Source organism: Pongo pygmaeus, chromosome 6 (genome assembly GCF_028885625.2).
Source record: "Pongo pygmaeus isolate AG05252 chromosome 6, NHGRI_mPonPyg2-v2.0_pri, whole genome shotgun sequence".
NCBI lineage: Eukaryota > Metazoa > Chordata > Mammalia > Primates > Hominidae > Pongo > Pongo pygmaeus.
In genome coordinates this window covers 28,828,016-28,900,104 of record NC_072379.2, presented here as the reverse complement: position 1 = coordinate 28,900,104, position 72,089 = coordinate 28,828,016, and positions in this window count along the sequence as shown.

The following is a 72,089-nucleotide window of genomic DNA, read 5'->3' as shown; positions in this document are numbered from 1 at the left end:
CTGTCTAGTTTTTATATGCAGATATTTCCTTTTCCAGCATAGGCCTCAAAGCGCTCTAAATATCCACTTTCACATTCTACAAAAACAGCCTTTCAAACAGGGTGTATCAAAAGGAAGGTTCAACTCTGTGACTTGAATGCACTCATCACAAAGAAGTTTCTGAGAATGCTTCCATCTGGTTTTTATGTGATGACATTTCTTTTTGCAGCATATTCCTCAAAGCGCTCCAACTATCCACTTGCAGATTCTACAAAAAGAGTGTTTTAAAACTGCTCTATCAAAAGGGAGTTTGAACTCTGTGAGTCGAATGCACAAAGCACCGGGAACTTTCTGAGAATGCTTTTGTCTAGTTTCTATGTGAAGATATTTGCTTTCCCAGCATAGGCCTCAATGCACTCCATACATCCACTTGCAGATTCTACTAAAAGAGTGTTTCAAATCTTTTCTATCAAAAGGAAAATTCAACTCTGTGAGTTGAATGCACTCATCACAAAGAAGTTTCTGAAAATGCTCTTGTCTAGTTTTTATATGAAGATATTTCCTTTGCCAGCGTAGGCCTGAAATCGCTCCAAATAGCCACTTGCAAATTCTACAAAAAGAGTGCTTCAAAACTGCGCTATGAAAAGGAAGGTTCCACTCAGTGATTCAGATGCATAAAGCACAGGGAAGTTTCTGAGAATGCATCCGTCTAGTTTTTAGGTGAAGATATTTCCTTTTCCAGGTTTGGCCTCTTAGCACTCCAAATATCCACTAGCAGATTCTACTAAAAGTGTGTTTCAAAACTTCTGTATCAAAAGGAAGCTTCAACTCTGTGAGTTGAATGCGCACATCACAAAGATCTTTCTGAGAATGCTTCTATCTAGTTTTGATGCGAAGATATTTCCTTTTCCAGCATAGGCCTCAAAGCGTTCCAATTATCGACTTGCAGATTCTACTAAAACAGTGTTTCAAAACTGTTCTATCAAAAGGAAAGTTCAACTCTGTGTGTTGAATGCTCACATCACAAAGAAGTTTCTGAGACTGCTTCTGTCTAGTTTTTATGTGAAGAAATTTCCTTTTCCAGCAGAGGCCTCAAAGCGCTCCAAATATCCACTTGCAGATTCTACAAAAAGAGTGTTTCAAAACGGCTCTATCAAAAGGAAGGTGCAACTCTGTGAGCTGAATGCACTCATCACAAGGAAGTTTCTGAGAATCCTTCTGCCTGGAATTTATGTGATGATATTTCCTTTTCCAGCATACGCGTCCAAGCATTCCAAATATCCACTTGCAGATTCCACGAAACGAGTGTTTCAAAACTGTTCCATCAAAAGGAAGGTCCAACTCTGTGAGTAGAATGCACTCATCACAAAGAAGTTTCTGAGAATACTTCTGTATACTTTTCATCTGAATGTATTTCCTTTCCCACTAGATGCCGCAATCGCACCAAATATCCACTTGCAGTTTCCACAAAAAGAGTGTTGCAGAACTGCTCTGGGGAAAGGAATGTTCAACTCAGTGAGTTCATTCCCCACACGGCAAAGAAGTTTCTGAGAATGCTTCTGTCTAGTTTTTATATGAAGATATTTCCTTTTCCAGCATAGGCCTCTAAGCGCTCTAAATATCCACTTTCACATTCTACAAAAACAGCCTTTCAAACAGGGTGTATCAAAAGGAAGGTTCAACTCTGTGACTTGAATGCGCTCATCACAAAGAAGTTTCTGAGAATGCTTCCATCTAGTGTTTATGTGATGACATTTCTTTTTGCAGCATAGGCCTCAAAGCGCTCCAACTATCCAATTGCAGATTCTACAAAAAGAGTGTTTTAAAACTGCTCTATCAAAAGGAAGTTTGAAATCTGTGAGTCGAATGCAAAAAGCACCGGAAACTTTCTGAGAATGCGTTTGTCTAGTTTCTATGTGAAGATGTTTGCTTTCCCAGCATAGGCCTCAATGCACTCCATACGTCCACTTGCAGATTCTACTAAAAGAGTGTTTCAAATCTTTTCTATCAAAAGGAAAATTCAACTCTGTGAGTTGAATGCACTCATCACAAAGAAGTTTCTGAAAATGCTCTTGTCTAGTTTTTATATGAAGATATTTCCTTTGCCAGCGTAGGCCTGAAATCGCTCCAAATAGCCACTTGCAAATTCTACAAAAAGAGTGCTTCAAAACTGCGCTATGAAAAGGAAGGTTCCACTCAGTGAGTTAGATGCATAAAGCACAGGGAAGTTTCTGAGAATGCATCCGTCTAGTTTTTAGGTGAAGATATTTCCTTTTCCAGGGTTGGCCTCTTAGCACTCCAAATATCCACTAGCAGATTCTACTAAAAGTGTGTTTCAAAACTTCGGTATCAAAAGGAAGCTTCAACTCTGTGAGTTGAATGCGCACATCACAAAGATCTTTCTGAGAATGCTTCTATCTAGTTTTGATGCGAAGATATTTCCTTTTCCAGCATAGGCCTCAAAGCGTTCCAATTATCGACTTGCAGATTCTACTAAAACAGTGTTTCAAAACTGTTCTATCAAAAGGAAAGTTCAACTCTGTGTGTTGAATGCTCACATCACAAAGAAGTTTCTGAGACTGCTTCTGTCTAGTTTTTATGTGAAGAAATTTCCTTTTCCAGCAGAGGCCTCAAAGCGCTCCAAATATCCACTTGCAGATTCTACAAAAAGAGTGTTTCAAAACTGCTCTATCAAAAGGAAGGTTCAACGCTGTGAGCTGAATGCACTCATCACAAGGAAGTTTCTGAGAATGCTTCTGTCTGGAATTTATGTGATGATATTTCCTTTTCCAGCATACGCGTCCAAGCATTCCAAATATCCACTTGCAGATTCCACGAAACGAGTGTTTCAAAACTGTTCCATCAAAAGGAAGGTTCAACTCTGTGAGTAGAATGCACTCATCACAAAGAAGTTTCTGAGAATACTTCTGTATACTTTTCATCTGAATGTATTTCCTTTCCCACTAGACGCCGCAATCGCACCAAATATCCACTTGCAGTTTCCACAAAAAGAGTGTTGCAGAACGGCTCTGTGGAAAGGAATGTTCAACTCAGTGAGTTCAATCCCCACATGGCGAAGAAGTTTCTGAGAATGCTTCTGTCTAGTTTTTATATGAAGATATTTCCTTTTCCAGCACAGGCCTCAATGCGCTCTAAATATCCACTTTCACATTCTACAAACACAGCCTTTCAAACAGGGTGTATCAAAAGGAAGGTTCAACTCTGTGACTTGAATGCACTCATCACAAAGAAGTTTCTGAGAATGCTTCCATCTAGTTTTTATGTGATGACATTTCTTTTTGCAGCATAGGCCTCAAAGCGCTCCAACTATCCACTTGCAGATTCTACAAAAAGAGTGTTTTAAAACTGCTCTATCAAAAGGAAGTTTGAACTCTGTGAGTCGAATGCACAAAGCACCGGGAAATTTCTGAGAATGCGTTTGTCTAGTTTCTATGTGAAGATATTTGCTTTCCCAGCATAGGCCTCAATGCACTCCATACATCCACTTGCAGATTCTACTAAAAGAGTGATTCAAATCTTTTCTATCAAAAGGAAAATTCAACTCTGTGAGTTGAATGCACTCATCACAAAGAAGTTTCTGAAAATGCTTTTGTCTAGTTTTTATATGAAGATATTTCCTTTGCCAGCGTAGGCCTGAAATCGCTCCAAATAGCCACTTGCAAATTCTACAAAAAGAGTGCTTCAAAACTGCGCTATGAAAAGGAAGGTTCCACTCAGTGAGTTAGATGCATAAAGCACAGGGAAGTTTCTGAGAATGCATCCGTCTAGTTTTTAGGTGAAGATATTTCCTTTTCCAGGGTTGGCCTCTTAGCACTCCAAATATCCACTAGCAGATTCTACTAAAAGTGTGTTTCAAAACTTCGGTATCAAAAGGAAGCTTCAACTCTGTGAGTTGAATGCGCACATCACAAAGATCTTTCTGAGAATGCTTCTATCTAGTTTTAATGCGAAGATATTTCCTTTTCCAGCATAGGCCTCAAAGCGTTCCAATTATCGACTTGCAGATTCTACTAAAACAGTGTTTCAAAACTGTTCTATCAAAAGGAAAGTTCAACTCTGTGTGTTGAATGCTCACATCACAAAGAAGTTTCTGAGACTCCTTCTGTCTAGTTTTTATGTGAAGAAATTTCCTTTTCCAGCAGAGGCCTCAAAGCGCTCCAAATATCCACTTGCAGATTCTACAAAAAGAGTGTTTCAAAACTGCTCTATCAAAAGGAAGGTTCAACGCTGTGAGCTGAATGCACTCATCACAAGGAAGTTTCTGAGAATGCTTCTGCCTGGAATTTATGTGATGATATTTCCTTTTCCAGCGTACGCGTCCAAGCATTCCAAATATCCACTTGCAGATTCCAAGAAACGAGTGTTTCAAAACTGTTCCATCAGAAGGAAGGTTCAACTCTGTGAGTAGAATGCACTCATCACAAAGAAGTTTCTGAGAATACTTCTGTATACTTTTCATCTGAATGTATTTCCTTTCCCACTAGACGCCGCAATCGCACCAAATATCCACTTGCAGTTTCCACAAAAAGAGTGTTGCAGAACTGCTCTGGAGAAAGGAATGTTCAACTCAGTGAGTTCATTCCCCACATGGCAAAGAAGTTTCTGAGAATGCTTCTGTCTAGTTTTTATATGCAGATATTTCCTTTTCCAGCATAGGCCTCAAAGCGCTCTAAATATCCACTTTCACATTCTACAAAAACAGCCTTTCAAACAGGGTGTATCAAAAGGAAGGTTCAACTCTGTGACTTGAATGCACTCATCACAAAGAAGTTTCTGAGAATGCTTCCATCTAGTATTTATGTGATGACATTTCTTTTTGCAGCATACGCCTCAAAGCGCTCCAACTATCCACTTGCAGATTCTACAAAAAGAGTGTTTTAAAACTGCTCTATCAAAAGGAAGTTTGAACTCTGTGAGTCGAATGCACAAAGCACCGGGAACTTTCTGAGAATGCTTTTGTCTAGTTTCTATGTGAAGATATTTGCTTTCCCAGCATAGGCCTCTATGCACTCCATACATCCACTTGCAGATTCTACTAAAAGAGTGTTTCAAATCTTTTCTATCAAAAGGAAAATTCAACTCTGTGAGTTGAATGCACTCATCACAAAGAAGTTTCTGAAAATGCTCTTGTCTAGTTTTTATATGAAGATATTTCCTTTGGCAGCGTAGGCCTGAAATCGCTCCAAATAGCCTCTTGCAAATTCTACAAAAAGAGTGCTTCAAAACTGCGCTATGAAAAGGAAGGTTCCACTCAGTGAGTTAGATGCATAAAGCACAGGGAAGTTTCTGAGAATGCATCCGTCTAGTTTTTAGGTGAAGATATTTCCTTTTCCAGGGTTGGCCTCTTAGCACTCCAAATATCCACTAGCAGATTCTACTAAAAGTGTGTTTCAAAACTTCTGTATCAAAAGGAAGCTTCAACTCTGTGAGTTGAATGCGCACATCACAAAGATCTTCCTGAGAATGCTTCTGTCTAGTTTTGATGCGAAGATATTTCCTTTTCCAGCATAGGCCTCAAAGCGTTCCAATTATCGACTTGCAGATTCTACTAAAACAGTGTTTCAAAACTGTTCCATCAAAAGGAAAGTTCAACTCTGTGTGATGAATGCTCACATCACAAAGAAGTTTCTGAGACTGCTTCTGTCTAGTTTTAATGTGAAGAAATTTCCTTTTCCAGCAGAGGCCTCAAAGCGCTCCAAATATCCACTTGCAGATTCTACAAAAAGAGTGTTTCAAAACTGCTCTATCAAAAGGAAGGTTCAACTCTATGAGCTGAATGCACTCATCACAAGGAAGTTTCTGAGAATGCTTCTGTCTGGAATTTATGTGATGATATTTCCTTTTCCAGCATACGCGTCCAAGCATTCCAAATATCCACTTGCAGATTCCACGAAACGAGTGTTTCAAAACTGTTCCATCAAAAGGAAGGTTCAACTCTGTGAGTAGAATGCACTCATCACAAAGAAGTTTCTGAGAATACTTCTGTATACTTTTCATCTGAATGTATTTCCTTTCCCACTAGACGCCGCAATCGCACGAAATATCCACTTGCAGTTTCCACAAAAAGAGTGTTGCAGAACGGCTCTGTGGAAAGGAATGTTCAACTCAGTGAGTTCAATCCCCACATGGCGAAGAAGTTTCTGAGAATGCTTCTGTCTAGTTTTTATATGAAGATATTTCCTTTTCCAGCACAGGCCTCAATGCGCTCTAAATATCCACTTTCACATTCTACAAACACAGCCTTTCAAACAGGGTGTATCAAAAGGAAGGTTCAACTCTGTGACTTGAATGCACTCATCACAAAGAAGTTTCTGAGAATGCTTCCATCTAGTTTTTATGTGATGACATTTCTTTTTGCAGCATAGGCCTCAAAGCGCTCCAACTATCCACTTGCAGATTCTACAAAAAGAGTGTTTTAAAACTGCTCTATCAAAAGGAAGTTTGAACTCTGTGAGTCGAATGCACAAAGCACCGGGAAATTTCTGAGAATGCGTTTGTCTAGTTTCTATGTGAAGATATTTGCTTTCCCAGCATAGGCCTCAATGCACTCCATACATCCACTTGCAGATTCTACTAAAAGAGTGATTCAAATCTTTTCTATCAAAAGGAAAATTCAACTCTGTGAGTTGAATGCACTCATCACAAAGAAGTTTCTGAAAATGCTTTTGTCTAGTTTTTATATGAAGATATTTCCTTTGCCAGCGTAGGCCTGAAATCGCTCCAAATAGCCACTTGCAAATTCTACAAAAAGAGTGCTTCAAAACTGCGCTATGAAAAGGAAGGTTCCACTCAGTGAGTTAGATGCATAAAGCACGGGGAAGTTTCTGAGAATGCATCCGTCTAGTTTTTAGGTGAAGATATTTCCTTTTCCAGGGTTGGCCTCTTAGCACTCCAAATATCCACTAGCAGATTCTACTAAAAGTGTGTTTCAAAACTTCGGTATCAAAAGGAATCTTCAACTCTGTGAGTTGAATGCCCACATCACAAAGATCTTTCTGAGAATGCTTCTATCTAGTTTTGATGCGAAGATATTTCCTTTTCCAGCATAGGCCTCAAAGCGTTCCAATTATCGACTTGCAGATTCTACTAAAACAGTGTTTCAAAACTGTTCTATCAAAAGGAAAGTTCAACTCTGTGTGTTGAATGCTCACATCACAAAGAAGTTTCTGAGACTGCTTCTGTCTAGTTTTTATGTGAAGAAATTTCCTTTTCCAGCAGAGGCCTCAAAGCGCTCCAAATATCCACTTGCAGATTCTACAAAAAGAGTGTTTCAAAACTGCTCTATCAAAAGGAAGGTTCAACGCTGTGAGCTGAATGCACTCATCACAAGGAAGTTTCTGAGAATGCTTCTGCCTGGAATTTATGTGATGATATTTCCTTTTCCAGCGTACGCGTCCAAGCATTCCAAATATCCACTTGCAGATTCCACGAAACGAGTGTTTCAAAACTGTTCCATCAAAAGGAAGGTTCAACCCTGTGAGTAGAATGCACTCATCACAAAGAAGTTTCTGAGAATACTTCTGTATACTTTTCATCTGAATGTATTTCCTTTCCCACTAGACGCCGCAATCGCGCCAAATATCCACTTGCAGTTTCCACAAAAAGAGTGTTGCAGAACTGCTCTGTGGAAAGGAATGTTCAACTCAGTGAGTTCAATCCCCACATGGCGAAGAAGTTTCTGAGAATGCTTCTGTCTAGTTTTTATATGAAGATATTTCCTTTTCCAGCACAGGCCTGAATGCGCTCTAAATATCCACTTTCACATTCTACAAACACAGCCTTTCAAACAGGGTGTATCAAAAGGAAGGTTCAACTCTGTGACTTGAATGCACTCATCACAAAGAAGTTTCTGAGAATGCTTCCATCTAGTTTTTATGTGATGACATTTCTTTTTGCAGCATAGGCCTCAAAGCGCTCCAACTATCCACTTGCAGATTCTACAAAAAGAGTGTTTTAAAACTGCTCTATCAAAAGGAAGTTTGAACTCTGTGAGTCGAATGCACAAAGCACCGGGAAATTTCTGAGAATGCGTTTGTCTAGTTTCTATGTGAAGATATTTGCTTTCACAGCATAGGCCTCAATGCACTCCATACATCCACTTGCAGATTCTACTAAAAGAGTGATTCAAATCTTTTCTATCAAAAGGAAAATTCAACTCTGTGAGTTGAATGCACTCATCACAAAGAAGTTTCTGAAAATGCTTTTGTCTAGTTTTTATATGAAAATATTTCCTTTGCCAGCGTAGGCCTGAAATCGCTCCAAATAGCCACTTGCAAATTCTACAAAAAGAGTGCTTCAAAACTGCGCTATGAAAAGGAAGGTTCCACTCAGTGAGTTAGATGCATAAAGCACAGGGAAGTTTCTGAGAATGCATCCGTCTAGTTTTTAGGTGAAGATATTTCCTTTTCCAGGGTTGGCCTCTTAGCACTCCAAATATCCACTAGCAGATTCTACTAAAAGTGTGTTTCAAAACTTCGGTATCAAAAGGAATCTTCAACTCTGTGAGTTGAATGCCCACATCACAAAGATCTTTCTGAGAATGCTTCTATCTAGTTTTGATGCGAAGATATTTCCTTTTCCAGCATAGGCCTCAAAGCGTTCCAATTATCGACTTGCAGATTCTACTAAAACAGTGTTTCAAAACTGTTCTATCAAAAGGAAAGTTCAACTCTGTGTGTTGAATGCTCACATCACAAAGAAGTGTGTGAGACTGCTTCTGTCTAGTTTTTATGTGAAGAAATTTCCTTTTCCAGCAGAGGCCTCAAAGCGCTCCAAATATCCACTTGCAGATTCTACAAAAAGAGTGTTTCAAAACTGCTCTATCAAAAGGAAGGTTCAACGCTGTGAGCTGAATGCACTCATCACAAGGAAGTTTCTGAGAATGCTTCTGCCTGGAATTTATGTGATGATATTTCCTTTTCCAGCGTACGCGTCCAAGCATTCCAAATATCCACTTGCAGATTCCACGAAACGAGTGTTTCAAAACTGTTCCATCAAAAGGAAGGTTCAACCCTGTGAGTAGAATGCACTCATCACAAAGAAGTTTCTGAGAATACTTCTGTATACTTTTCATCTGAATGTATTTCCTTTCCCCCTAGACGCCGCAATCGCGCCAAATATCCACTTGCAGTTTCCACAAAAAGAGTGTTGCAGAACTGCTCTGGGGAAAGGAATGTTCAACTCAGTGAGTTCATTCCCCACATGGCAAAGAAGTTTCTGAGAATGCTTCTGTCTAGTTTTTATATGCAGATATTTCCTTTTCCAGCATAGGCCTCAAAGCGCTCTAAATATCCACTTTCACATTCTACAAAAACAGCCTTTCAAACAGGGTGTATCAAAAGGAAGGTTCAACTCTGTGACTTGAATGCACTCATCACAAAGAAGTTTCTGAGAATGCTTCCATCTAGTTTTTATGTAATGACATTTCTTTTTGCAGCATAGGCCTCAAAGCGCTCCAACTATCCACTTGCAGATTCTACAAAAAGAGTGTTTTAAAACTGCTCTATCAAAAGGAAGTTTGAACTCTGTGAGTCGAATGCACAAAGCACCGGGAACTTTCTGAGAATGCTTTTGTCCAGTTTCTATGTGAAGATATTTGCTTTCCCAGCATAGGCCTCTAGGCACTCCATATATCCACTTGCAGATTCTACTAAAAGAGTGTTTCAAATCTTTTCTAACAAAAGGAAAATTCAACTCTGTTAGTTGAATGCACTCATCACAAAGAAGTTTCTGAAAATGCTCTTGTCTAGTTTTTATATGAAGATATTTCCTTTGCCAGCGTAGGCCTGAAATCGCTCCAAATAGCCACTTGCAAATTCTACAAAAAGAGTGCTTCAAAACTGCGCTATGAAGAGGAAGGTTCCACTCAGTGAGTTAGATGCATAAAGCACGGGGAAGTTTCTGAGAATGCATCCGTCTAGTTTTTAGGTGAAGATATTTCCTTTTCCAGGGTTGGCCTCTTAGCACTCCAAATATCCACTAGCAGATTCTACTAAAAGTGTGTTTCAAAACTTCTGTATCAAAAGGAAGCTTCAACTCTGTGAGTTGAATGCGCACATCACAAAGGTCTTTCTGAGAATGCTTCTATCTAGTTTTAATGCGAAGATATTTCCTTTTCCAGCATAGGCCTCAAAGCGTTCCAATTATCGACTTGCAGATTCTACTAAAACAGTGTTTCAAAACTGTTCTATCAAAAGGAAAGTTCAACTCTGTGTGTTGAATGCTCACATCACAAAGAAGTCTCTGAGACTGCTTCTGTCTAGTTTTTATGTGAAGAAATTTCCTTTTCCAGCAGAGGCCTCAAAGCGCTCCAAATATCCACTTGCAGATTCTACAAAAAGAGTGTTTCAAAACTGCTCTATCAAAAGGAAGGTTCAACTCTGTGAGCTGAATGCACTCATCACAAGGAAGTTTCTGAGAATGCTTCTGTCTGGAATTTATGTGATGATATTTCCTTTTCCAGCATACGCGTCCAAGCATTCCAAATATCCACTTGCAGATTCCACGAAACGAGTGTTTCAAAACTGTTCCATCAAAAGGAAGGTTCAACTCTGTGAGTAGAATGCACTCATCACAAAGAAGTTTCTGAGAATACTTCTGTATACTTTTCATCTGAATGTATTTCCTTTCCCACTAGACGCCGCAATCGCACCAAATATCCACTTGCAGTTTCCACAAAAAGAGTGTTGCAGAACTGCTCTGGGGAAAGGAATGTTCAACTCAGTGAGTTCAACCCCCACATGGCAAAGAAGTTTCTGAGAATGCTTCTGTCTAGTTTTTATATGCAGATATTTCCTTCTCCAGCACAGGCCTCAAAGCCCTCTAAATATCCACTTTCACATTCTAGAAAAACAGCCTTTCAAACAGGGTGTATCAAAAGGAAGGTTCAACTCTGTGACTTGAATGCACTCATCACAAAGAAGTTTCTGAGAATGCTTCCATCTAGTTTTTATGTGATGACATTTCTTTTTGCAGCATAGGCCTCAAACCGCTCCAACTATCCACTTGCAGATCCTACAAAAAGAGTGTTTTAAAACTGCTCTATCAAAAGGAAGTTTGAACTCTGTGAGTCGAATGCACAAAGCACCGGGAACTTTCTGAGAATGCTTTTGTCTAGTTTCTATGTGAAGATATTTGCTTTCCCAGCATAGGCCTCAATGCACACCATACATCCAATTGCAGATTCTACTAAAAGAGTGTTTCAAATCTTTTCTATCAAAAGGAAAATTCAACTCTGTGAGTTGAATGCACTCATCACAAAGAGGTTTCTGAAAATGCTCTTGTCTAGTTTTTATATGAAGATATTTCCTTTGCCAGCGTAGGCCTGAAATCGCTCCAAATAGCCACTTGCAAATTCTACAAAAAGAGTGCTTCAAAACTGCGCTATGAAAAGGAAGGTTCCACTCAGTGAGTTAGATGCATAAAGCACAGGGAAGTTTCTGAGAATGCATCCGTCTAGTTTTTAGGTGAAGATATTTCCTTTTCCAGGGTTGGCCTCTTAGCACTCCAAATATCCACTAGCAGATTCTACTAAAAGTGTGTTTCAAAACTTCTGTATCAAAAGGAAGCTTCAACTCTGTGAGGTGAATGCGCACATCACAAAGATCTTTCTGAGAATGCTTCTATCTAGTTTTGATGCGAAGATATTTCCTTTTCCAGCATAGGCCTCAAAGCGTTCCAATTATCGACTTGCAGATTCTACTAAAACAGTGTTTCAAAACTGTTCTATCAAAAGGAAAGTTCAACTCTGTGTGTTGAATGCTCACATCACAAAGAAGTTTCTGAGACTGCTTCTGTCTAGTTTTTATGTGAAGAAATTTCCTTTTCCAGCAGAGGCCTCAAAGCGCTCCAAATATCCACTTGCAGATTCTACAAAAAGAGTGTTTCAAAACTGCTCTATCAAAAGGAAGGTTCAACGCTGTGAGCTGAATGCACTCATCACAAGGAAGTTTCTGAGAATGCTTCTGCCTGGAATTTATGTGATGATATTTCCTTTTCCAGCATACGCGTCCAAGCATTCCAAATATCCACTTGCAGATTCCACGAAACGAGTGTTTCAAAACTGTTCCATCAGAAGGAAGGTTCAACTCTGTGAGTAGAATGCACTCATCACAAAGAAGATTCTGAGAATACTTCTGTATACTTTTCATCTGAATGTATTTCCTTTCCCACTAGACGCCGCAATCGCACCAAATATCCACTTGCAGTTTCCACAAAAAGAGTGTTGCAGAACTGCTCTGGGGAAAGGAATGTTCAACTCAGTGAGTTCATTCCCCACATGGCAAAGAAGTTTCTGAGAATGCTTCTGTCTAGTTTTTATATGCAGATATTTCCTTTTCCAGCATAGGCCTCAAAGCGCTCTAAATATCCACTTTCACATTCTACAAAAACAGCCTTTCAAACAGGGTGTATCAAAAGGAAGGTTCAACTCTGTGACTTGAATGCACTCATCACAAAGAAGTTTCTGAGAATGCTTCCATCTAGTTTTTATTTGATGACATTTCTTTTGGCAGCATAGGCCTCAAAGCGCTCCAACTATCCACTTGCAGATTCTACAAAAAGAGTGTTTTAAAACTGCTCTATCAAAAGGAAGTTTGAACTCTGTGAGTCGAATGCACAAAGCACCGGGAAGTTTCTGAGAATGCTTTTGTCTAGTTTCTATGTGAAGATATTTGCTTTCCCAGCATAGGCCTCTATGCACTCCATACATCCACTTGCAGATTCTACTAAAAGAGTGTTTCAAATCTTTTCTATCAAAAGGAAAATTCAACTCTGTGAGTTGAATGCACTCATCACAAAGAAGTTTCTGAAAATGCTCTTGTCTAGTTTTTATATGAAGATATTTCCTTTGGCAGCGTAGGCCTGAAATCGCTCCAAATAGCCACTTGCAAATTCTACAAAAAGAGTGCTTCAAAACTGAGCTATGAAAAGGAAGGTTCCACTCAGTGAGTTAGATGCATAAAGCACAGGGAAGTTTCTGAGAATGCATCCGTCTAGTTTTTAGGTGAAGATATTTCCTTTTCCAGGGTTGGCCTCTTAGCACTCCAAATATCCACTAGCAGATTCTACTAAAAGTGTGTTTCAAAACTTCTGTATCAAAAGGAAGCTTCAACTCTGTGAGTTGAATGCGCACATCACAAAGGTCTTTCTGAGAATGCTTCTATCTAGTTTTGATGCGAAGATATTTCCTATTCCAGCATAGGCCTCAAAGCGTTCCAATTATCGACTTGCAGATTCTACTAAAACAGTGTTTCAAAACTGTTCTATCAAAAGGAAAGTTCAACTCTGTGTGTTGAATGCTCACATCACAAAGAAGTTTCTGAGACTGCTTCTGTCTAGTTTTTATGTGAAGAAATTTCCTTTTCCAGCAGAGGCCTCAAAGCGCTCCAAATATCCACTTGCAGATTCTACAAAAAGAGTGTTTCAAAACTGCTCTATCAAAAGAAAGGTTCAACTCTATGAGCTGAATGCACTCATCACAAGGAAGTTTCTGAGAATGCTTCTGTCTGGAATTTATGTGATGATATTTCCTTTTCCAGCATACGCGTCCAAGCATTCCAAATATCCACTTGCAGATTCCACGAAACGAGTGTTTCAAAACTGTTCCATCAAAAGGAAGGTTCAACTCTGTGAGTAGAATGCACTCATCACAAAGAAGTTTCTGAGAATACTTCTGTATACTTTTCATCTGAATGTATTTCCTTTCCCACTAGACGCCGCAATCGCACCAAATATCCACTTGCAGTTTCCACAAAAAGAGTGTTGCAGAACGGCTCTGTGGAAAGGAATGTTCAACTCAGTGAGTTCAATCCCCACATGGCGAAGAAGTTTCTGAGAATGCTTCTGTCTAGTTTTTATATGAAGATATTTCCTTTTCCAGCACAGGCCTCAATGCGCTCTAAATATCCACTTTCACATTCTACAAACACAGCCTTTCAAACAGGGTGTATCAAAAGGAAGGTTCAACTCTGTGACTTGAATGCACTCATCACAAAGAAGTTTCTGAGAATGCTTCCATCTAGTTTTTATGTGATGACATTTCTTTTTGCAGCATAGGCCTCAAAGCGCTCCAACTATCCACTTGCAGATCCTACAAAAAGAGTGTTTTAAAACTGCTCTATCAAAAGGAAGTTTGAACTCTGTGAGTCGAATGCACAAAGCACCGGGAACTTTCTGAGAATTCTTTTGTCTAGTTTCTATGTGAAGATATTTGCTTTCCCAGCATAGGCCTCAATGCACACCATACATCCAATTGCAGATTCTACTAAAAGAGTGTTTCAAATCTTTTCTATCAAAAGGAAAATTCAACTCTGTGAGTTGAATGCACTCATCACAAAGAGGTTTCTGAAAATGCTCTTGTCTAGTTTTTATATGAAGATATTTCCTTTGCCAGCGTAGGCCTGAAATCGCTCCAAATAGCCACTTGCAAATTCTACAAAAAGAGTGCTTCAAAACTGCGCTATGAAAAGGAAGGTTCCACTCAGTGAGTTAGATGCATAAAGCACAGGGAAGTTTCTGAGAATGCATCCGTCTAGTTTTTAGGTGAAGATATTTCCTTTTCCAGGGTTGGCCTCTTAGCACTCCAAATATCCACTAGCAGATTCTACTAAAAGTGTGTTTCAAAACTTCTGTATCAAAAGGAAGCTTCAACTCTGTGAGTTGAATGCGCACATCACAAAGATCTTTCTGAGAATGCTTCTATCTAGTTTTGATGCGAAGATATTTCCTTTTCCAGCATAGGCCTCAAAGCGTTCCAATTATCGACTTGCAGATTCTACTAAAACAGTGTTTCAAAACTGTTCTATCAAAAGGAAAGTTCAACTCTGTGTGTTGAATGCTCACATCACAAAGAAGTTTCTGAGACTGCTTCTGTCTAGTTTTTATGTGAAGAAATTTCCTTTTCCAGCAGAGGCCTCAAAGCGCTCCAAATATCCACTTGCAGATACTACAAAAAGAGTGTTTCAAAACTGCTGTATCAAAAGGAAGGTTCAACTCTGTGAGCCGAATGCACTCATCACAAGGAAGTTTCTGAGAATGCTTCTGTCTGGAATTTATGTGATGATATTTCCTTTTCCAGCATACGCGTCCAAGCATTCCAAATATCCACTTGCAGATTCCACGAAACGAGTGTTTCAAAACTGTTCCATCAAAAGGAAGGTCCAACTCTGTGAGTAGAATGCACTCATCACAAAGAAGTTTCTGAGAATACTTCTGTATACTTTTCATCTGAATGTATTTCCTTTCCCACTAGATGCCGCAATCGCACCAAATATCCACTTGCAGTTTCCACAAAAAGAGTGTTGCAGAACTGCTCTGGGGAAAAGAATGTTCAACTCAGTGAGTTCATTCCCAACACGGCAAAGAAGTTTCTGAGAATGCTTCTGTCTAGTTTTTATATGAAGATATTTCCTTTTCCAGCATAGGCCTCAAAGGGCTCTAAATATCCACTTTCACATTCTACAAAAACAGCCTTTCAAACAGGGTGTATCAAAAGGAAGGTTCAACTCTGTGACTTGAATGCGCTCATCACAAAGAAGTTTCTGAGAATGCTTCCATCTAGTGTTTATGTGATGACATTTCTTTTTGCAGCATAGGCCTCAAAGCGCTCCAACTATCCACTTGCAGATTCTGCAAAAAGAGTGTTTTAAAACTGCTCTATCAAAAGGAAGTTTGAAATCTGTGAGTCGAATGCACAAAGCACAGGAAACTTTCTGAGAATGCGTTTGTCTACTTTCTATGTGAAGATGTTTCCTTTCCCAGCATAGGCCTCAATGCACTCCATACGTAAACTTGCAGATTCTACTAAAAGAGTGTTTCAAATCTTTTCTATCAAAAGGAAAATTCAACTCTGTGAGTTGAATGCACTCATCACAAAGAAGTTTCTGAAAATGCTCTTGTCTAGTTTTTATATGAAGATATTTCCTTTGCCAGCGTAGGCCTGAAATCGCTCCAAATAGCCACTTGCAAATTCTACAAAAAGAGTGCTTCAAAACAGCGCTGTGAAAAGGAAGGTTCCACTCAGTGAGTTAGATGCATAAAGCACAGGGAAGTTTCTGAGAATGCATCCGTCTAGTTTTTAGGTGAAGATATTTCCTTTTCCAGGGTTGGCCTCTTAGCACTCCAAATATCCACTAGCAGATTCTACTAAAAGTGTGTTTCAAAACTTCTGTATCAAAAGGAAGCTTCAACTCTGTGAGTTGAATGCGCACATCACAAAGATCTTTCTGGGAATGCTTCTATCTAGTTTTGATGCGAAGATATTTCCCTTTCCAGCATAGGCCTCAAAGCGTTACAATTATCGACTTGCAGATTCTACTAAAACAGTGTTTCAAAACTGTTCTATCAAAAGGAAAGTTCAACTCTGTGTGTTGAATGCTCACATCACAAAGAAGTTTCTGAGACTGCTTCTGTCTAGTTTTTATGTGAAGAAATTTCCTTTTCCAGCAGAGGCCTCAAAGCGCTCCAAATATCCATTTGCAGATTCTACAAAAAGAGTGTTTCAAAACTGCTCTATCAAAAGGAAGATTCAACTCTGTGAGCTGAATGCACTCATCACAAGGAAGTTTCTGAGAATGCTTCTGTCTGGAATTTATGTGATGATATTTCCTTTTCCAGCATACGCGTCCAAGCATTCCAAATATCCACTTGCAGATTCCACGAAACGAGTGTTTCAAAACTGTTCCATCAAAAGGAAGGTTCAACTCTGTGAGTAGAATGCACTCATCACAAAGAAGTTTCTGAGAATACTTCTGTATACTTTTCATCTGAATGTATTTCCTTTCCCACTAGATGCCGCAATCGCACCAAATATCCACTTGCAGTTTCCACAAAAAGAGTGTTGCAGAACTGCTCTGGGGAAAGGAATGTTCAACTCAGTGAGTTCAATCCCCACACGGCAAAGAAGTTTCTGAGAATGCTTCTGTCTAGTTTTTATATGGAGATATTTCCTTTTCCAGCATAGGCCTCAAAGCGCTCTAAATATCCACTTTCACATTCTACGAAAACAGCCTTTCAAACAGGGTGTATCAAAAGGAAGGTTCAACTCTGTGACTTGAATGCACTCATCACAAAGAAGTTTCTGAGAATGCTTCCATCTGGTTTTTATGTGATGACATTTCTTTTTGCAGCATAGGCCTCAAACCGCTCCAACTATCCACTTGCAGATTTTACAAAAAGAGTGTTTTAAAACTGCTCTATCAAAAGGAAGTTTGAACTCTGTGAGGCGAATGCACAAAGCACCGGGAACTTTCTGAGAATGCGTTTGTCTAGTTTCTATGTGAAGATATTTGCTTTCCCAGCATAGGCCTCAATGCACTCCATACGTCCACTTGCAGATTCTACTAAAAGAGTGTTTCAAATCTTTTCTATCAAAAGGAAAATTCAACTCTGTGAGTTGAATGCACTCATCACAAAGAAGTTTCTGAAAATGCTCTTGTCTAGTTTTTATATGAAGATATTTCCTTTGCCAGCGTAGGCCTGAAATCGCTCCAAATAGCCACTTGCAAATTCTACAAAAAGAGTGCTTCAAAACTGCGCTAAGAAAAGGAAGGTTCCACTCAGTGAGTCAGATGCATAAAGCACAGGGAAGTTTCTGAGAATGCATCCGTCTTGTTTTTAGGTGAAGATATTTCCTTTTCCAGGGTTGGCCTCTTAGCACTCCAAATATCCACTAGCAGATTCTACTAAAAGTGTGTTTCAAAACTTCTGTATCAAAAGGAAGCTTCAACTCTGTGAGTTGAATGCGCACATCACAAAGATCTTTCTGAGAATGCTTCTATCTAATTTTGATGCGAAGATATTTCCTTTTCCAGCATAGGCCTCAAAGCGTTCCAATTATCGACTTGCAGATTCTACTAAAACAGTGTTTCAAAACTGTTCTATCAAAAGGAAAGTTCAACTCTGTGTGTTGAATGCTCACATCACAAAGAAGTTTCTGAGACTGCTTCTGTCTAGTTTTCATGTGAAGAAATTTCCTTTTCCAGCAGAGGCCTCAAAGCGCTCCAAATATCCACTTGCAGATTCTACAAAAAGAGTGTTTCAAAACTGCTCTATCAAAAGGAAGGTTCAACTCTGTGAGCCGAATGCACTCATCACAAGGAAGTTTCTGAGAATGCTTCTGCCTGGAATTTATGTGATGATATTTCCTTTTCCAGCATACGCGTCCAAGCATTCCAAATATCCACTTGCAGATTCCACGAAACGAGTGTTTCAAAACTGTTCCATCAAAAGGAAGGTTCAACTCTGTGAGTAGAATGCACTCATCACAAAGAAGTTTCTAAGAATACTTCTGTATACTTTTCATCTGAATGTATTTCCTTTCCCACTAGATGCCGCAATCGCACCAAATATCCACTTGCAGTTTCCACAAAAAGAGTGTTGCAGAACTGCTCTGGGGAAAAGAATGTTCATCCCAGTGAGTTCAATCCCCACATGGCAAAGAAGTTTCTGAGAATGCTTTTGTCTAGTGTTTATATGCAGATATTTCCTTCTCCAGCACAGGCCTCAAAGCGCTCTAAATATCCACTTTCACATTCTACAAAACAGCCTTTCAAACAGGGTGTATCAAAAGGAAGGTTCAACTCTGTGACTTGAATGCACTCATCACAAAGAAGTTTCTGAGAATGCTTCCATCTAGTTTTAATGTGATGACATTTCTTTTTGCAGCATAGGCCTCAAAGCGCTCCAACTATCCACTTGCAGATTCTACAAAAAGAGTGTTTTAAAACTGCTCTATCAAAAGGGAGTTTGAACTCTGTGAGTCGAATGCACAAAGCACCGGGAACTTTCTGAGAATGCTTTTGTCTAGTTTCTATGTGAAGATATTTGCTTTCCCAGCATAGGCCTCAATGCACTCCATACATCCACTTGCAGATTCTACTAAAAGTGTGTTTCAAATCTTTTCTATCAAAAGGAAAATTCAACTCTGTGAGTTGAATGCACTCATCACAAAGAAGTTTCTGAAAATGCTCTTGTCTAGTTTTTATATGAAGATATTTCCTTTGCCAGCGTAGGCCTGAAATCGCTCCAAATAGCCACTTGCAAATTCTACAAAAAGAGTGCTTCAAAACTGCGCTATGAAAAGGAAGGTTCCACTCAGTGATTCAGATGCATAAAGCACAGGGAAGTTTCTGAGAATGCATCCGTCTAGTTTTAAGGTGAAGATATTTCCTTTTCCAGGTTTGGCCTCTTAGCACTCCAAATATCCACTAGCAGATTCTACTAAAAGTGTGTTTCAAAACTTCTGTATCAAAAGGAAGCTTCAACTCTGTGAGTTGAATGCGCACATCACAAAGATCTTTCTGAGAATGCTTCTATCTAGTTTTGATGCGAAGATATTTCCTTTTCCAGCATAGGCCTCAAAGCGTTCCAATTATCGACTTGCAGATTCTACTAAAACAGTGTTTCAAAACTGTTCTATCAAAAGGAAAGTTCAACTCTGTGTGTTGAATGCTCACATCACAAAGAAGTTTCTGAGACTGCTTCTGTCTAGTTTTCATGTGAAGAAATTTCCTTTTCCAGCAGAGGCCTCAAAGTGCTCCAAATATCCACTTGCAGATTCTACAAAAAGAGTGTTTCAAAACTGCTCTATCAAAAGGAAGGTTCAACTCTGTGAGCTGAATGCACTCATCACAAGGAAGTTTCTGAGAATGCTTCTGTCTGGAATTTATGTGATGATATTTCCTTTTCCAGCATACGCGTCCAAGCATTCCAAATATCCACTTGCAGATTCCACGAAACGAGTGTTTCAAAACTGTTCCATCAAAAGGAAGGTTCAACTCTGTGAGTAGAATGCACTCATCACAAAGAAGTTTCTGAGAATACTTTTGTATACTTTTCATCTGAATGTATTTCCTTTCCCACTAGATGCCGCAATCGCACCAAATATCCACTTGCAGTTTCCACAGAAAGAGTGTTGCAGAACTGCTCTGGGGAAAGGAATGTTCAACTCAGTGAGTTCAATCCCCACACGGCAAAGAAGTTTCTGAGAATGCTTCTGTCTAGTTTTTATATGAAGATATTTCCTTTTCCAGCATAGGCCTCAAAGCGCTCTAAATATCCACTTTCACATTCTACAAAAACAGCCTTTCAAACAGGGTGTATCAAAAGGAAGGTTCAACTCTGTGACTTGAATGCACTCATCACAAAGAAGTTTCTGAGAATGCTTCCATCTGGTTTTTATGTGATGACATTTCTTTTTGCAGCATATTCCTCAAAGCGCTCCAACTATCCACTTGCAGATTCTACAAAAAGAGTGTTTTAAAACTGCTCTATCAAAAGGGAGTTTGAACTCTGTGAGTCGAATGCACAAAGCACCGGGAACTTTCTGAGAATGCTTTTGTCTAGTTTCTATGTGAAGATATTTGCTTTCCCAGCATAGGCCTCAATGCACTCCATACATCCACTTGCAGATTCTACTAAAAGAGTGTTTCAAATCTTTTCTATCAAAAGGAAAATTCAACTCTGTGAGTTGAATGCACTCATCACAAAGAAGTTTCTGAAAATGCTCTTGTCTAGTTTTTATATGAAGATATTTCCTTTGCCAGCGTAGGCCTGAAATCGCTCCAAATAGCCACTTGCAAATTCTACAAAAAGAGTGCTTCAAAACTGCGCTATGAAAAGGAAGGTTCCACTCAGTGATTCAGATGCATAAAGCACAGGGAAGTTTCTGAGAATGCATCCGTCTAGTTTTTAGGTGAAGATATTTCCTTTTCCAGGTTTGGCCTCTTAGCACTCCAAATATCCACTAGCAGATTCTACTAAAAGTGTGTTTCAAAACTTCTGTATCAAAAGGAAGCTTGAACTCTGTGAGTTGAATGCGCACATCACAAAGATCTTTCTGAGAATGCTTCTATCTAGTTTTGATGCGAAGATATTTCCTTTTCCAGCATAGGCCTCAAAGCGTTCCAATTATCGACTTGCAGATTCTACTAAAACAGTGTTTCAAAACTGTTCTATCAAAAGGAAAGTTCAACTCTGTGTGTTGAATGCTCACATCACAAAGAAGTTTCTGAGACTGCTTCTGTCTAGTTTTTATGTGAAGAAATTTCCTTTTCCAGCAGAGGCCTCAAAGCGCTCCAAATATCCACTTGCAGATTCTACAAAAAGAGTGTTTCAAAACGGCTCTATCAAAAGGAAGGTTCAACTCTGTGAGCTGAATGCACTCATCACAAGGAAGTTTCTGAGAATCCTTCTGCCTGGAATTTATGTGATGATATTTCCTTTTCCAGCATACGCGTCCAAGCATTCCAAATATCCACTTGCAGATTCCACGAAACGAGTGTTTCAAAACTGTTCCATCAAAAGGAAGGTCCAACTCTGTGAGTAGAATGCACTCATCACAAAGAAGTTTCTGAGAATACTTCTGTATACTTTTCATCTGAATGTATTTCCTTTCCCACTAGATGCCGCAATCGCACCAAATATCCACTTGCAGTTTCCACAAAAAGAGTGTTGCAGAACTGCTCTGGGGAAAGGAATGTTCAACTCAGTGAGTTCATTCCCCACACGGCAAAGAAGTTTCTGAGAATGCTTCTGTCTAATTTTTATATGAAGATATTTCCTTTTCCAGCATAGGCCTCTAAGCGCTCTAAATATCCACTTTCACATTCTACAAAAACAGCCTTTCAAACAGGGTGTATCAAAAGGAAGGTTCAACTCTGTGACTTGAATGCACTCATCACAAAGAAGTTTCTGAGAATGCTTCCATCTGGTTTTTATGTGATGACATTTCTTTTTGCAGCATAGGCCTCAAACCGCTCCAACTATCCACTTGCAGATTTTACAAAAAGAGTGTTTTAAAACTGCTCTATCAAAAGGAAGTTTGAACTCTGTGAGGCGAATGCACAAAGCACCGGGAACTTTCTGAGAATGCGTTTGTCTAGTTTCTATGTGAAGATATTTGCTTTCCCAGCATAGGCCTCAATGCACTCCATACGTCCACTTGCAGATTCTACTAAAAGAGTGTTTCAAATCTTTTCTATCAAAAGGAAAATTCAACTCTGTGAGTTGAATGCACTCATCACAAAGAAGTTTCTGAAAATGCTCTTGTCTAGTTTTTATATGAAGATATTTCCTTTGCCAGCGTAGGCCTGAAATCGCTCCAAATAGCCACTTGCAAATTCTACAAAAAGAGTGCTTCAAAACTGCGCTAAGAAAAGGAAGGTTCCACTCAGTGAGTCAGATGCATAAAGCACAGGGAAGTTTCTGAGAATGCATCCGTCTAGTTTTTAGGTGAAGATATTTCCTTTTCCAGGGTTGGCCTCTTAGCACTCCAAATATCCACTAGCAGATTCTACTAAAAGTGTGTTTCAAAACTTCTGTATCAAAAGGAAGCTTCAACTCTGTGAGTTGAATGCGCACATCACAAAGATCTTTCTGAGAATGCTTCTATCTAATTTTGATGCGAAGATATTTCCTTTTCCAGCATAGGCCTCAAAGCGTTCCAATTATCGACTTGCAGATTCTACTAAAACAGTGTTTCAAAACTGTTCTATCAAAAGGAAAGTTCAACTCTGTGTGTTGAATGCTCACATCACAAAGAAGTTTCTGAGACTGCTTCTGTCTAGTTTTCATGTGAAGAAATTTCCTTTTCCAGCAGAGGCCTCAAAGCGCTCCAAATATCCACTTGCAGATTCTACGAAAAGAGTGTTTCAAAACTGCTCTATCAAAAGGAAGGTTCAACTCTGTGAGCCGAATGCACTCATCACAAGGAAGTTTCTGAGAATGCTTCTGCCTGGAATTTATGTGATGATATTTCCTTTTCCAGCATACGCGTCCAAGCATTCCAAATATCCACTTGCAGATTCCACGAAACGAGTGTTTCAAAACTGTTCCATCAAAAGGAAGGTTCAACTCTGTGAGTAGAATGCACTCATCACAAAGAAGTTTCTAAGAATACTTCTGTATACTTTTCATCTGAATGTATTTCCTTTCCCACTAGATGCCGCAATCGCACCAAATATCCACTTGCAGTTTCCACAAAAAGAGTGTTGCAGAACTGCTCTGGGGAAAAGAATGTTCAACCCAGTGAGTTCAATCCCCACATGGCAAAGAAGTTTCTGAGAATGCTTTTGTCTAGTGTTTATATGCAGATATTTCCTTCTCCAGCACAGGCCTCAAAGCGCTCTAAATATCCACTTTCACATTCTACAAAACAGCCTTTCAAACAGGGTGTATCAAAAGGAAGGTTCAACTCTGTGACTTGAATGCACTCATCACAAAGAAGTTTCTGAGAATGCTTCCATCTAGTTTTAATGTGATGACATTTCTTTTTGCAGCATAGGCCTCAAAGCGCTCCAACTATCCACTTGCAGATTCTACAAAAAGAGTGTTTTAAAACTGCTCTATCAAAAGGGAGTTTGAACTCTGTGAGTCGAATGCACAAAGCACCGGGAACTTTCTGAGAATGCTTTTGTCTAGTTTCTATGTGAAGATATTTGCTTTCCCAGCATAGGCCTCAATGCACTCCATACATCCACTTGCAGATTCTACTAAAAGTGTGTTTCAAATCTTTTCTATCAAAAGGAAAATTCAACTCTGTGAGTTGAATGCACTCATCACAAAGAAGTTTCTGAAAATGCTCTTGTCTAGTTTTTATATGAAGATATTTCCTTTGCCAGCGTAGGCCTGAAATCGCTCCAAATAGCCACTTGCAAATTCTACAAAAAGAGTGCTTCAAAACTGCGCTATGAAAAGGAAGGTTCCACTCAGTGATTCAGATGCATAAAGCACAGGGAAGTTTCTGAGAATGCATCCGTCTAGTTTTAAGGTGAAGATATTTCCTTTTCCAGGTTTGGCCTCTTAGCACTCCAAATATCCACTAGCAGATTCTACTAAAAGTGTGTTTCAAAACTTCTGTATCAAAAGGAAGCTTCAACTCTGTGAGTTGAATGCGCACATCACAAAGATCTTTCTGAGAATGCTTCTATCTAGTTTTGATGCGAAGATATTTCCTTTTCCAGCATAGGCCTCAAAGCGTTCCAATTATCGACTTGCAGATTCTACTAAAACAGTGTTTCAAAACTGTTCTATCAAAAGGAAAGTTCAACTCTGTGTGTTGAATGCTCACATCACAAAGAAGTTTCTGAGACTGCTTCTGTCTAGTTTTCATGTGAAGAAATTTCCTTTTCCAGCAGAGGCCTCAAAGTGCTCCAAATATCCACTTGCAGATTCTACAAAAAGAGTGTTTCAAAACTGCTCTATCAAAAGGAAGGTTCAACTCTGTGAGCTGAATGCACTCATCACAAGGAAGTTTCTGAGAATGCTTCTGTCTGGAATTTATGTGATGATATTTCCTTTTCCAGCATACGCGTCCAAGCATTCCAAATATCCACTTGCAGATTCCACGAAACGAGTGTTTCAAAACTGTTCCATCAAAAGGAAGGTTCAACTCTGTGAGTAGAATGCACTCATCACAAAGAAGTTTCTGAGAATACTTTTGTATACTTTTCATCTGAATGTATTTCCTTTCCCACTAGATGCCGCAATCGCACCAAATATCCACTTGCAGTTTCCACAGAAAGAGTGTTGCAGAACTGCTCTGGGGAAAGGAATGTTCAACTCAGTGAGTTCAATCCCCACACGGCAAAGAAGTTTCTGAGAATGCTTCTGTCTAGTTTTTATATGAAGATATTTCCTTTTCCAGCATAGGCCTCAAAGCGCTCTAAATATCCACTTTCACATTCTACAAAAACAGCCTTTCAAACAGGGTGTATCAAAAGGAAGGTTCAACTCTGTGACTTGAATGCACTCATCACAAAGAAGTTTCTGAGAATGCTTCCATCTGGTTTTTATGTGATGACATTTCTTTTTGCAGCATATTCCTCAAAGCGCTCCAACTATCCACTTGCAGATTCTACAAAAAGAGTGTTTTAAAACTGCTCTATCAAAAGGGAGTTTGAACTCTGTGAGTCGAATGCACAAAGCACCGGGAACTTTCTGAGAATGCTTTTGTCTAGTTTCTATGTGAAGATATTTGCTTTCCCAGCATAGGCCTCAATGCACTCCATACATCCACTTGCAGATTATACTAAAAGAGTGTTTCAAATCTTTTCTATCAAAAGGAAAATTCAACTCTGTGAGTTGAATGCACTCATCACAAAGAAGTTTCTGAAAATGCTCTTGTCTAGTTTTTATATGAAGATATTTCCTTTGCCAGCGTAGGCCTGAAATCGCTCCAAATAGCCACTTGCAAATTCTACAAAAAGAGTGCTTCAAAACTGCGCTATGAAAAGGAAGGTTCCACTCAGTGATTCAGATGCATAAAGCACAGGGAAGTTTCTGAGAATGCATCCGTCTAGTTTTTAGGTGAAGATATTTCCTTTTCCAGGTTTGGCCTCTTAGCACTCCAAATATCCACTAGCAGATTCTACTAAAAGTGTGTTTCAAAACTTCTGTATCAAAAGGAAGCTTGAACTCTGTGAGTTGAATGCGCACATCACAAAGATCTTTCTGAGAATGCTTCTATCTAGTTTTGATGCGAAGATATTTCCTTTTCCAGCATAGGCCTCAAAGCGTTCCAATTATCGACTTGCAGATTCTACTAAAACAGTGTTTCAAAACTGTTCTATCAAAAGGAAAGTTCAACTCTGTGTGTTGAATGCTCACATCACAAAGAAGTTTCTGAGACTGCTTCTGTCTAGTTTTTATGTGAAGAAATTTCCTTTTCCAGCAGAGGCCTCAAAGCGCTCCAAATATCCACTTGCAGATTCTACAAAAAGAGTGTTTCAAAACGGCTCTATCAAAAGGAAGGTTCAACTCTGTGAGCTGAATGCACTCATCACAAGGAAGTTTCTGAGAATCCTTCTGCCTGGAATTTATGTGATGATATTTCCTTTTCCAGCATACGCGTCCAAGCATTCCAAATATCCACTTGCAGATTCCACGAAACGAGTGTTTCAAAACTGTTCCATCAAAAGGAAGGTCCAACTCTGTGAGTAGAATGCACTCATCACAAAGAAGTTTCTGAGAATACTTCTGTATACTTTTCATCTGAATGTATTTCCTTTCCCACTAGATGCCGCAATCGCACCAAATATCCACTTGCAGTTTCCACAAAAAGAGTGTTGCAGAACTGCTCTGGGGAAAGGAATGTTCAACTCAGTGAGTTCATTCCCCACACGGCAAAGAAGTTTCTGAGAATGCTTCTGTCTAGTTTTTATATGAAGATATTTCCTTTTCCAGCATAGGCCTCTAAGCGCTCTAAATATCCACTTTCACATTCTACAAAACAGCCTTTCAAACAGGGTGTATCAAAAGGAAGGTCCAACTCTGTGACTTGAATGCGCTCATCACAAAGAAGTTTCTGAGAATGCTTCCATCTAGTGTTTATGTGATGACATTTCTTTTTGCAGCATAGGCCTCAAAGCGCTCCAACTATCCAATTGCAGATTCTACAAAAAGAGTGTTTTAAAACTGCTCTATCAAAAGGAAGTTTGAAATCTGTGAGTCGAATGCAAAAAGCACCGGAAACTTTCTGAGAATGCGTTTGTCTAGTTTCTATGTGAAGATGTTTGCTTTCCCAGCATAGGCCTCAATGCACTCCATACGTCCACTTGCAGATTCTACTAAAAGAGTGTTTCAAATCTTTTCTATCAAAAGGAAAATTCAACTCTGTGAGTTGAATGCACTCATCACAAAGAAGTTTCTGAAAATGCTCTTGTCTAGTTTTTATATGAAGATATTTCCTTTGCCAGCGTAGGCCTGAAATCGCTCCAAATAGCCACTTGCAAATTCTACAAAAAGAGTGCTTCAAAACTGCGCTATGAAAAGGAAGGTTCCACTCAGTGAGTTAGATGCATAAAGCACAGGGAAGTTTCTGAGAATGCATCCGTCTAGTTTTTAGGTGAAGATATTTCCTTTTCCAGGGTTGGCCTCTTAGCACTCCAAATATCCACTAGCAGATTCTACTAAAAGTGTGTTTCAAAACTTCGGTATCAAAAGGAAGCTTCAACTCTGTGAGTTGAATGCGCACATCACAAAGATCTTTCTGAGAATGCTTCTATCTAGTTTTGATGCGAAGATATTTCCTTTTCCAGCATAGGCCTCAAAGCGTTCCAATTATCGACTTGCACATTCTACTAAAACAGTGTTTCAAAACTGTTCTATCAAAAGGAAAGTTCAACTCTGTGTGTTGAATGCTCACATCACAAAGAAGTTTCTGAGACTGCTTCTGTCTAGTTTTTATGTGAAGAAATTTCCTTTTCCAGCAGAGGCCTCAAAGCGCTCCAAATATCCACTTGCAGATTCTCCAAAAAGAGTGTTTCAAAACTGCTCTATCAAAAGGAAGGTTCAACGCTGTGAGCTGAATGCACTCATCACAAGGAAGTTTCTGAGAATGCTTCTGTCTGGAATTTATGTGATGATATTTCCTTTTCCAGCATACGCGTCCAAGCATTCCAAATATCCACTTGCAGATTCCACGAAACGAGTGTTTCAAAACTGTTCCATCAAAAGGAAGGTTCAACTCTGTGAGTAGAATGCACTCATCACAAAGAAGTTTCTGAGAATACTTCTGTATACTTTTCATCTGAATGTATTTCCTTTCCCACTAGATGCCGCAATCGCACCAAATATCCACTTGCAGTTTCCACAAAAAGAGTGTTGCAGAACTGCTCTGGGGAAAGGAATGTTCAACTCAGTGAGTTCAATCCCCACACGGCAAAGAAGTTTCTGAGAATGCTTCTGTCTAGTTTTTATATGAAGATATTTCCTTTTCCAGCATAGGCCTCAAAGCGCTCTAAATATCCACTTTCACATTCTACGAAAACAGCCTTTCAAACAGGGTGTATCAAAAGGAAGGTTCAACTCTGTGACTTGAATGCACTCATCACAAAGAAGTTTCTGAGAATGCTTCCATCTGGTTTTTATGTGATGACATTTCTTTTTGCAGCATAGGCCTCAAACCGCTCCAACTATCCACTTGCAGATTTTACAAAAAGAGTGTTTTAAAACTGCTCTATCAAAAGGAAGTTTGAACTCTGTGAGGCGAATGCACAAAGCACCGGGAACTTTCTGAGAATGCGTTTGTCTAGTTTCTATGTGAAGATATTTGCTTTCCCAGCATAGGCCTCAATGCACTCCATACGTCCACTTGCAGATTCTACTAAAAGAGTGTTTCAAATCTTTTCTATCAAAAGGAAAATTCAACTCTGTGAGTTGAATGCACTCATCACAAAGAAGTTTCTGAAAATGCTCTTGTCTAGTTTTTATATGAAGATATTTCCTTTGCCAGCGTAGGCCTGAAATCGCTCCAAATAGCCACTTGCAAATTCTACAAAAAGAGTGCTTCAAAACTGCGCTAAGAAAAGGAAGGTTCCACTCAGTGAGTCAGATGCATAAAGCACAGGGAAGTTTCTGAGAATGCATCCGTCTAGTTTTTAGGTGAAGATATTTCCTTTTCCAGGGTTGGCCTCTTAGCACTCCAAATATCCACTAGCAGATTCTACTAAAAGTGTGTTTCAAAACTTCTTTATCAAAAGGAAGCTTCAACTCTGTGAGTTGAATGCGCACATCACAAAGATCTTTCTGAGAATGCTTCTATCTAATTTTGATGCGAAGATATTTCCTTTTCCAGCATAGGCCTCAAAGCGTTCCAATTATCGACTTGCAGATTCTACTAAAACAGTGTTTCAAAACTGTTCTATCAAAAGGAAAGTTCAACTCTGTGTGTTGAATGCTCACATCACAAAGAAGTTTCTGAGACTGCTTCTGTCTAGTTTTCATGTGAAGAAATTTCCTTTTCCAGCAGAGGCCTCAAAGCGCTCCAAATATCCACTTGCAGATTCTACAAAAAGAGTGTTTCAAAACTGTTCTATCAAAAGGAAGGTTCAACTCTGTGAGCCGAATGCACTCATCACAAGGAAGTTTCTGAGAATGCTTCTGCCTGGAATTTATGTGATGATATTTCCTTTTCCAGCATACGCGTCCAAGCATTCCAAATATCCACTTGCAGATTCCACGAAACGAGTGTTTCAAAACTGTTCCATCAAAAGGAAGGTTCAACTCTGTGAGTAGAATGCACTCATCACAAAGAAGTTTCTAAGAATACTTCTGTATACTTTTCATCTGAATGTATTTCCTTTCCCACTAGATGCCGCAATCGCACCAAATATCCACTTGCAGTTTCCACAAAAAGAGTGTTGCAGAACTGCTCTGGGGAAAAGAATGTTCAACCCAGTGAGTTCAATCCCCACATGGCAAAGAAGTTTCTGAGAATGCTTTTGTCTAGTGTTTATATGCAGATATTTCCTTCTCCAGCACAGGCCTCAAAGCGCTCTAAATATCCACTTTCACATTCTACAAAACAGCCTTTCAAACAGGGTGTATCAAAAGGAAGGTTCAACTCTGTGACTTGAATGCACTCATCACAAAGAAGTTTCTGAGAATGCTTCCATCTAGTTTTAATGTGATGACATTTCTTTTTGCAGCATAGGCCTCAAAGCGCTCCAACTATCCACTTGCAGATTCTACAAAAAGAGTGTTTTAAAACTGCTCTATCAAAAGGGAGTTTGAACTCTCTGAGTCGAATGCACAAAGCACCGGGAACTTTCTGAGAATGCTTTTGTCTAGTTTCTATGTGAAGATATTTGCTTTCCCAGCATAGGCCTCAATGCACTCCATACATCCACTTGCAGATTCTACTAAAAGTGTGTTTCAAATCTTTTCTATCAAAAGGAAAATTCAACTCTGTGAGTTGAATGCACTCATCACAAAGAAGTTTCTGAAAATGCTCTTGTCTAGTTTTTATATGAAGATATTTCCTTTGCCAGCGTAGGCCTGAAATCGCTCCAAATAGCCACTTGCAAATTCTACAAAAAGAGTGCTTCAAAACTGCGCTATGAAAAGGAAGGTTCCACTCAGTGATTCAGATGCATAAAGCACAGGGAAGTTTCTGAGAATGCATCCGTCTAGTTTTAAGGTGAAGATATTTCCTTTTCCAGGTTTGGCCTCTTAGCACTCCAAATATCCACTAGCAGATTCTACTAAAAGTGTGTTTCAAAACTTCTGTATCAAAAGGAAGCTTCAACTCTGTGAGTTGAATGCGCACATCACAAAGATCTTTCTGAGAATGCTTCTATCTAGTTTTGATGCGAAGATATTTCCTTTTCCAGCATAGGCCTCAAAGCGTTCCAATTATCGACTTGCAGATTCTACTAAAACAGTGTTTCAAAACTGTTCTATCAAAAGGAAAGTTCAACTCTGTGTGTTGAATGCTCACATCACAAAGAAGTTTCTGAGACTGCTTCTGTCTAGTTTTCATGTGAAGAAATTTCCTTTTCCAGCAGAGGCCTCAAAGTGCTCCAAATATCCACTTGCAGATTCTACAAAAAGAGTGTTTCAAAACTGCTCTATCAAAAGGAAGGTTCAACTCTGTGAGCTGAATGCACTCATCACAAGGAAGTTTCTGAGAATGCTTCTGTCTGGAATTTATGTGATGATATTTCCTTTTCCAGCATACGCGTCCAAGCATTCCAAATATCCACTTGCAGATTCCACGAAACGAGTGTTTCAAAACTGTTCCATCAAAAGGAAGGTTCAACTCTGTGAGTAGAATGCACTCATCACAAAGAAGTTTCTGAGAATACTTTTGTATACTTTTCATCTGAATGTATTTCCTTTCCCACTAGATGCCGCAATCGCACCAAATATCCACTTGCAGTTTCCACAGAAAGAGTGTTGCAGAACTGCTCTGGGGAAAGGAATGTTCAACTCAGTGAGTTCAATCCCCACACGGCAAAGAAGTTTCTGAGAATGCTTCTGTCTAGTTTTTATATGAAGATATTTCCTTTTCCAGCATAGGCCTCAAAGCGCTCTAAATATCCACTTTCACATTCTACAAAAACAGCCTTTCAAACAGGGTGTATCAAAAGGAAGGTTCAACTCTGTGACTTGAATGCACTCATCACAAAGAAGTTTCTGAGAATGCTTCCATCTGGTTTTTATGTGATGACATTTCTTTTTGCAGCATATTCCTCAAAGCGCTCCAACTATCCACTTGCAGATTCTACAAAAAGAGTGTTTTAAAACTGCTCTATCAAAAGGGAGTTTGAACTCTGTGAGTCGAATGCACAAAGCACCGGGAACTTTCTGAGAATGCTTTTGTCTAGTTTCTATGTGAAGATATTTGCTTTCCCAGCATAGGCCTCAATGCACTCCATACATCCACTTGCAGATTCTACTAAAAGAGTGTTTCAAATCTTTTCTATCAAAAGGAAAATTCAACTCTGTGAGTTGAATGCACTCATCACAAAGAAGTTTCTGAAAATGCTCTTGTCTAGTTTTTATATGAAGATATTTCCTTTGCCAGCGTAGGCCTGAAATCGCTCCAAATAGCCACTTGCAAATTCTACAAAAAGAGTGCTTCAAAACTGCGCTATGAAAAGGAAGGTTCCACTCAGTGATTCAGATGCATAAAGCACAGGGAAGTTTCTGAGAATGCATCCGTCTAGTTTTTAGGTGAAGATATTTCCTTTTCCAGGTTTGGCCTCTTAGCACTCCAAATATCCACTAGCAGATTCTACTAAAAGTGTGTTTCAAAACTTCTGTATCAAAAGGAAGCTTGAACTCTGTGAGTTGAATGCGCACATCACAAAGATCTTTCTGAGAATGCTTCTATCTAGTTTTGATGCGAAGATATTTCCTTTTCCAGCATAGGCCTCAAAGCGTTCCAATTATCGACTTGCAGATTCTACTAAAACAGTGTTTCAAAACTGTTCTATCAAAAGGAAAGTTCAACTCTGTGTGTTGAATGCTCACATCACAAAGAAGTTTCTGAGACTGCTTCTGTCTAGTTTTTATGTGAAGAAATTTCCTTTTCCAGCAGAGGCCTCAAAGCGCTCCAAATATCCACTTACAGATTCTACAAAAAGAGTGTTTCAAAACGGCTCTATCAAAAGGAAGGTTCAACTCTGTGAGCTGAATGCACTCATCACAAGGAAGTTTCTGAGAATCCTTCTGCCTGGAATTTATGTGATGATATTTCCTTTTCCAGCATACGCGTCCAAGCATTCCAAATATCCACTTGCAGATTCCACGAAACGAGTGTTTCAAAACTGTTCCATCAAAAGGAAGGTCCAACTCTGTGAGTAGAATGCACTCATCACAAAGAAGTTTCTGAGAATACTTCTGTATACTTTTCATCTGAATGTATTTCCTTTCCCACTAGATGCCGCAATCGCACCAAATATCCACTTGCAGTTTCCACAAAAAGAGTGTTGCAGAACTGCTCTGGGGAAAGGAATGTTCAACTCAGTGAGTTCATTCCCCACACGGCAAAGAAGTTTCTGAGAATGCTTCTGTCTAGTTTTTATATGAAGATATTTCCTTTTCCAGCATAGGCCTCTAAGCGCTCTAAATATCCACTTTCACATTCTACAAAAACAGCCTTTCAAACAGGGTGTATCAAAAGGAAGGTTCAACTCTGTGACTTGAATGCACTCATCACAAAGAAGTTTCTGAGAATGCTTCCATCTGGTTTTTATGTGATGACATTTCTTTTTGCAGCATAGGCCTCAAACCGCTCCAACTATCCACTTGCAGATTTTACAAAAAGAGTGTTTTAAAACTGCTCTATGAAAAGGAAGTTTGAACTCTGTGAGGCGAATGCACAAAGCACCGGGAACTTTCTGAGAATGCGTTTGTCTAGTTTCTATGTGAAGATATTTGCTTTCCCAGCATAGGCCTCAATGCACTCCATACGTCCACTTGCAGATTCTACTAAAAGAGTGTTTCAAATCTTTTCTATCAAAAGGAAAATTCAACTCTGTGAGTTGAATGCACTCATCACAAAGAAGTTTCTGAAAATGCTCTTGTCTAGTTTTTATATGAAGATATTTCCTTTGCCAGCGTAGGCCTGAAATCGCTCCAAATAGCCACTTGCAAATTCTACAAAAAGAGTGCTTCAAAACTGCGCTAAGAAAAGGAAGGTTCCACTCAGTGAGTCAGATGCATAAAGCACAGGGAAGTTTCTGAGAATGCATCCGTCTAGTTTTTAGGTGAAGATATTTCCTTTTCCAGGGTTGGCCTCTTAGCACTCCAAATATCCACTAGCAGATTCTACTAAAAGTGTGTTTCAAAACTTCTGTATCAAAAGGAAGCTTCAACTCTGTGAGTTGAATGCGCACATCACAAAGATCTTTCTGAGAATGCTTCTATCTAATTTTGATGCGAAGATATTTCCTTTTCCAGCATAGGCCTCAAAGCGTTCCAATTATCGACTTGCAGATTCTACTAAAACAGTGTTTCAAAACTGTTCTATCAAAAGGAAAGTTCAACTCTGTGTGTTGAATGCTCACATCACAAAGAAGTTTCTGAGACTGCTTCTGTCTAGTTTTCATGTGAAGAAATTTCCTTTTCCAGCAGAGGCCTCAAAGCGCTCCAAATATCCACTTGCAGATTCTACGAAAAGAGTGTTTCAAAACTGCTCTATCAAAAGGAAGGTTCAACTCTGTGAGCCGAATGCACTCATCACAAGGAAGTTTCTGAGAATGCTTCTGCCTGGAATTTATGTGATGATATTTCCTTTTCCAGCATACGCGTCCAAGCATTCCAAATATCCACTTGCAGATTCCACGAAACGAGTGTTTCAAAACTGTTCCATCAAAAGGAAGGTTCAACTCTGTGAGTAGAATGCACTCATCACAAAGAAGTTTCTAAGAATACTTCTGTATACTTTTCATCTGAATGTATTTCCTTTCCCACTAGATGCCGCAATCGCACCAAATATCCACTTGCAGTTTCCACAAAAAGAGTGTTGCAGAACTGCTCTGGGGAAAAGAATGTTCAACCCAGTGAGTTCAATCCCCACATGGCAAAGAAGTTTCTGAGAATGCTTTTGTCTAGTGTTTATATGCAGATATTTCCTTCTCCAGCACAGGCCTCAAAGCGCTCTAAATATCCACTTTCACATTCTACAAAACAGCCTTTCAAACAGGGTGTATCAAAAGGAAGGTTCAACTCTGTGACTTGAATGCACTCATCACAAAGAAGTTTCTGAGAATGCTTCCATCTAGTTTTAATGTGATGACATTTCTTTTTGCAGCATAGGCCTCAAAGCGCTCCAACTATCCACTTGCAGATTCTACAAAAAGAGTGTTTTAAAACTGCTCTATCAAAAGGGAGTTTGAACTCTGTGAGTCGAATGCACAAAGCACCGGGAACTTTCTGAGAATGCTTTTGTCTAGTTTCTATGTGAAGATATTTGCTTTCCCAGCATAGGCCTCAATGCACTCCATACATCCACTTGCAGATTCTACTAAAAGTGTGTTTCAAATCTTTTCTATCAAAAGGAAAATTCAACTCTGTGAGTTGAATGCACTCATCACAAAGAAGTTTCTGAAAATGCTCTTGTCTAGTTTTTATATGAAGATATTTCCTTTGCCAGCGTAGGCCTGAAATCGCTCCAAATAGCCACTTGCAAATTCTACAAAAAGAGTGCTTCAAAACTGCGCTATGAAAAGGAAGGTTCCACTCAGTGATTCAGATGCATAAAGCACAGGGAAGTTTCTGAGAATGCATCCGTCTAGTTTTAAGGTGAAGATATTTCCTTTTCCAGGTTTGGCCTCTTAGCACTCCAAATATCCACTAGCAGATTCTACTAAAAGTGTGTTTCAAAACTTCTGTATCAAAAGGAAGCTTCAACTCTGTGAGTTGAATGCGCACATCACAAAGATCTTTCTGAGAATGCTTCTATCTAGTTTTGATGCGAAGATATTTCCTTTTCCAGCATAGGCCTCAAAGCGTTCCAATTATCGACTTGCAGATTCTACTAAAACAGTGTTTCAAAACTGTTCTATCAAAAGGAAAGTTCAACTCTGTGTGTTGAATGCTCACATCACAAAGAAGTTTCTGAGACTGCTTCTGTCTAGTTTTCATGTGAAGAAATTTCCTTTTCCAGCAGAGGCCTCAAAGTGCTCCAAATATCCACTTGCAGATTCTACAAAAAGAGTGTTTCAAAACTGCTCTATCAAAAGGAAGGTTCAACTCTGTGAGCTGAATGCACTCATCACAAGGAAGTTTCTGAGAATGCTTCTGTCTGGAATTTATGTGATGATATTTCCTTTTCCAGCATACGCGTCCAAGCATTCCAAATATCCACTTGCAGATTCCACGAAACGAGTGTTTCAAAACTGTTCCATCAAAAGGAAGGTTCAACTCTGTGAGTAGAATGCACTCATCACAAAGAAGTTTCTGAGAATACTTTTGTATACTTTTCATCTGAATGTATTTCCTTTCCCACTAGATGCCGCAATCGCACCAAATATCCACTTGCAGTTTCCACAGAAAGAGTGTTGCAGAACTGCTCTGGGGAAAGGAATGTTCAACTCAGTGAGTTCAATCCCCACACGGCAAAGAAGTTTCTGAGAATGCTTCTGTCTAGTTTTTATATGAAGATATTTCCTTTTCCAGCATAGGCCTCAAAGCGCTCTAAATATCCACTTTCACATTCTACAAAAACAGCCTTTCAAACAGGGTGTATCAAAAGGAAGGTTCAACTCTGTGACTTGAATGCACTCATCACAAAGAAGTTTCTGAGAATGCTTCCATCTGGTTTTTATGTGATGACATTTCTTTTTGCAGCATATTCCTCAAAGCGCTCCAACTATCCACTTGCAGATTCTACAAAAAGAGTGTTTTAAAACTGCTCTATCAAAAGGGAGTTTGAACTCTGTGAGTCGAATGCACAAAGCACCGGGAACTTTCTGAGAATGCTTTTGTCTAGTTTCTATGTGAAGATATTTGCTTTCCCAGCATAGGCCTCAATGCACTCCATACATCCACTTGCAGATTCTACTAAAAGAGTGTTTCAAATCTTTTCTATCAAAAGGAAAATTCAACTCTGTGAGTTGAATGCACTCATCACAAAGAAGTTTCTGAAAATGCTCTTGTCTAGTTTTTATATGAAGATATTTCCTTTGCCAGCGTAGGCCTGAAATCGCTCCAAATAGCCACTTGCAAATTCTACAAAAAGAGTGCTTCAAAACTGCGCTATGAAAAGGAAGGTTCCACTCAGTGATTCAGATGCATAAAGCACAGGGAAGTTTCTGAGAATGCATCCGTCTAGTTTTTAGGTGAAGATATTTCCTTTTCCAGGTTTGGCCTCTTAGCACTCCAAATATCCACTAGCAGATTCTACTAAAAGTGTGTTTCAAAACTTCTGTATCAAAAGGAAGCTTCAACTCTGTGAGTTGAATGCGCACATCACAAAGATCTTTCTGAGAATGCTTCTATCTAGTTTTGATGCGAAGATATTTCCTTTTCCAGCATAGGCCTCAAAGCGTTCCAATTATCGACTTGCAGATTCTACTAAAACAGTGTTTCAAAACTGTTCTATCAAAAGGAAAGTTCAACTCTGTGTGTTGAATGCTCACATCACAAAGAAGTTTCTGAGACTGCTTCTGTCTAGTTTTTATGTGAAGAAATTTCCTTTTCCAGCAGAGGCCTCAAAGCGCTCCAAATATCCACTTGCAGATTCTACAAAAAGAGTGTTTCAAAACGGCTCTATCAAAAGGAAGGTGCAACTCTGTGAGCTGAATGCACTCATCACAAGGAAGTTTCTGAGAATCCTTCTGCCTGGAATTTATGTGATGATATTTCCTTTTCCAGCATACGCGTCCAAGCATTCCAAATATCCACTTGCAGATTCCACGAAACGAGTGTTTCAAAACTGTTCCATCAAAAGGAAGGTCCAACTCTGTGAGTAGAATGCACTCATCACAAAGAAGTTTCTGAGAATACTTCTGTATACTTTTCATCTGAATGTATTTCCTTTCCCACTAGATGCCGCAATCGCACCAAATATCCACTTGCAGTTTCCACAAAAAGAGTGTTGCAGAACTGCTCTGGGGAAAGGAATGTTCAACTCAGTGAGTTCATTCCCCACACGGCAAAGAAGTTTCTGAGAATGCTTCTGTCTAGTTTTTATATGAAGATATTTCCTTTTCCAGCATAGGCCTCTAAGCGCTCTAAATATCCACTTTCACATTCTACAAAAACAGCCTTTCAAACAGGGTGTATCAAAAGGAAGGTTCAACTCTGTGACTTGAATGCGCTCATCACAAAGAAGTTTCTGAGAATGCTTCCATCTAGTGTTTATGTGATGACATTTCTTTTTGCAGCGTAGGCCTCAAAGCGCTCCAACTATCCAATTGCAGATTCTACAAAAAGAGTGTTTTAAAACTGCTCTATCAAAAGGAAGTTTGAAATCTGTGAGTCGAATGCAAAAAGCACCGGAAACTTTCTGAGAATGCGTTTGTCTAGTTTCTATGTGAAGATGTTTGCTTTCCCAGCATAGGCCTCAATGCACTCCATACGTCCACTTGCAGATTCTACTAAAAGAGTGTTTCAAATCTTTTCTATCAAAAGGAAAATTCAACTCTGTGAGTTGAATGCACTCATCACAAAGAAGTTTCTGAAAATGCTCTTGTCTAGTTTTTATATGAAGATATTTCCTTTGCCAGCGTAGGCCTGAAATCGCTCCAAATAGCCACTTGCAAATTCTACAAAAAGAGTGCTTCAAAACTGCGCTATGAAAAGGAAGGTTCCACTCAGTGAGTTAGATGCATAAAGCACAGGGAAGTTTCTGAGAATGCATCCGTCTAGTTTTTAGGTGAAGATATTTCCTTTTCCAGGGTTGGCCTCTTAGCACTCCAAATATCCACTAGCAGATTCTACTAAAAGTGTGTTTCAAAACTTCGGTATCAAAAGGAAGCTTCAACTCTGTGAGTTGAATGCGCACATCACAAAGATCTTTCTGAGAATGCTTCTATCTAGTTTTGATGCGAAGATATTTCCTTTTCCAGCATAGGCCTCAAAGCGTTCCAATTATCGACTTGCAGATTCTACTAAAACAGTGTTTCAAAACTGTTCTATCAAAAGGAAAGTTCAACTCTGTGTGTTGAATGCTCACATCACAAAGAAGTTTCTGAGACTGCTTCTGTCTAGTTTTTATGTGAAGAAATTTCCTTTTCCAGCAGAGGCCTCAAAGCGCTCCAAATATCCACTTGCAGATTCTCCAAAAAGAGTGTTTCAAAACTGCTCTATCAAAAGGAAGGTTCAACGCTGTGAGCTGAATGCACTCATCACAAGGAAGTTTCTGAGAATCCTTCTGTCTGGAATTTATGTGATGATATTTCCTTTTCCAGCATACGCGTCCAAGCATTCCAAATATCCACTTGCAGATTCCACGAAACGAGTGTTTCAAAACTGTTCCATCAAAAGGAAGGTTCAACTCTGTGAGTAGAATGCACTCATCACAAAGAAGTTTCTGAGAATACTTCTGTATACTTTTCATCTGAATGTATTTCCTTTCCCACTAGATGCCGCAATCGCACCAAATATCCACTTGCAGTTTCCACAAAAAGAGTGTTGCAGAACTGCTCTGGGGAAAGGAATGTTCAACTCAGTGAGTTCAATCCCCACACGGCAAAGAAGTTTCTGAGAATGCTTCTGTCTAGTTTTTATATGAAGATATTTCCTTTTCCAGCATAGGCCTCAAAGCGCTCTAAATATCCACTTTCACATTCTACGAAAACAGCCTTTCAAACAGGGTGTATCAAAAGGAAGGTTCAACTCTGTGACTTGAATGCACTCATCACAAAGAAGTTTCTGAGAATGCTTCCATCTGGTTTTTATGTGATGACATTTCTTTTTGCAGCATAGGCCTCAAACCGCTCCAACTATCCACTTGCAGATTTTACAAAAAGAGTGTTTTAAAACTGCTCTATCAAAAGGAAGTTTGAACTCTGTGAGGCGAATGCACAAAGCACCGGGAACTTTCTGAGAATGCGTTTGTCTAGTTTCTATGTGAAGATATTTGCTTTCCCAGCATAGGCCTCAATGCACTCCATACGTCCACTTGCAGATTCTACTAAAAGAGTGTTTCAAATCTTTTCTATCAAAAGGAAAATTCAACTCTGTGAGTTGAATGCACTCATCACAAAGAAGTTTCTGAAAATGCTCTTGTCTAGTTTTTATATGAAGATATTTCCTTTGCCAGCGTAGGCCTGAAATCGCTCCAAATAGCCACTTGCAAATTCTACAAAAAGAGTGCTTCAAAACTGCGCTAAGAAAAGGAAGGTTCCACTCAGTGAGTCAGATGCATAAAGCACAGGGAAGTTTCTGAGAATGCATCCGTCTAGTTTTTAGGTGAAGATATTTCCTTTTCCAGGGTTGGCCTCTTAGCACTCCAAATATCCACTAGCAGATTCTACTAAAAGTGTGTTTCAAAACTTCTGTATCAAAAGGAAGCTTCAACTCTGTGAGTTGAATGCGCACATCACAAAGATCTTTCTGAGAATGCTTCTATCTAATTTTGATGCGAAGATATTTCCTTTTCCAGCATAGGCCTCAAAGCGTTCCAATTATCGACTTGCAGATTCTACTAAAACAGTGTTTCAAAACTGTTCTATCAAAAGGAAAGTTCAACTCTGTGTGTTGAATGCTCACATCACAAAGAAGTTTCTGAGACTGCTTCTGTCTAGTTTTCATGTGAAGAAATTTCCTTTTCCAGCAGAGGCCTCAAAGCGCTCCAAATATCCACTTGCAGATTCTACAAAAAGAGTGTTTCAAAACTGCTCTATCAAAAGGAAGGTTCAACTCTGTGAGCCGAATGCACTCATCACAAGGAAGTTTCTGAGAATGCTTCTGCCTGGAATTTATGTGATGATATTTCCTTTTCCAGCATACGCGTCCAAGCATTCCAAATATCCACTTGCAGATTCCACGAAACGAGTGTTTCAAAACTGTTCCATCAAAAGGAAGGTTCAACTCTGTGAGTAGAATGCACTCATCACAAAGAAGTTTCTAAGAATACTTCTGTATACTTTTCATCTGAATGTATTTCCTTTCCCACTAGATGCCGCAATCGCACCAAATATCCACTTGCAGTTTCCACAAAAAGAGTGTTGCAGAACTGCTCTGGGGAAAAGAATGTTCAACCCAGTGAGTTCAATCCCCACATGGCAAAGAAGTTTCTGAGAATGCTTTTGTCTAGTGTTTATATGCAGATATTTCCTTCTCCAGCACAGGCCTCAAAGCGCTCTAAATATCCACTTTCACATTCTACAAAACAGCCTTTCAAACAGGGTGTATCAAAAGGAAGGTTCAACTCTGTGACTTGAATGCACTCATCACAAAGAAGTTTCTGAGAATGCTTCCATCTAGTTTTAATGTGATGACATTTCTTTTTGCAGCATAGGCCTCAAAGCGCTCCAACTATCCACTTGCAGATTCTACAAAAAGAGTGTTTTAAAACTGCTCTATCAAAAGGGAGTTTGAACTCTGTGAGTCGAATGCACAAAGCACCGGGAACTTTCTGAGAATGCTTTTGTCTAGTTTCTATGTGAAGATATTTGCTTTCCCAGCATAGGCCTCAATGCACTCCATACATCCACTTGCAGATTCTACTAAAAGTGTGTTTCAAATCTTTTCTATCAAAAGGAAAATTCAACTCTGTGAGTTGAATGCACTCATCACAAAGAAGTTTCTGAAAATGCTCTTGTCTAGTTTTTATATGAAGATATTTCCTTTGCCAGCGTAGGCCTGAAATCGCTCCAAATAGCCACTTGCAAATTCTACAAAAAGAGTGCTTCAAAACTGCGCTATGAAAAGGAAGGTTCCACTCAGTGATTCAGATGCATAAAGCACAGGGAAGTTTCTGAGAATGCATCCGTCTAGTTTTAAGGTGAAGATATTTCCTTTTCCAGGTTTGGCCTCTTAGCACTCCAAATATCCACTAGCAGATTCTACTAAAAGTGTGTTTCAAAACTTCTGTATCAAAAGGAAGCTTCAACTCTGTGAGTTGAATGCGCACATCACAAAGATCTTTCTGAGAATGCTTCTATCTAGTTTTGATGCGAAGATATTTCCTTTTCCAGCATAGGCCTCAAAGCGTTCCAATTATCGACTTGCAGATTCTACTAAAACAGTGTTTCAAAACTGTTCTATCAAAAGGAAAGTTCAACTCTGTGTGTTGAATGCTCACATCACAAAGAAGTTTCTGAGACTGCTTCTGTCTAGTTTTCATGTGAAGAAATTTCCTTTTCCAGCAGAGGCCTCAAAGTGCTCCAAATATCCACTTGCAGATTCTACAAAAAGAGTGTTTCAAAACTGCTCTATCAAAAGGAAGGTTCAACTCTGTGAGCTGAATGCACTCATCACAAGGAAGTTTCTGAGAATGCTTCTGTCTGGAATTTATGTGATGATATTTCCTTTTCCAGCATACGCGTCCAAGCATTCCAAATATCCACTTGCAGATTCCACGAAACGAGTGTTTCAAAACTGTTCCATCAAAAGGAAGGTTCAACTCTGTGAGTAGAATGCACTCATCACAAAGAAGTTTCTGAGAATACTTTTGTATACTTTTCATCTGAATGTATTTCCTTTCCCACTAGATGCCGCAATCGCACCAAATATCCACTTGCAGTTTCCACAGAAAGAGTGTTGCAGAACTGCTCTGGGGAAAGGAATGTTCAACTCAGTGAGTTCAATCCCCACACGGCAAAGAAGTTTCTGAGAATGCTTCTGTCTAGTTTTTATATGAAGATATTTCCTTTTCCAGCATAGGCCTCAAAGCGCTCTAAATATCCACTTTCACATTCTACAAAAACAGCCTTTCAAACAGGGTGTATCAAAAGGAAGGTTCAACTCTGTGACTTGAATGCACTCATCACAAAGAAGTTTCTGAGAATGCTTCCATCTGGTTTTTATGTGATGACATTTCTTTTTGCAGCATATTCCTCAAAGCGCTCCAACTATCCACTTGCAGATTCTACAAAAAGAGTGTTTTAAAACTGCTCTATCAAAAGGGAGTTTGAACTCTGTGAGTCGAATGCACAAAGCACCGGGAACTTTCTGAGAATGCTTTTGTCTAGTTTCTATGTGAAGATATTTGCTTTCCCAGCATAGGCCTCAATGCACTCCATACATCCACTTGCAGATTCTACTAAAAGAGTGTTTCAAATCTTTTCTATCAAAAGGAAAATTCAACTCTGTGAGTTGAATGCACTCATCACAAAGAAGTTTCTGAAAATGCTCTTGTCTAGTTTTTATATGAAGATATTTCCTTTGCCAGCGTAGGCCTGAAATCGCTCCAAATAGCCACTTGCAAATTCTACAAAAAGAGTGCTTCAAAACTGCGCTATGAAAAGGAAGGTTCCACTCAGTGAGTTAGATGCATAAAGCACAGGGAAGTTTCTGAGAATGCATCCGTCTAGTTTTTAGGTGAAGATATTTCCTTTTCCAGGGTTGGCCTCTTAGCACTCCGAATATCCACTAGCAGATTCTACTAAAAGTGTGTTTCAAAACTTCTGTATCAAAAGGAAGCTTCAACTCTGTGAGTTGAATGCGCACATCACAAAGGTCTTTCTGAGAATGCTTCTATCTAGTTTTAATGCGAAGATATTTCCTTTTCCAGCATAGGCCTCAAAGCGTTCCAATTATCGACTTGCAGATTCTACTAAAACAGTGTTTCAAAACTGTTCTATCAAAAGGAAAGTTCAACTCTGTGTGTTGAATGCTCACATCACAAAGAAGTTTCTGAGACTGCTTCTGTCTAGTTTTTATGTGAAGAAATTTCCTTTTCCAGCAGAGGCCTCAAAGCGCTCCAAATATCCACTTGCAGATTCTACAAAAAGAGTGTTTCAAAACTGCTCTATCAAAAGGAAGGTTCAACTCTGTGAGCTGAATGCACTCATCACAAGGAAGTTTCTGAGAATGCTTCTGTCTGGAATTTATGTGATGATATTTCCTTTTCCAGCATACGCGTCCAAGCATTCCAAATATCCACTTGCAGATTCCACGAAACGAGTGTTTCAAAACTGTTCCATCAAAAGGAAGGTTCAACTCTGTGAGTAGAATGCACTCATCACAAAGAAGTTTCTGAGAATACTTCTGTATACTTTTCATCTGAATGTATTTCCTTTCCCACTAGACGCCGCAATCGCACCAAATATCCACTTGCAGTTTCCACAAAAAGAGTGTTGCAGAACGGCTCTGTGGAAAGGAATGTTCAACTCAGTGAGTTCAATCCCCACATGGCGAAGAAGTTTCTGAGAATGCTTCTGTCTAGTTTTTATATGAAGATATTTCCTTTTCCAGCACAGGCCTCAATGCGCTCTAAATATCCACTTTCACATTCTACAAACACAGCCTTTCAAACAGGGTGTATCAAAAGGAAGGTTCAACTCTGTGACTTGAATGCACTCATCACAAAGAAGTTTCTGAGAATGCTTCCATCTAGTTTTTATGTGATGACATTTCTTTTTGCAGCATAGGCCTCAAAGCGCTCCAACTATCCACTTGCAGATTCTACAAAAAGAGTGTTTTAAAACTGCTCTATCAAAAGGAAGTTTGAACTCTGTGAGTCGAATGCACAAAGCACCGGGAAATTTCTGAGAATGCGTTTGTCTAGTTTCTATGTGAAGATATTTGCTTTCCCAGCATAGGCCTCAATGCACTCCATACATCCACTTGCAGATTCTACTAAAAGAGTGATTCAAATCTTTTCTATCAAAAGGAAAATTCAACTCTGTGAGTTGAATGCACTCATCACAAAGAAGTTTCTGAAAATGCTTTTGTCTAGTTTTTATATGAAGATATTTCCTTTGCCAGCGTAGGCCTGAAATCGCTCCAAATAGCCACTTGCAAATTCTACAAAAAGAGTGCTTCAAAACTGCGCTATGAAAAGGAAGGTTCCACTCAGTGAGTTAGATGCATAAAGCACAGGGAAGTTTCTGAGAATGCATCCGTCTAGTTTTTAGGTGAAGATATTTCCTTTTCCAGGGTTGGCCTCTTAGCACTCCAAATATCCACTAGCAGATTCTACTAAAAGTGTGTTTCAAAACTTCGGTATCAAAAGGAAGCTTCAACTCTGTGAGTTGAATGCGCACATCACAAAGATCTTTCTGAGAATGCTTCTATCTAGTTTTAATGCGAAGATATTTCCTTTTCCAGCATAGGCCTCAAAGCGTTCCAATTATCGACTTGCAGATTCTACTAAAACAGTGTTTCAAAACTGTTCTATCAAAAGGAAAGTTCAACTCTGTGTGTTGAATGCTCACATCACAAAGAAGTTTCTGAGACTCCTTCTGTCTAGTTTTTATGTGAAGAAATTTCCTTTTCCAGCAGAGGCCTCAAAGCGCTCCAAATATCCACTTGCAGATTCTACAAAAAGAGTGTTTCAAAACTGCTCTATCAAAAGGAAGGTTCAACGCTGTGAGCTGAATGCACTCATCACAAGGAAGTTTCTGAGAATGCTTCTGCCTGGAATTTATGTGATGATATTTCCTTTTCCAGCGTACGCGTCCAAGCATTCCAAATATCCACTTGCAGATTCCAAGAAACGAGTGTTTCAAAACTGTTCCATCAGAAGGAAGGTTCAACTCTGTGAGTAGAATGCACTCATCACAAAGAAGTTTCTGAGAATACTTCTGTATACTTTTCATCTGAATGTATTTCCTTTCCCACTAGACGCCGCAATCGCACCAAATATCCACTTGCAGTTTCCACAAAAAGAGTGTTGCAGAACTGCTCTGGAGAAAGGAATGTTCAACTCAGTGAGTTCATTCCCCACATGGCAAAGAAGTTTCTGAGAATGCTTCTGTCTAGTTTTTATATGCAGATATTTCCTTTTCCAGCATAGGCCTCAAAGCGCTCTAAATATCCACTTTCACATTCTACAAAAACAGCCTTTCAAACAGGGTGTATCAAAAGGAAGGTTCAACTCTGTGACTTGAATGCACTCATCACAAAGAAGTTTCTGAGAATGCTTCCATCTAGTATTTATGTGATGACATTTCTTTTTGCAGCATACGCCTCAAAGCGCTCCAACTATCCACTTGCAGATTCTACAAAAAGAGTGTTTTAAAACTGCTCTATCAAAAGGAAGTTTGAACTCTGTGAGTCGAATGCACAAAGCACCGGGAACTTTCTGAGAATGCTTTTGTCTAGTTTCTATGTGAAGATATTTGCTTTCCCAGCATAGGCCTCAATGCACACCATACATCCAATTGCAGATTCTACTAAAAGAGTGTTTCAAATCTTTTCTATCAAAAGGAAAATTCAACTCTGTGAGTTGAATGCACTCATCACAAAGAGGTTTCTGAAAATGCTCTTGTCTAGTTTTTATATGAAGATATTTCCTTTGCCAGCGTAGGCCTGAAATCGCTCCAAATAGCCACTTGCAAATTCTACAAAAAGAGTGCTTCAAAACTGCGCTATGAAAAGGAAGGTTCCACTCAGTGAGTTAGATGCATAAAGCACAGGGAAGTTTCTGAGAATGCATCCGTCTAGTTTTTAGGTGAAGATATTTCCTTTTCCAGGGTTGGCCTCTTAGCACTCCAAATATCCACTAGCAGATTCTACTAAAAGTGTGTTTCAAAACTTCTGTATCAAAAGGAAGCTTCAACTCTGTGAGGTGAATGCGCACATCACAAAGATCTTTCTGAGAATGCTTCTATCTAGTTTTGATGCGAAGATATTTCCTTTTCCAGCATAGGCCTCAAAGCGTTCCAATTATCGACTTGCAGATTCTACTAAAACAGTGTTTCAAAACTGTTCTATCAAAAGGAAAGTTCAACTCTGTGTGTTGAATGCTCACATCACAAAGAAGTTTCTGAGACTGCTTCTGTCTAGTTTTTATGTGAAGAAATTTCCTTTTCCAGCAGAGGCCTCAAAGCGCTCCAAATATCCACTTGCAGATTCTACAAAAAGAGTGTTTCAAAACTGCTCTATCAAAAGGAAGGTTCAACGCTGTGAGCTGAATGCACTCATCACAAGGAAGTTTCTGAGAATGCTTCTGCCTGGAATTTATGTGATGATATTTCCTTTTCCAGCATACGCGTCCAAGCATTCCAAATATCCACTTGCAGATTCCACGAAACGAGTGTTTCAAAACTGTTCCATCAGAAGGAAGGTTCAACTCTGTGAGTAGAATGCACTCATCACAAAGAAGATTCTGAGAATACTTCTGTATACTTTTCATCTGAATGTATTTCCTTTCCCACTAGACGCCGCAATCGCACCAAATATCCACTTGCAGTTTCCACAAAAAGAGTGTTGCAGAACTGCTCTGGGGAAAGGAATGTTCAACTCAGTGAGTTCATTCCCCACATGGCAAAGAAGTTTCTGAGAATGCTTCTGTCTAGTTTTTATATGCAGATATTTCCTTTTCCAGCATAGGCCTCAAAGCGCTCTAAATATCCACTTTCACATTCTACAAAAACAGCCTTTCAAACAGGGTGTATCAAAAGGAAGGTTCAACTCTGTGACTTGAATGCACTCATCACAAAGAAGTTTCTGAGAATGCTTCCATCTAGTTTTTATTTGATGACATTTCTTTTGGCAGCATAGGCCTCAAAGCGCTCCAACTATCCACTTGCAGATTCTACAAAAAGAGTGTTTTAAAACTGCTCTATCAAAAGGAAGTTTGAACTCTGTGAGTCGAATGCACAAAGCACCGGGAAGTTTCTGAGAATGCTTTTGTCTAGTTTCTATGTGAAGATATTTGCTTTCCCAGCATAGGCCTCTATGCACTCCATACATCCACTTGCAGATTCTACTAAAAGAGTGTTTCAAATCTTTTCTATCAAAAGGAAAATTCAACTCTGTGAGTTGAATGCACTCATCACAAAGAAGTTTCTGAAAATGCTCTTGTCTAGTTTTTATATGAAGATATTTCCTTTGGCAGCGTAGGCCTGAAATCGCTCCAAATAGCCACTTGCAAATTCTACAAAAAGAGTGCTTCAAAACTGAGCTATGAAAAGGAAGGTTCCACTCAGTGAGTTAGATGCATAAAGCACAGGGAAGTTTCTGAGAATGCATCCGTCTAGTTTTTAGGTGAAGATATTTCCTTTTCCAGGGTTGGCCTCTTAGCACTCCAAATATCCACTAGCAGATTCTACTAAAAGTGTGTTTCAAAACTTCTGTATCAAAAGGAAGCTTCAACTCTGTGAGTTGAATGCGCACATCACAAAGGTCTTTCTGAGAATGCTTCTATCTAGTTTTGATGCGAAGATATTTCCTATTCCAGCATAGGCCTCAAAGCGTTCCAATTATCGACTTGCAGATTCTACTAAAACAGTGTTTCAAAACTGTTCTATCAAAAGGAAAGTTCAACTCTGTGTGTTGAATGCTCACATCACAAAGAAGTTTCTGAGACTGCTTCTGTCTAGTTTTTATGTGAAGAAATTTCCTTTTCCAGCAGAGGCCTCAAAGCGCTCCAAATATCCACTTGCAGATTCTACAAAAAGAGTGTTTCAAAACTGCTCTATCAAAAGAAAGGTTCAACTCTATGAGCTGAATGCACTCATCACAAGGAAGTTTCTGAGAATGCTTCTGTCTGGAATTTATGTGATGATATTTCCTTTTCCAGCATACGCGTCCAAGCATTCCAAATATCCACTTGCAGATTCCACGAAACGAGTGTTTCAAAACTGTTCCATCAAAAGGAAGGTTCAACTCTGTGAGTAGAATGCACTCATCACAAAGAAGTTTCTGAGAATACTTCTGTATACTTTTCATCTGAATGTATTTCCTTTCCCACTAGACGCCGCAATCGCACCAAATATCCACTTGCAGTTTCCACAAAAAGAGTGTTGCAGAACGGCTCTGTGGAAAGGAATGTTCAACTCAGTGAGTTCAATCCCCACATGGCGAAGAAGTTTCTGAGAATGCTTCTGTCTAGTTTTTATATGAAGATATTTCCTTTTCCAGCACAGGCCTCAATGCGCTCTAAATATCCACTTTCACATTCTACAAACACAGCCTTTCAAACAGGGTGTATCAAAAGGAAGGTTCAACTCTGTGACTTGAATGCACTCATCACAAAGAAGTTTCTGAGAATGCTTCCATCTAGTTTTTATGTGATGACATTTCTTTTTGCAGCATAGGCCTCAAAGCGCTCCAACTATCCACTTGCAGATCCTACAAAAAGAGTGTTTTAAAACTGCTCTATCAAAAGGAAGTTTGAACTCTGTGAGTCGAATGCACAAAGCACCGGGAACTTTCTGAGAATTCTTTTGTCTAGTTTCTATGTGAAGATATTTGCTTTCCCAGCATAGGCCTCAATGCACACCATACATCCAATTGCAGATTCTACTAAAAGAGTGTTTCAAATCTTTTCTATCAAAAGGAAAATTCAACTCTGTGAGTTGAATGCACTCATCACAAAGAGGTTTCTGAAAATGCTCTTGTCTAGTTTTTATATGAAGATATTTCCTTTGCCAGCGTAGGCCTGAAATCGCTCCAAATAGCCACTTGCAAATTCTACAAAAAGAGTGCTTCAAAACTGCGCTATGAAAAGGAAGGTTCCACTCAGTGAGTTAGATGCATAAAGCACAGGGAAGTTTCTGAGAATGCATCCGTCTAGTTTTTAGGTGAAGATATTTCCTTTTCCAGGGTTGGCCTCTTAGCACTCCAAATATCCACTAGCAGATTCTACTAAAAGTGTGTTTCAAAACTTCTGTATCAAAAGGAAGCTTCAACTCTGTGAGTTGAATGCGCACATCACAAAGATCTTTCTGAGAATGCTTCTATCTAGTTTTGATGCGAAGATATTTCCTTTTCCAGCATAGGCCTCAAAGCGTTCCAATTATCGACTTGCAGATTCTACTAAAACAGTGTTTCAAAACTGTTCTATCAAAAGGAAAGTTCAACTCTGTGTGTTGAATGCTCACATCACAAAGAAGTTTCTGAGACTGCTTCTGTCTAGTTTTTATGTGAAGAAATTTCCTTTTCCAGCAGAGGCCTCAAAGCGCTCCAAATATCCACTTGCAGATTCTACAAAAAGAGTGTTTCAAAACTGCTCTATCAAAAGGAAGGTTCAACGCTGTGAGCTGAATGCACTCATCACAAGGAAGTTTCTGAGAATGCTTCTGCCTGGAATTTATGTGATGATATTTCCTTTTCCAGCATACGCGTCCAAGCATTCCAAATATCCACTTGCAGATTCCACGAAACGAGTGTTTCAAAACTGTTCCATCAGAAGGAAGGTTCAACTCTGTGAGTAGAATGCACTCATCACAAAGAAGATTCTGAGAATACTTCTGTATACTTTTCATCTGAATGTATTTCCTTTCCCACTAGACGCCGCAATCGCACCAAATATCCACTTGCAGTTTCCACAAAAAGAGTGTTGCAGAACTGCTCTGGGGAAAGGAATGTTCAACTCAGTGAGTTCATTCCCCACATGGCAAAGAAGTTTCTGAGAATGCTTCTGTCTAGTTTTTATATGCAGATATTTCCTTTTCCAGCATAGGCCTCAAAGCGCTCTAAATATCCACTTTCACATTCTACAAAAACAGCCTTTCAAACAGGGTGTATCAAAAGGAAGGTTCAACTCTGTGACTTGAATGCACTCATCACAAAGAAGTTTCTGAGAATGCTTCCATCTAGTTTTTATGTGATGACATTTCTTTTGGCAGCATAGGCCTCAAAGCGCTCCAACTATCCACTTGCAGATTCTACAAAAAGACTGTTTTAAAACTGCTCTATCAAAAGGAAGTTTGAACTCTGTGAGTCGAATGCACAAAGCACCGGGAACTTTCTGAGAATGCTTTTGTCTAGTTTCTATGTGAAGATATTTGCTTTCCCAGCATAGGCCTCTATGCACTCCATACATCCACTTGCAGATTCTACTAAAAGAGTGTTTCAAATCTTTTCTATCAAAAGGAAAATTCAACTCTGTGAGTTGAATGCACTCATCACAAAGAAGTTTCTGAAAATGCTCTTGTCTAGTTTTTATATGAAGATATTTCCTTTGGCAGCGTAGGCCTGAAATCGCTCCAAATAGCCACTTGCAAATTCTACAAAAAGAGTGCTTCAAAACTGAGCTATGAAAAGGAAGGTTCCACTCAGTGAGTTAGATGCATAAAGCACAGGGAAATTTCTGAGAATGCATCCGTCTAGTTTTTAGGTGAAGATATTTCCTTTTCCAGGGTTGGCCTCTTAGCACTCCAAATATCCACTAGCAGATTCTACTAAAAGTGTGTTTCAAAACTTCTGTATCAAAAGGAAGCTTCAACTCTGTGAGTTGAATGCGCACATCACAAAGGTCTTTCTGAGAATGCTTCTATCTAGTTTTGATGCGAAGATATTTCCTTTTCCAGCATAGGCCTCAAAGCGTTCCAATTATCGACTTGCAGATTCTACTAAAACAGTGTTTCAAAACTGTTCTATCAAAAGGAAAGTTCAACTCTGTGTGTTGAATGCTCACATCACAAAGAAGTTTCCGAGACTGCTTCTGTCTAGTTTTTATGTGAAGAAATTTCCTTTTCCAGCAGAGGCCTCAAAGCGCTCCAAATATCCACTTGCAGATTCTACAAAAAGAGTGTTTCAAAACTGCTCTATCAAAAGGAAGGTTCAACTCTATGAGCTGAATGCACTCATCACAAGGAAGTTTCTGAGAATGCTTCTGTCTGGAATTTATGTGATGATAGTTCCTTTTCCAGCATACGCGTCCAAGCATTCCAAATATCCACTTGCAGATTCCACGAAACGAGTGTTTCAAAACTGTTCCATCAAAAGGAAGGTTCAACTCTGTGAGTAGAATGCACTCATCACAAAGAAGTTTCTGAGAATACTTCTGTATACTTTTCATCTGAATGTATTTCCTTTCCCACTAGACGCCGCAATCGCACCAAATATCCACTTGCAGTTTCCACAAAAAGAGTGTTGCAGAACGGCTCTGTGGAAAGGAATGTTCAACTCAGTGAGTTCAATCCCCACATGGCGAAGAAGTTTCTGAGAATGCTTCTGTCTAGTTTTTATATGAAGATATTTCCTTTTCCAGCACAGGCCTCAATGCGCTCTAAATATCCACTTTCACATTCTACAAACACAGCCTTTCAAACAGGGTGTATCAAAAGGAAGGTTCAACTCTGTGACTTGAATGCGCTCATCACAAAGAAGTTTCTGAGAATGCTTCCATCTAGTTTTTATGTGATGACATTTCTTTTTGCAGCATAGGCCTCAAAGCGCTCCAACTATCCACTTGCAGATTCTACAAAAAGAGTGTTTTAAAACTGCTCTATCAAAAGGAAGTTTGAACTCTCTGAGTCGAATGCACAAAGCACCGGGAAATTTCTGAGAATGCGTTTGTCTAGTTTCTATGTGAAGATATTTGCTTTCCCAGCATAGGCCTCAATGCACTCCATACATCCAATTGCAGATTCTACTAAAAGAGTGTTTCAAATCTTTTCTATCAAAAGGAAAATTCAACTCTGTGAGTTGAATGCACTCATCACAAAGAGGTTTCTGAAAATGCTCTTGTCTAGTTTTTATATGAAGATATTTCCTTTGCCAGCGTAGGCCTGAAATCGCTCCAAATAGCCACTTGCAAATTCTACAAAAAGAGTGCTTCAAAACTGCGCTATGAAAAGGAAGTTTCCACTCAGTGAGTCAGATGCATAAAGCACAGGGAAGTTTCTGAGAATGCATCCGTCTAGTTTTTAGGTGAAGATATTTCCTTTTCCAGGGTTGGCCTCTTAGCACTCCAAATATCCACTAGCAGATTCTACTAAAAGTGTGTTTCAAAACTTCTGTATCAAAAGGAAGCTTCAACTCTGTCTGTTGAATGCGCACATCACAAAGGTCTTTCTGAGAATGCTTCTATCTAGTTTTGATGCGAAGATATTTCCTTTTCCAGCATAGGCCTCAAAGCGTTCCAATTATCGACTTGCAGATTCTACTAAAACAGTGTTTCAAAACTGTTCTATCAAAAGGAAAGTTCAACTCAGTGTGTTGAATGCTCACATCACAAAGAAGTTTCTGAGACTGCTTCTGTCTAGTTTTTATGTGAAGAAATTTCCTTTTCCAGCAGAGGCCTCAAAGCGCTCCAAATATCCACTTGCAGATTCTACAAAAAGAGTGTTTCAAAACTGCTCTATCAAAAGGAAGGTTCAACTCTGTGAGCTGAATGCACTCATCACAAGGAAGTTTCTGAGAATGCTTCTGTCTGGAATTCATGTGATGATATTTCCTTTTCCAGCATACGCGTCCAAGCATTCCAAATATCCACTTGCAGATTCCACGAAACGAGTGTTTCAAAACTGTTCTATCAAAAGGAAGGTTCAACTCTGTGAGTAGAATGCAATCATCACAAAGAAGTTTCTGAGAATACTTCTGTATACTTTTCATCTGAATGTATTTCCTTTCCCACTAGATGCCGCAATCGCACCAAATATCCACTTGCAGTTTCCACAAAAAGAGTGTTGCAGGACTGCTCTGTGGAAAGGAATGTTCAACTCAGTGAGTTCAATCCCCACATGGCGAAGAAGTTTCTGAGAATGCTTCTGTCTAGTTTTTATATGAAGATATTTCCTTTTCCAGCATAGGCCTCAAAGCGCTCTAAATATCCACTTTCACATTCTACAAACACAGCCTTTCAAACAGGGTGTATCAAAAGGAAGGTTCAACTCTGTGACTTGAATGGACTCATCACAAAGAAGTTTCTGAGAATGCTTCCATCTAGTTTTTATGTGATGACATTTCTTTTTGCAGCATAGGCCTCAATGCGTTCCAACTATCCACTTGCAGATTCTACAAAAAGAGTGTTTTAAAACTGCTCTATCAAAAGGAAGTTTGAACTCTGTGAGTCGAATGCACAAAGCACCGGGAAATTTCTGAGAATGCCTTTGTCTAGTTTCTATGTGAAGATATTTGCTTTCCCATCATAGGCCTCAATGCACTCCATACGTCCACTTGCAGATTCTACTAAAAGAGTGATTCAAATCTTTTCTATCAAAAGGAAAATTCAACTCTGTGAGTTGAATGCACTCATCACAAAGAAGTTTCTGAAAATGCTTTTGTCTAGTTGTTATATGAAGATATTTCCTTTGCCAACGTAGGCCTCAAATCGCTCCAAATAGCCACTTGCAAATTCTACAACAAGAGTGCTTCAAAACTGCGCTAGGAAAAGGAAGGTTCCACTCAGTGAGTTAGATGCATAAAGCACAGGGAAGTTTCTGAGAATGCATCCGTCTAGTTTTTAGGTGAAGATATTTCCTTTTCCAGGGTTGGCCTCTTAGCACTCCAAATATCCACTAGCAGATTCTACTAAAAGTGTGTTTCAAATCTTCTGTATCAAAAGGAAGCTTCAACTCTGTGAGTTGAATGCGCACATCACATAGATCTTTCTGAGAATGCTTCTATCTAGTTTTGATGCGAAGATATTTCCTTTTCCAGCATAGGCCTCAAAGCGTTCCAATTATCGACTTGCAGATTCTACTAAAACAGTGTTTCAAAACTGTTCTATCAAAAGGAAAGTTCAACTCTGTGTGTTGAATGCTCACATCACAAAGAAGTTTCTGAGACTGCTTCTGTCTAGTTTTTATGTGAAGAAATTTCCTTTTCCAGCAGAGGCCTCAAAGCGCTCCAAATATCCACTTGCAGATTCTACAAAAAGAGTGTTTCAAAACTGCTCTATCAAAAGGAAGGTTCAACTCTGTGAGCTGAATGCACTCATCACAAGGAAGTTTCTGAGAATGCTTCTGTCTGGAATTCATGTGATGATATTTCCTTTTCCAGCATACGCGTCCAAGCATTCCAAATATCCACTTGCAGATTCCACGAAACGAGTGTTTCAAAACTGTTCTATCAAAAGGAAGGTTCAACTCTGTGAGTAGAATGCACTCATCACAAAGAAGTTTCTGAGAATACTTCTGTATACTTTTCATCTGAATGTATTTCCTTTCCCACTAGATGCCGCAATCGCACCAAATATCCACTTGCAGTTTCCACAAAAAGAGTGTTGCAGGACTGCTCTGTGGAAAGGAATGTTCAACTCAGTGAGTTCAATCCCCACATGGTGAAGAAGTTTCTGAGAATGCTTCTGTCTAGTTTTTATATGAAGATATTTCCTTTTCCAGCATAGGCCTCAAAGCGCTCTAAATATCCACTTTCACATTCTACAAACACAGCCTTTCAAACAGGGTGTATCAAAAGGAAGGTTCAACTCTGTGACTTGAATGGACTCATCACAAAGAAGTTTCTGAGAATGCTTCCATCTAGTTTTTATGTGATGACATTTCTTTTTGCAGCATAGGCCTCAATGCGTTCCAACTATCCACTTGCAGATTCTACAAAAAGAGTGTTTTAAAACTGCTCTATCAAAAGGAAGTTTGAACTCTGTGAGTCGAATGCACAAAGCACCGGGAAATTTCTGAGAATGCCTTTGTCTAGTTTCTATGTGAAGATATTTGCTTTCCCAGCATAGGCCTCAATGCACTCCATACGTCCACTTGCAGATTCTACTAAAAGAGTGATTCAAATCTTTTCTATCAAAAGGAAAATTCAACTCTGTGAGTTGAATGCACTCATCACAAAGAAGTTTCTGAAAATGCTTTTGTCTAGTTTTTATATGAAGATATTTCCTTTGCCAACGTAGGCCTCAAATCGCTCCAAATAGCCACTTGCAAATTCTACAACAAGAGTGCTTCAAAACTGCGCTAGGAAAAGGAAGGTTCCACTCAGTGAGTTAGATGCATAAAGCACAGGGAAGTTTCTGAGAATGCATCCGTCTAGTTTTTAGGTGAAGATATTTCCTTTTCCAGGGTTGGCCTCTTAGCACTCCAAATATCCACTAGCAGATTCTACTAAAAGTGTGTTTCAAAACTTCTGTATCAAAAGGAAGCTTCAACTCTGTGAGTTGAATGCGCACATCACATAGATCTTTCTGAGAATGCTTCTATCTAGTTTTGATGCGAAGATATTTCCTTTTCCAGCATAGGCCTCAAAGCGTTCCAATTATCGACTTGCAGATTCTACTAAAACAGTGTTTCAAAACTGTTCTATCAAAAGGAAAGTTCAACTCTGTGTGTTGAATGCTCACATCACAAAGAAGTTTCTGAGACTGCTTCTGTCTAGTTTTTATGTGAAGAAATTTCCTTTTCCAGCAGAGGCCTCAAAGCGCTCCAAATATCCACTTGCAGATTCTACAAAAAGAGTGTTTCAAAACTGCTCTATCAAAAGGAAGGTTCAACTCTGTGAGCTGAATGCACTCATCACAAGGAAGTTTCTGAGAATGCTTCTGTCTGGAATTCATGTGATGATATTTCCTTTTCCAGCATACGCGTCCAAGCATTCCAAATATCCACTTGCAGATTCCACGAAACGAGTGTTTCAAAACTGTTCTATCAAAAGGAAGGTTCAACTCTGTGAGTAGAATGCACTCATCACAAAGAAGTTTCTGAGAATACTTCTGTATACTTTTCATCTGAATGTATTTCCTTTCCCACTAGATGCCGCAATCGCACCAAATATCCACTTGCAGTTTCCACAAAAAGAGTGTTGCAGGACTGCTCTGTGGAAAGGAATGTTCAACTCAGTGAGTTCAATCCCCACATGGCGAAGAAGTTTCTGAGAATGCTTCTGTCTAGTTTTTATATGAAGATATTTCCTTTTCCAGCATAGGCCTCAAAGCGCTCTAAATATCCACTTTCACATTCTACAAACACAGCCTTTCAAACAGGGTGTATCAAAAGGAAGGTTCAACTCTGTGACTTGAATGGACTCATCACAAAGAAGTTTCTGAGAATGCTTCCATCTAGTTTTTAAGTGATGACATTTCTTTTTGCAGCATAGGCCTCAATGCGTTCCAACTATCCACTTGCAGATTCTACAAAAAGAGTGTTTTAAAACTGCTCTATCAAAAGGAAGTTTGAACTCTGTGAGTCGAATGCACAAAGCACCGGGAAATTTCTGAGAATGCCTTTGTCTAGTTTCTATGTGAAGATATTTGCTTTCCCAGCATAGGCCTCAATGCACTCCATACGTCCACTTGCAGATTCTACTAAAAGAGTGATTCAAATCTTTTCTATCAAAAGGAAAATTCAACTCTGTGAGTTGAATGCACTCATCACAAAGAAGTTTCTGAAAATGCTTTTGTCTAGTTTTTATATGAAGATATTTCCTTTGCCAACGTAGGCCTCAAATCGCTCCAAATAGCCACTTGCAAATTCTACAACAAGAGTGCTTCAAAACTGCGCTAGGAAAAGGAAGGTTCCACTCAGTGAGTTAGATGCATAAAGCACAGGGAAGTTTCTGAGAATGCATCCGTCTAGTTTTTAGGTGAAGATATTTCCTTTTCCAGGGTTGGCCTCTTAGCACTCCAAATATCCACTAGCAGATTCTACTAAAAGTGTGTTTCAAAACTTCTGTATCAAAAGGAAGCTTCAACTCTGTGAGTTGAATGCGCACATCACATAGATCTTTCTGAGAATGCTTCTATCTAGTTTTGATGCGAAGATATTTCCTTTTCCAGCATAGGCCTCAAAGCGTTCCAATTATCGACTTGCAGATTCTACTAAAACAGTGTTTCAAAACTGTTCTATCAAAAGGAAAGTTCAACTCTGTGTGTTGAATGCTCACATCACAAAGAAGTTTCTGAGACTGCTTCTGTCTAGTTTTTATGTGAAGAATTTCCTTTTCCAGCAGAGGCCTCAAAGCGCTCCAAATATCCACTTGCAGATTCTACAAAAAGAGTGTTTCAAAACTGCTCTATCAAAAGGAAGGTTCAACTCTGTGAGCTGAATGCACTCATCACAAGGAAGTTTCTGAGAATGCTTCTGTCTGGAATTCATGTGATGATATTTCCTTTTCCAGCATACGCGTCCAAGCATTCCAAATATCCACTTGCAGATTCCACGAAACGAGTGTTTCAAAACTGTTCCATCAAAAGGAAGGTTCAAATCTGTGAGTAGAATGCACTCATCACAAAGAAGTTTCTGAGAATACTTCTGTATACTTTTCATCTGAATGTATTTCCTTTCCCACTAGATGCCGCAATCGCACCAAATATCCACTTGAAGTTTCCAAAAAAGAGTGTTGCAGAACTGCTCCGTGCAAAGGAATGTTCAAGTCAGTGAGTTCAATCCCCACCTGGCAAAGAAGTTTCTGAGAATGCTTCTGTCTAGTTTTTATATGAAGATAATTCCTTTTCCAGCATAGGCCTCAAAGCGCTCTAAATATCCACTTTCACATTCTACAAAAACAGCCTTTCAAACAGGGTGTATCAAAAGGAAGGTTCAACTCTGTAACTTGAAAGAACTCATCACAAAGAAGTTTCTGAGAATGCTTCCATCTAGTGTTTATGTGATGACATTTCTTTTTGCAGCATAGGCCTCAAAGCGCTCCAACTATCCACTTGCAGATTCTACAAAAAGAGTGTTTTAAAACTGCTCTATCAAAAGGAAGTTTGAACTCTGTGAGTCGAATGCACAAAGCACCGGGAACTTTCTGAGAATGCTTTTGTCTAGTTTCTATGTGAAAATGTTTGCTTTCCCAGCATAGCCCTCAATGCACTCCATACATCCACTTGCAGATTCTACTAAAAGAGTGTTTCAAATCTTTTCTATCAAAAGGAAAATTCAACTCTGTGAGTTGAATGCACTCATCACAAAGAAGTTTCTGAAAATGCTTTTGTCTAGTTTTTATATGAAGATATTTCCTTTGCCAGCGTAGGCCTGAAATCGCTCCAAATAGCCACTTGCAAATTCTACAAAAAGAGTGCTTCAAAACTGCGTTATGAAAAGGAAGATTCCACTCAGTGAGTTAGATGCATAAAGCGCAGGGAAGTTTCTGAGAATGCATCCGTCTAGTTTTTAGGTGAAGATGTTTCCTTTTCCAGGCTTGGCCTCTCAGCACTCCAAATATCCACAAGCAGATTCTACTAAAAGTGTGTTTCAAAACTTCTGTATCAAAAGGAAGCTTCAACTCTGTGAGTTGAATGCGCACATCACAAACATCTTTCTGAGAATGCTTCTATCTAGTTTTGATGCGAAGATATTTCCTTTTCCAGCATAGGCCTCAAAGCGTTCCAATTATCGACTTGCGGATTCTACTAAAACAGTGTTTCAAAACTGTTCTATCAAAAGGAAAGTTCAACTCTGTGTGTTGAATGCTCACATCACAAAGAAGTTTCTGAGACTGCTTCTGTCTAGTTTTTATGTGAAGAAATTTCCTTTTCCAGCAGAGGCCTCAAAGCGCTCCAAATATCCACTTGCAGATTCCACAAAAAGAGTGTTTCAAAACTGCTCTATCAAAAGGAAGGTTCAACTCTGTGAGCTGAATGCACTCATCACAAGGAAGTTTCTGAGAATGCTTCTGTCTGGAATTCATGTGATGATATTTCCTTTTCCAGCATACGCGTCCAAGCATTCCTAATATCCACTTGCAGATTCCACGAAACGAGTGTTTCAAAACTGTTCTATCAAAAGGAAGGTTCAACTCTGTGAGTAGAATGCACTCATCACAAAGAAGTTTCTGAGAATACTTCTGTATACTTTTCATCTGAATGTATTTCCTTTCCCACTAGATGCCGCAATCGCACCAAATATCCACTTGCGGCTTCCACAAAAAGAGTGTTGCAGAACTGCTCTGGGGAAAGGAATGTTCAACTCAGTGAGTTCAATCCCCACATGGCAAAGAAGTTTCTGAGAATGCTTCTGTCTAGTTTTTATATGAAGATATTTCATTTTCCAGCATAGGCCTCAAAGCGCTCTAAATATCCACTTTCACATTCTACAAAAACAGCCTTTCAAACAGGGTGTATCAAAAGGAAGGTTCAACTCTGTGACTTGAATGCACTCATCACAAAGAAGTTTCTGAGAATGCTTCCGTCTAGTTTTTATGGGATGACATTTCTTTTTGCAGCATAGGCCTCAAAGCGCTCCAACTATCCACTTGCAGATTCTACAAAAAGAGTGTTTTAAAACTGCTCTATCAAAAGGAAGTTTGAACTCTGTGAGTCGAATGCACAAAGCACCGGGAACTTTCTGAGAATGCTTTTGTCTAGTTTCTATGTGAAGATATTTGCTTTCCCAGCATAGGCCTCAATGCACTCCATACATCCACTTGCAGATTCTACTAAAAGAGTGTTTCAAATCTTTTCTATCAAAAGGAAAATTCAACTCTGTGAGTTGAATGCACTCATCACAAAGAAGTTTCTGAAAATGCTTTTGTCTAGTTTTTATATGAAGATATTTCCTTTGCCAGCGTAGGCCTGAAATCGCTCCAAATAGCCACTTGCAAATTCTACAAAAAGAGTGCTTCAAAACTGCGCTATGAAAAGGAAGGTTCCACTCAGTGAGTTAGATGCATAAAGCACAGGGAAGTTTCTGAGAATGCATCCGTCTAGTTTTTAGGTGAAGAAATTTCCTTTTCCAGGGTTGGCCTCTTAGCACTCCAAATATCCACTAGCAGATTCTACTAAAAGTGTGTTTCAAAACTTCTGTATCAAAAGGAAGCTTCAACTCTGTGAGTTGAATGCGCACATCACAAAGATCTTTCTGAGAATGCTTCTATCTAGTTTTGATGCGAAGATATTTCCTTTTCCAGCATAGGCCTCAAAGCGTTCCAATTATGGACTTGCAGATTCTACTAAAACAGTGTTTCAAAACTGTTCTATCAAAAGGAAAGCTCAACTCTGTGTGTTGAATGCTCACATCACAAAGAAGTTTCTGAGACTGCTTCTGTCTAGTTTTCATGTGAAGAAATTTCCTTTTCCAGCAGAGGCCTCAAAGCGCTCCAAATATCCACTTGCAGATTCTACAAAAAGAGTGTTTCAAAACTGCTCTATCAAAAGGAAGGTTCAACTCTGTGAGCTGAATGCACTCATCACAAGGAAGTTTCTGAGAATGCTTCTGCCTGGAATTTATGTGATGATATTTCCTTTTCCAGCATACGCGTCCAAGCATTCCAAATATCCACTTGCAGATTCCACGAAACGAGTGTTTCAAAACTGTTCCATCAAAAGGAAGGTTCAACTCTGTGAGTAGAATGCACTCATCACAAAGAAGTTTCTGAGAATACCTCTGTATACTTTTCATCTGAATGTATTTCCTTTCCCACTAGACGCCGCAATCGCACCAAATATCCACTTGCACTTTCCACAAAAGGAGTGTTGCAGAACTGCTCTGGGGAAAGGAATGTTCAACTCAGTGAGTTCAATCCCCACATGGCAAAGAAGTTTCTGAGAATGCTTCTGTCTAGTTTTTATATGCAGATATTTCCTTCTCCAGCACAGGCCTCAAAGCGCTCTAAATATCCACTTTCACATTCTACAAAAACAGCCTTTCAAACAGGGTGTATCAAAAGGAAGGTTCAACTCTCTGACTTGCATGCGCTCATCACAAAGAAGTTTCTGAGAATGCTTCCATCTGGTTTTTATGTGATGACATTTCTTTTTGCAGCATAGCCCTCAAAGCGCTCCAACTATCCACTTGCAGATTCTACAAAAAGAGTGTTTTAAAACTGCTCTATCAAAAGGAAGTTTGAACTCTGTGAGTCGAATGCACAAAGCACCGGGAACTTTCTGAGAATGCGTTTGTCTAGTTTCTATGTGAAGATATTGGCTTTCCCAGCCTAGGCCTCAAAGCACTCCATACGTCCACTTGCAGATTCTACTAAAAGAGTGTTTCAAATCTTTTCTATCAAAAGGAAAATTCAACTCTGTGAGTTGAATGCACTCATCACAAAGAAGTTTCTGAAAATCCTCTTCTCTAGTTTTTATATGAAGATATTTCCTTTGCCAGCGAAGGCCTGAAATCGCTCCAAATAGTCACTTGCAAATTCTACAAAAAGAGTGCTTCAAAACTGCGCTATGAAAAGGAAGGTTCCACTCAGTGAGTTAGATGCATAAAGCACAGGGAAGTTTCTGAGAATGCATCCGTCTAGTTTTTAGGTGAAGATATTTCCTTTTCCAGGGTTGGCCTCTTAGCACTCCAAATATCCACTAGCAGATTCTACTAAAAGTGTGTTTCAAAACTTCTGTATCAAAAGGAAGCTTCAACTCTGTGAGTTGAATGCGCACATCACAAAGATCTTTCTGAGAATGCTTCTATCTAGTTTTGATGCGAAGATATTTCCTTTTCCAGCATAGGCCTCAAAGCGTTCCAATTATCGACTTGCAGATTCTACTAAAACAGTGTTTCAAAACTGTTCTATCAACAGGAAAGTTCACCCCTGTGTGTTGAATGCTCACATCACAAAGAAGTTTCTGAGACTGCTTCTGTCTAGTTTTTATGTGAAGAAATTTCCTTTTCCAGCAGAGGCCTCAATGCGCTCCAAATATCCACTTGCAGATTCCACAAAAAGAGTGTTTCAAAACTGCTCTATCAAAAGGAAGGTTCAACTCTGTGAGCTGAATGCACTCATCACAAGGAAGTTTCTGAGAATGCTTCTGCCTGGAATTTATGTGATGATATTTCCTTTTCCAGCATACGCGTCCAAGCATTCCAAATATCCACTAGCAGATTCCACGAAACGAGTGTTTCAAAACTGTTCCATCAAAAGGAAGGTTCAACCCTGTGAGTAGAATGCACTCATCACAAAGAAGTTTCTGAGAATACTTCTGTATACTTTTCATCTGAATGTATTTCCTTTCCCACTAGATGCCGCAATCGCACCAAATATCCACTTGCAGTTTCCACAAAAAGAGTGTTGCAGAACTGCTCTGGGGAAAGCTCTGGGGAAAGATTGAACTCAGTGAGTTCAATCCCCACACGGCAAAGAAGTTTCTGAGAATGCTTCTGTCTAGTTTTTATATGAAGATATTTCCTTTTCCAGCATAGGCCTCAAAGCGCTCTAAATATCCACTTTCACATTCTACAAAAACAGCCTTTCAAACAGGGTGTATCAAAAGGAAGGTTCAACTCTGTGACTTGAATGCACTCATCACAAAGAAGTTTCTGAGAATGCTTCCATCTGGTTTTTATGTGATGACATTTCTTTTTGCAGCATAGGCCTCAAAGCGCTCCAACTATCCACTTGCAGATTCTACAAAAAGAGTGTTTTAAAACTGCTCTATCAAAAGGAAGTTTGAACTCTGTGAGTCGAATGCACGAAGCACCGGGAACTTTCTGAGAATGCGTTTGTCTAGTTTCTATGTGAAGATATTGGCTTTCCCAGCATAGGCATCAATGCACTCCATACGTCCACTTGCAGATTCTACTAAAAGAGTGTTTCAAATCTTTTCTATCAAAAGGAAAATTCAACTCTGTGAGTTGAATGCACTCATCACAAAGAAGTTTCTGAAAATGCTTTTGTCTAGTTTTTATATGAAGATATTTCCTTTGCCAGCGTAGGCCTGAAATCGCTCCAAATAGCCACTTGCAAATTCTACAAAAAGAGTGCTTCAAAACTGCGCTATGAAAAGGAAGGTTCCACTCAGTGAGTTAGATGCATAAAGCACAGGGAAGTTTCTGAGAATGCATCCGTCTAGTTTTTAGGTGAAGATATTTCCTTTTCCAGGGTTGGCCTCTTAGCACTCCAAATATCCACTAGCAGATTCTACTAAAAGTGTGTTTCAAAACTTCTGTATCAAAAGGAAGCTTCAACTCTGTGAGTTGAATGCGCACATCACAAAGATCTTTCTGGGAATGCTTCTATCTAGTTTTGATGCGAAGATATTTCCTTTTCCAGCATAGGCCTCAAAGCGTTCCAATTATTGACTTGCAGATTCTACTAAAACAGTGTTTCAAAACTGTTCTATCAAAAGGAAAGTTCAACTCTGTGTGTTGAATGCTCACATCGCAAAGAAGTTTCTGAGACTGCTTCTGTCTACTTTTTATGTGAAGAAATTTCCTTTTCCAGCAGAGGCCTCAAAGCGCTCCAAATATCCACTTGCAGATTCTACAAAAAGAGTGTTTCAAAACTGCTCTATCAAAAGGAAGGTTCAACTCTGTGAGCAGAATGCACTCATCACAAGGAAGTTTCTGAGAATGCTTCTGTCTGGAATTTATGTGATGATATTTCCTTTTCCAGCATACGCGTCCAAGCATTCAAAATATCCACTTGCAGATTCCACGAAACGAGTGTTTCAAAACTGTTCCATCAAAAGGAAGGTCCAACTCTGTGAGTAGAATGCACTCATCACAAAGAAGTTTCTGAGAATACTTCTGTATACTTTTCATCTGAATGTATTTCCTTTCCCACTAGATGCCGCAATCGCACCAAATATCCACTTGCAGTTTCCACAAAAAGAGTGTTGCAGAACTGCTCTGGGGAAAGGAATGTTCAACTCAGTGAGTTCAATCCCCACACGGCAAAGAAGTCTCTGAGAATGCTTCTGTCTAGTTTTTATATGAACATATTTCCTTTTCCAGCATAGGCCTCAAAGCGCTCTAAATATCCACTTTCACATTCTACAAAAACAGCCTTTCAAACAGGGTGTATCAAAAGGAAAGTTCAACTCTGTGACTTGAATGCACTCATCACAAAGAAGTTTCTGAGAATACTTCTGTATACTTTTCATCTCAATGTATTTCCTTTCCCACTAGATGCCGCAATCGCACCAAATATCCACTTGCAGTTTCCACAAAAAGAGTGTTGCAGAACTGCTCTGGGGAAAGGAATGTTCAACTCAGTGAGTTCAATCCCCACACGGCAAAGAAGTTTCTGAGAATGCTTCTGTCTAGTTTTTATATGAAGATATTTCCTTTTCCAGCATAGGCCTCAAAGCGCTCTAAATATCCACTTTCACATTCTACAAAAACAGCCTTTCAAACAGGGTGTATCAAAAGGAAGGTTCAACTCTGTGACTTGAATTCACTCATCACAAAGAAGTTTCTGAGAATGTTTCCATCTGGTTTTTATGTGATGACATTTCTTTTTGCAGCATAGGCCTCAAAGCGCTCCAACTATCCACTTGCAGATTCTACAAAAAGAGTGTTTTAAAACTGCTCTATCGAAAGGAAGTTTGAACTCTGTGAGTCGAATGCACAAAGCACCGGGAACTTTCTGAGAATACGTTTGTCTAGTTTCTATGTGAAGATATTTGCTTTCCCAGCATAGGCCTCAATGCACTCCATACGTCCACTTGCAGATTCTACTAAGAGAGTGTTTCAAATCTTTTCTATCAAAAGGAAAATTCAACTCTGTGAGTTGAATGCACTCATCACAAAGAAGTTTCTAAAAATGCTTTTGTCTAGTTTTTATATGAAGATATTTCCTTTGCCAGCGTAGGCCTGAAATCGCTCCAAATAGCCACTTGCAAATTCTACAAAAAGAGTGCTTCAAAACTGCGCTATGAAAAGGAAGGTTCCACTCAGTGAGTTAGATGCATAAAGCACAGGGAAGTTTCTGAGAATGCATCCGTCTAGTTTTTAGGTGAAGATATTTCCTTTTCCAGGGTTGGCCTCTTAGCACTCCAAATATCCACTAGTAGATTCTACTAAAAGTGTGTTTCAAAACTTCTGTATCAAAAGGAAGCTTCAACTCTGTGAGTTGAATGCGCACATCACAAAGATCTTTCTGGGAATGCTTCTATCTAGTTTTGATGCGAAGATATTTGCTTTTCCAGCATAGGCCTCAAAGCGTTCCAATTATCGACTTGCAGATTCTACTAAAACAGTGTTTCAAAACTGTTCTATCAAAAGGAAAGTTCAACTCTGTGTGTTGAATGCTCACATCACAAAGAAGTTTCTGAGACTGCTTCTGTCTAGTTTTTATGTGAAGAAATTTCCTTTTCCAGCAGAGGCCTCAAAGCGCTCCAAATATCCACTTGCAGATTCTACAAAAAGAGTGTTTCAAAACTGCTCTATCAAAAGGAAGGTGCAACGCTGTGAGCTGAATGCACTCATCACAAGGAAGTTTCTGAGAATGCTTCTGTCTGGAATTTATGTGATGATATTTCCTTTTCCAGCATACGCGTCCAAGCATTCCAAATATCCACTTGCAGATTCCACGAAACGAGTGTTTCAAAACTGTTCCATCAAAAGGAAGGTCCAACTCTGTGAGTAGAATGCACTCATCACAAAGAAGTTTCTGAGAATACTTCTGTATACTTTTCATCTGAATGTATTTCCTTTCCCACTAGATGCCGCAATCGCACCAAATATCCACTTGCAGTTTCCACAAAAAGAGTGTTGCAGAACTGCTCTGGGGAAAGGAATGTTCAACTCAGTGAGTTCAATCCCCACACGGCAAAGAAGTTTCTGAGAATGCTTCTGTCTAGTTTTTATATGAAGATATTTCCTTTTCCAGCATAGGCCCCAAATCGATCTAAATATCCACTTTCACATTCTACAAAAACAGCCTTTCAAACAGGGTGTATCAAAAGGAAGGTTCAACTCTGTGACTTGAATGCACTCATCACAAAGAAGTTTCTGAGAATGCTTCCATCTGGTTTTTATGTGATGACATTTCTTTTTGCAGCATAGGCCTCAAGGCGCTCCAACTATCCACTTGCAGATTCTACAAAATGAGTGTTTTAAAACTGCTCTTTCAAAAGGAAGTTTGAACTCTGTGAGTCGAATGCACAAAGCACCGGGAACTTTCTGAGAATGCGTTTGTCTAGTTTCTATGTGAAGATATTGGCTTTCCCAGCATAGGCCTCCAAGCACTCCATACGTCCACTTGCAGATTCTACTAAAAGAGTGTTTCAAATCTTTTCTATCAAAAGGAAAATTCAACTCTGTGAGTTGAATGCACTCATCACAAAGAAGTTTCTGAAAATCCTCTTGTCTAGTTTTTATATGAAGATATTTCCTTTGCCAGCGAAGGCCTGAAATCGCTCCAAATAGTCACTTGCAAATTCTACAAAAAGAGTGCTTCAAAACTGCGCTATGAAAAGGAAGGTTCCACTCAGTGAGTTAGATGCATAAAGCACAGGGAAGTTTCTGAGAATGCATCCGTCTAGTTTTTAGGTGAAGATATTTCCTTTTCCAGGGTTGGCCTCTTAGCACTCCAAATATCCACTAGCAGATTCTACTAAAAGTGTGTTTCAAAACTTCTGTATCAAAAGGAAGCTTCAACTCTGTGAGTTGAATGCGCACATCACAAAGATCTTTCTGAGAATGCTTCTATCTAGTTTTGATGCGAAGATATTTCCTTTTCCAGCATAGGCCTCAAAGCGTTCCAATTATCGACTTGCACATTCTACTAAAACAGTGTTTCAAAACTGTTCTATCAACAGGAAAGTTCAACCCTGTGTGTTGAATGCTCACATCACAAAGAAGTTTCTGAGACTGCTTCTGTCTAGTTTTTATGTGAAGAAATTTCCTTTTCCAGCAGAGGCCTCAAAGCGCTCCAAATATCCACTTGCAGATTCTACAAAAAGAGTGTTTCAAAACTGCTCTATCAAAAGGAAGGTTCAACTCTGTGAGCTGAATGCACTCATCACAAGGAAGTTTCTGAGAATGCTTCTGCCTGGAATTTATGTGATGATATTTCCTTTTCCAGCATACGCGTCCAAGCATTCCAAATATCCACTTGCAGATTCCACGAAACGAGTGTTTCAAAACTGTTCCATCAAAAGGAAGGTCCAACTCTGTGAGTAGAATACACTCATCACAAAGAAGTTTCTGAGAATACTTCTGTATACTTTTCATCTGAATGTATTTCCTTTCCCACTAGAGGCCGCAATCGCACCAAATATCCACTTGCAGTTTCCACAAAAAGAGTGTTGCAGAACTGCTCTGGGGAAAGGAATGTTCAACTCAGTGAGTTCAATCCCCACATGGCAAAGAAGTTTCTGAGAATGCTTCTGTCTAGTTTTTATATGCAGATATTTCCTTCTCCAGCACAGGCCTCAAAGCGCTCTAAATATCCACTTTCACATTCTACAAAAACAGCCTTTCAAACAGGGTGTATCAAAAGGAAGGTTCAACTCTGTGACTTGAATGCGCTCATCACAAAGAAGTTTCTGAGAATGCTTCCATCTAGTTTTTATGTGATGACATTTCTTTTTGCAGCATAGGCCTCAAAGCGCTCCAACTATCCACTTCCAGATTCTACAAAAAGAGTGTTTTAAAACTGCTCTATCAAAAGGAAGTTTGAACTCTGTGAGTCGAATGCACAAAGCACCGGGAACTTTCTGAGAATGCTTTTGTCTAGTTTCTATGTGAAGATATTTGCTTTCCCAGCATAGGCCTCAATGCACTCCATACATCCACTTGCAGATTCTACTAAAAGAGTGTTTCAAATCTTTTCTATCAAAAGGAAAATTCAACTCTGTGAGTTGAATGCACCCATCACAAAGAAGTTTCTGAAAATGCTCTTGTCTAGTTTTTATATGAAGATATTTCCTTTGCCAGCGTAGGCCTGAAATCGCTCCAAATAGCCACTTGCAAATTCTACAAAAAGAGTGCTTCAAAACAGCGCTGTGAAAAGGAAGGTTCCACTCAGTGAGTTAGATGCATAAAGCACAGGGAAGTTTCTGAGAATGCATCCGTCTAGTTTTTAGGTGAAGATATTTCCTTTTCCAGGGTTGGCCTCTTAGCACTCCAAATATCCACTAGCAGATTCTACTAAAAGTGTGTTTCAAAACTTCTGTATCAAAAGGAAGCTTCAACTCTGTGAGTTGAATGCGCACATCACAAAGATCTTTCTGAGAATGCTTCTATCTAGTTTTCATGCGAAGATATTTCCTTTTCCAGCATAGGCCTCAAAGCGTTCCAATTATCGACTTGCACATTCTACTAAAACAGTGTTTCAAAACTGTTCTATCAATAGGAAAGTTCAACTCTGTGTGTTGAATGCTCACAAAACAAAGAAGTTTCTGAGACTGCTTCTGTCTAGTTTTTATGTGAAGAAATTTCCTTTTCCAGCAGAGGCCTCAAAGCGCTCCAAATATCCACTTGCAGATTCTACAAAAAGAGTGTTTCAAAACTGCTCTATCAAAAGGAAGGTTCAACTCTGTGAGCTGAATGCACTCATCACAAGGAAGTTTCTGAGAATGCTTCTGCCTGGAATTTATGTGATGATATTTCCTTTTCCAGTATACGCGTCCAAGCATTCCAAATATCCACTTGCAGATTCCACGAAACGAGTGTTTCAATACTGTTCCATCAAAAGGAAGGTTCAACTCTGTGAGTAGAATGCACTCATCACAAAGAAGTTTCTGAGAATACTTCTGTATACTTTTCATCTGAATGTATTTCCTTTCCCACTAGATGCCGCAATCGCACCAAATATCCACTTGCAGTTTCCACAAAAAGAGTGTTGCAGAACTGCTCTGGGGAAAGGAATGTTCAACTCAGTGAGTTCAATCCCCACACGGCAAAGAAGTTTCTGAGAATGCTTCTGTCTACTTTTTATATGAAGATATTTCCTTTTCCAGCATAGGCCTCAAAGCGCTCTAAATATCCACTTTCACATTCTACAAAAACAGCCTTTCAAACAGGGTGTATCAAAAGGAAGGTTCAACTCTGTGACTTGAATGCACTCATCACAAAGAAGTTTCTGAGAATGCTTCCATCTGGTTTTTATGTGATGACATTTCTTTTTGCAGCATAGGCCTCAAACCGCTCCAACTATCCACTTGCAGATTTTACAAAAAGAGTGTTTTAAAACTGCTCTATCAAAAGGAAATTTGAACTCTGTGAGGCGAATGCACAAAGCACCGGGAACTTTCTGAGAATGCGTTTCTCTAGTTTCTATGTGAAGATATTTGCTTCCCCAGCATAGGCCTCAAAGCACTCCATACGTCCACTTGCAGATTCTACTAAAAGAGTGTTTCAAATCTTTTCTATCAAAAGGAAAATTCAACTCTGTGAGTTGAATGCACTCATCACAAAGAAGTTTCTGAAAATGCTCTTGTCTAGTTTTTATATAAAGATATTTCCTTTGCCAGCGTAGGCCTGAAATCGCTCCAAATAGCCACTTGCAAATTCTACAAAAAGAGTGCTTCAAAACTGCGCTAAGAAAAGGAAGGTTCCACTCAGTGAGTCAGATGCATAAAGCACAGGGAAGTTTCTGAGAATGCATCCGTCTAGTTTTTAGGTGAAGATATTTCCTTTTCCAGGGTTGGCCTCTTAGCACTCCAAATATCCACTAGCAGATTCTACTAAAAGTGTGTTTCAAAACTTCTGTATCAAAAGGAAGCTTCAACTCTGTGAGTTGAATGCGCACATCACAAAGATCTTTCTGAGAATGCTTCTATCTAGTTTTGATGCGAAGATATTTCCTTTTCCAGCATAGGCCTCAAAGCGTTCCAATTATCGACTTGCAGATTCTACTAAAACAGTGTTTCAAAACTGTTCTATCAAAAGGAAAGTTCACCTCTGTGTGTTGAATGCTCACATCACAAAGAAGTTTCTGAGACTGCTTCTGTCTAGTTTTCATGTGAAGAAATTTCCTTTTCCAGCAGAGGCCTCAAAGCGCTCCAAATATCCACTTGCAGATTCTACAAAAAGAGTGTTTCAAAACTGCTCTATCAAAAGGAAGGTTCAACTCTGTGAGCTGAATGCACTCATCACAAGGAAGTTTCTGAGAATGCTTCTGTCTGGAATTTATGTGATGATATTTCCTTTTCCAGCATACGCGTCCAAGCATTCCAAATATCCACTTGCAGATTCCACGAAACGAGTGTTTCAAAACTGTTCCATCAAAAGGAAGGTTCAACTCTGTGAGTAGAATGCACTCATCACAAAGAAGTTTCTAAGAATACTTCTGTATACTTTTCATCTGAATGTATTTCCTTTCCCACTAGATGCCGCAATCGCACCAAATATCCACTTGCAGTTTCCACAAAAAGAGTGTTGCAGAACTGCTCTGGGGAAAGGAATGTTCAACTCAGTGAGTTCAATCCCCACATGGCAAAGAAGTTTCTGAGAATGCTTCTGTCTAGTTTTTATATGCAGATATTTCCTTCTCCAGCACAGGCCTCAAAGTGCTCTAAATATCCACTTTCACATTCTACAAAAACAGCCTTTCAAACAGGGTGTATCAAAAGGAAGGTTCAACTCTGTGACTTGAATGCGCTCATCACAAAGAAGTTTCTGAGAATGCTTCCATCTAGTTTTTATGTGATGACATTTCTTTTTGCAGCATAGGCTTCAAAGCGCTCCAACTATCCACTTGCAGATTCTACAAAAAGAGTGTTTTAAAACTGCTCTATCAAAACGAAGTTTGAACTCTGTGAGTCGAATGCACAAAGCGCCGGGAACTTTCTGAGAATGCTTTTGTCTAGTTTCTATGTGAAGATATTTGCTTTCCCAGCATAGGCCTCAATGCACTCCATACATCCACTTGCAGATTCTACTAAAAGAGTGTTTCAAATCTTTTCTATCAAAAGGAAAATTCAACTCTGTGAGTTGAATGCACCCATCACAAAGAAGTTTCTGAAAATGCTCTTGTCTAGTTTTTATATGAAGATATTTCCTTTGCCAGCGTAGGCCTGAAATCGCTCCAAATAGCCACTTGCAAATTCTACAAAAAGAGTGCTTCAAAACTGCGCTATGAAAAGGAAGGTTCCACTTAGTGAGTCAGATGCATAAAGCACAGGGAAGTTTCTGAGAATGCATCCGTCTAGTTTTTAGGTGAAGATATTTCCTTTTCCAGGGTTGGCCTCTTAGCACTCCAAATATCCACTAGCAGATTCTACTAAAAGTGTGTTTCAAAACTTCTGTATCAAAAGGAAGCTTCAACTCTGTGAGTTGAATGCGCACATCACAAAGATCTTTCTGAGAATGCTTCTATCTAGTTTTGATGCGAAGATATTTCCTTTTCCAGCATAGGCCTCAAAGCGTTCCAATTATCGACTTGCAGATTCTACTAAAACAGTGTTTCAAAACTGTTCTATCAAAAGGAAAGTTCAACTCTGTGTGTTGAATGCTCACATCACAAAGAAGTTTCTGAGACTGCTTCTGTCTAGTTTTTATGTGAAGAAATTTCCTTTTCCAGCAGAGGCCTCAAAGCGCTCCAAATATCCACTTGCAGATTCTACAAAAAGAGTGTTTCAAAACTGCTCTATCAAAAGGAAGGTTCAACTCTGTGAGCCGAATGCACTCATCACAAGGAAGTTTCTGAGAATGCTTCTGTCTGGAATTTATGTGATGATATTTCCTTTTCCAGCATACGCGTCCAAGCATTCCAAATATCCACTTGCAGATTCCACGAAACGAGTGTTTCAAAACTGTTCCATCAAAAGGAAGGTCCAACTCTGTGAGTAGAATGCACTCATCACAAAGAAGTTTCTGAGAATACTTCTGTATACTTTTCATCTGAATGTATTTCCTTTCCCACTAGATGCCACAATCGCACCAAATATCCACTTGCAGTTTCCACAAAAAGAGTGTTGCAGAACTGCTCTGGGGAAAGGAATGTTCAACTCAGTGAGTTCAATCCCCACACGGCAAAGAAGTTTCTGAGAATGCTTCTGTCTAGTTTTTATATGAAGATATTTCCTTTTCCAGCATAGGCCTCAAAGCGCTCTAAATATCCACTTTCACATTCTACAAAAACAGCCTTTCAAACAGGGTGTATCAAAAGGAAGGTTCAACTCTGTGACTTGAATGCACTCATCACAAAGAAGTTTCTGAGAATGCTTCCATCTGGTTTTTATGTGATGACATTTCTTTTTGCAGCATAGGCCTCAAACCGCTCCAACTATCCACTTGCAGATTTTACAAAAAGAGTGTTTTAAATCTGCTCTATCAAAAGGAAGTTTGAACTCTGTGAGGCGAATGCACAAAGCACCGGGAACTTTCTGAGAATGCGTTTGTCTAGTTTCTATGTGAAGATATTTGCTTTCCCAGCATAGGCCTCAATGCACTCCATACGTCCACTTGCAGATTCTACTAAAAGAGTGTTTCAAATCTTTTCTATCAAAAGGAAAATTCAACTCTGTGAGTTGAATGCACTCATCACAAAGACGTTTCTGAAAATCCTCTTGTCTAGTTTTTATATGAAGATATTTCCTTTGCCAGCGTAGGCCTGAAATCGCTCCAAATAGCCACTTGCAAATTCTACAAAAAGAGTGCTTCAAAACAGCGCAGTGAAAAGGAAGGTTCCACTCAGTGAGTTAGATGCATAAAGCACAGGGAAGTTTCTGAGAATGCATCCGTCTAGTTTTTAGGTGAAGATATTTCCTTTTCCAGGGTTGGCCTCTTAGCACTCCAAATATCCACTAGCAGATTCTACTAAAAGTGTGTTTCAAAACTTCTGTATCAAAAGGAAGCTTCAACTCTGTGAGTTGAATGCGCACATCACAAAGATCTTTCTGAAAATGCTTCTATCTAGTTTTGATGCGAAGATATTTCCTTTTCCAGCATAGGCCTCAAAGCGTTCCAATTATCGACTTGCAGATTCTACTAAAACAGTGTTTCAAAACTGTTCTATCAAAAGGAAAGTTCAACTCTGTGTGTTGAATGCTCACA